At 42.1% G+C, this 72,089-nt stretch overlaps 1 protein-coding gene across 2 annotated transcripts; it reads right to left on the bottom strand.

Annotated features, from left to right (window-relative positions):
• Window positions 1-34,762: 34,762 nt before the first annotated feature.
• Window positions 34,763-66,300, bottom strand: PTBP1 (polypyrimidine tract binding protein 1). 2 transcript variants are annotated; one of them, XM_075825354.1, is made up of 15 exons: window positions 66,169-66,300; window positions 63,116-63,146; window positions 54,887-54,956; window positions 47,735-47,907; window positions 47,168-47,314; window positions 46,423-46,593; window positions 45,731-45,841; window positions 45,442-45,613; window positions 43,021-43,092; window positions 40,626-40,777; window positions 38,264-38,297; window positions 37,635-37,727; window positions 37,339-37,555; window positions 37,126-37,203; window positions 34,763-37,048 (listed from the first exon to the last, which is right to left on the bottom strand). In XM_075825354.1, the coding sequence occupies exons 1-15, from the start codon at window positions 66,174-66,176 to the stop codon at window positions 36,916-36,918; spliced, it is 1,662 nt and encodes a 553-aa protein (XP_075681469.1). In that variant the 5' UTR covers window positions 66,177-66,300; the 3' UTR covers window positions 34,763-36,915. The 2 variants fall into 2 exon arrangements, with proteins under 2 accessions (XP_075681469.1, XP_075681470.1); XM_075825355.1 differs by having other exon boundaries at window positions 40,626-40,756; window positions 66,169-66,299.
• Window positions 66,301-72,089: the final 5,789 nt, after the last annotated feature.

Genomic DNA, 72,089 nt, shown 5'->3' with positions numbered 1-72,089 from the left:
ACTGTTTTCAGGAGAAAACAGCTGCCTCGTTTCAGACGTAAATGCTCCTCCTCGCATTTTGCGAGGCTTCTCTGACAGCCGTAAATTTTGAGCTGTGCTTCATTGAGTTCAATGAAGAACGGCTCAAATTACGTCTGAAAGAAGTGTCCTGCACTTCTTTTGACGAGGCTGTATTTTTACGCGTCGTCGTTTGACAGCTGTAAATGACAGGTCGTCTGCACAGTACGTCGGCAAACCCATTCAAATGAATGGGCAGATGTTTTTCCGACGTATTGTAGCCCTATTTTCAGACGTAAAATGAGGCATAATACGCCTCGTTTACGTCTGAAAATAGGTCGTGTGAACCCAGCCTTATTTTTCAGAGACTGTCGTCCAGATTCCATGCCGTTAACTGTAACCTGTCTAAGGTGGGATGAAACCAACCCTCCTGTAGTAGGAGATCTGGACGAAATGGAAGTTTCCAGAAGTTGCCGTTTGAGAGATTCAACACGAGCGGAAACCATATCCTTCTGGGCCAATGAGGAATGATTGCTATGGCCTTCACTTTCTCGTCCCTCATTTTCCTCAATACCTGAGGAATGAGAGGAATCCCCCATAAATGAAGGTCTTTTCCCAACTCAATCATAGGCTGTCCATGGAATAGGGGTGATCCGACCTGCTGAGGGAGCAGAACTTCCTTAATCTGGGATTCTTTGCGGTCATGACGTCTAAAGATGGTTTGCCCATCTTCCTGGTGATTTGAAGGAAGACTTCCGGATTCAAGCTCCACTCTCCTATGTGGATCAGATTCCTGCTCAGCCAATCCGCTTTCAGATTCAACACTGCTCTAATGTGGTCTGCGGAGATTGATCTCAGATTGTGTTATGACCACCGCATGATCTGACTACATTCCTTTTTGAGGGAATTGCTTCTGGTGCCCCGTTTGTTTACATAAAAAACTGTGGGGAGGTGGTCTGACTGAATTTGGACATCGTGATGATGGAGTACAGACTGAAAGTGTAATAGGGCTAGGTTTGATCGCCCTGAGCTCTATTATGTTGGATGAAAGACAGCTGTAGTGTTTGGACCATTTCTTTTGCACCCATGACGTTCCCACATGTGCACCCCAGCCTTAGCCTGAGGCATCCATAGTGAGGAGCATCCAACGAACTGGTCTCAGAGACCTGCCCAGACCGAGATGGTAGGGTACCAGCCACCACTGGAGGTCTCGTCTCACGTCCGAAGACATTGACATTAGGGTGTCGAGAGACACTATTTTCTTGTCCCAACTTTTCAGTATGTTGGATTGTAACATCCGGATGTGTGCCCTTGCCCAGGGTACCGCCTCGATAGCTGATGTTAGAAGGCCTAACACTCTCATGGCTTGACAGATGGAGCAGTGATTTAGTAATATTAGTCGTTGAACTCCTTGACGGACAGAATATGTCCGGTCGCTGGACAATGTCAGTGACATTTCTTGTGTGTCTACCATGAAGCCTAAGTACTTTAACCTGGTGCATGGCGTTAGATGAGACTTTTGGAGGTTTATCATGAAACCGTGCGAGATGAACATGTCTAGAGTCACTTTTCTAAGTGCTTTGTAAGGATGTCTTCTGACGGGGCTCTCACCAGCCAATCGTCCAGGTAAAGACATACGAAGATCCCTTTCATGCGTAGTACAGCAGACAGTACCACCGCTACCTTCATAAACACTCAGGGCGCTGATGTTATCCCAAAGGGCAGGCAGGTGAACTGAAGATGTAAAACTTGATGATGAAGAAGAACTGCTACCCGTAGAAATTTCCTGTGTTTCTTCAGGACTGGGATATGAAGGTATGCATCTTGCAGATCGATAGTAACTAGAAAATCTCCTTCTTGGATAATATTTTATGACCGATTGTATAGATTCCATTTTTAACTTTCTCTTTACAAAGAATTTGTCCAGGTATGTCAAATCTATCACTAACCGCCACTTGTCTTCCTTTTTTGGAACGGCAAAGATAGGGGAGTACACGCCCTGACCCCGTTGATGATAAGGGACTTCTTCCAATGCTCCCTTCCTTACGAAGTCTTGAATGTCTGAGAACCACCGGATTTCTTCCTCTGTTTATACAGAATTTGTTTTTTGGAATGGTGTTTAGTTCCAACGAGTATCCATTCTGGATGGTGGATCTGACCCAGGCGTCTCTGGACGTTTTTAGCCATAGGTGAACAAACTTTCCTAGTCTTCCACCTACTGGACACTCCTCTCTCTTGGCGTCATAAGTTAGGATTTCTTTGAAAGGGGGATTTCTTCCAGGGGGGGGGGTTACCCTCTTGCTTGCTTTTAAACCTACGCTGCCAGTCACCACCGCAAAAATATTTTTGACCCTTAGGGGGGCCTTTGGAACGGGTTTGAAAGGTTTTGAATGGCGAAGAGAGAAGAGGGATGAAATGGTAGGGAACAGAAGTGATTCTTGGATGGCACGTCCCCTGTCCATTGCTTGATCCAAAGGGTTCTACGCGCCACATTAGAGAGAGCTAGGGATCTAGAAGAAAACTTCAAGACATCCAGCGGTTTGTCACATAAAAACTCTGCAGCCGCTTTCATGAGAGGGATATTATGTAAGATCTTCTCTCTCGGTACACCGTCTTCTAGATCTTGTGAGAGCTGAGTAAGCCATGTACGAAGGGCCCTGGCAACCGGATGGAGGCTGAAGCCACTTTACACGCCGCTACCGACAATAAGTAGGCTTTTTTTTAAATATCGAATCCGCTCTGCGATCCATTGGATCCTTTAAGAGTGAGGATTCCTCTGAAGGAAACACAGATTTCTTTGATAATCTGGCAACAGCCAGATCAACCTTGGGCGGAACATCGCAGTTAGAACTAAACGTGGGATCTGTTTTGTAGGTGTGTTTAAACCTCACCCCTTGGTCGATACGTCTCACCGGCTTTTCCCAGTCTTTCTGGAACAAATCCGTGATAACAGGATGGGAGGGAAGGACTCTGTCTTTGTTGAACGGAAAATAATTAAGTTGTTCTTTTTTAGGTTTATGAGACACATCTTTAAGGGGAATGCAGAGAGGGCGTCCGCTTTCTATTTTTAGATTTTTTCGGCATAGCAGCCGAACTCATCTCCTGAAAGGTGTCCGTAAGCTGATCCTTGAAACAGGACAGAAACCCCTTGGCTTCAGTATGGAGGGATTGCTCAGGAGGTCTGCAAGAGGCGCAGACACTCTTGTCCCAATCTCCTGGCAACGGCTGCTGACATCCTTTACACATATTGTGCTTGGATTTCCTCTTGCGTTTCCCTTGAGATGCAGGACTTGCCATCTGTGGAAAGAGGCATGCAATTTACAATCTAACCTGTAAGCGGCCTCAAGGAAGAAAACCCCTCTAACATTAACACAATGAAAGTTAGGTACCTTAATTCTCCAGGGTCAAATAGCTTAAACAGCGCCATAGCCCCAGATTTGCGGTCCATTCTTGAACCCCCGGGATCCCGCGAGACTTCCGTTCTCGCGCATGCCTAGTACGCACCAAACCGGGAGAGCACACGGCGCATGCGCCGGCGTGCACCTTACTTTGATGGCGGCCATCTTGGAACACCCGTCCAGAGGTGTATGGGACGTCTAGGAGCCGAGGGACAGGTAAGCCTGCATGCCGCTCCAGAATGGAAGCGTGGCTTCTATCCCAAGTAAGACTTAGAAGCCAGTCCTCATGGGTCGCAGCTTAGGGACAGAGGAAATCCTCTGTATAAAGCATTCAATATAGATGTCTTCACTATCCATGTTCATAGAAGAGAAAAAATATGCTTTCTTAAGGGATTTGGGCTCTATTTAAGGCTACCCGGGACCTCCTAATTATTTAATTGATTACTGCTGAGTAATATGTCTCTTCTATCTGGTCAGATGAAGTATCTTAACCCTTAAGTGTGCTGCCGTAGGACGATCAGGAAATATTGTTTAACTTTTTTTGTTTAAAGTAATTATACTCAATAATAAAAGGAAATTTGCATTTCCCTATTAAAAAATATAATAATAATTTAGCCAAAGTATAAAACAAAAATAATTTTCCCCCTAAGGACACCTTCACGCTTATATATTTTCAGTAATTGTAAGCCCAATTCAGGAGTGGAACATAAACATAGTGTAACGGAAAGATTTGCACCTCCTCAGTTTTGAACCCGAACCTGGTTTTGGCTTTCATACTTGCATATTTTGCATCAGTATTTGCAATGACATTTTGAGGCTTCATACAAATAGTGACATTTTAATGTGGACATTAAGGTATATTAAGGCCTTGGTCCTGAAAGAGTTAGAAATATTACCATCAATTCATTAAACTACTGAATATACAAAGCTATTGTACTGATACTCACCTCAAGTATTTCTATCAAGGCCACTAAAACACTGCTGATCCTCGAGTGAACAGTACTTTGTCGAGCCCAGAATTATACATAGTTATACATGTAATTTTATATGGATGAGAATTTCAAGAAAAGGCTTGATTTTTTTTCTTGAACCCATGACAGCTCCCTGGGAGAGACCTCCCTTCCGTAGGACAGGAAGCCTGTAGATATAAAAAAATGGTGTGAGTAGCAGCTGGCCCAGCGGACCGCGAGACCAGCGTAGTACACAGAGGCTACAGGCACCGGCAGATGATACCTTGGCAGAAGGGTGCGGATCAGGAGATACAATTCGTAACAGGTAGTAAGCCTCAGGCTCGTCTCGGGTAGTTGTGTACAGCCTGGCAGTAGATAGCAGGATACAGACTGATAGTGGGTTACAGGATACGGACTGGTAACTGGATACAGACTGGTAGCGGGTAGCTGAATACAGACTGATAGCGGATAGCTGGATATAACTGATAGCAGGCAGCAGGATGCAAAAAGCAACTTTCGCAGGAAACAACTAATGCACCAAAGTTGCTAAGGCACCAGATGCGACCTAAGGCAGATGCGGCCGTGAAAAGGAGGAAAGGCAGGATGGAGATGCCAGCGGCCTGGTTCCTCTGCTGTGCGTTGCCGCTGGCATCTCCATCCTGCCTCTCCTCCTGCCTTAGGGATTGGATAGTTACATTTTTTATGTCCTGTTACTCCAGGCCACAGCAGGTAGGAGACCTGGCGGCGGGGGACGCCGGCAGGAGCGGCACCTGCTGCCAGCGTTACAGTACCCCCCTCTTCTTGGATTTAGCACCAGAATGGAACTTCCTGAGGAGCACTGGGACGTTGATGTTCTCAGAAAGCTCCCATGATCTTTCTTTGGGACCAAAGCCTTTCCAATCGACCAAATAAAATGTCCTCTTCCCTATTCTTTTGCAGTCAAGAATATCCCCAATTTCAAACTCATGTTCAGAATCGACAGGAGCAGGAACATAAGCAACAGAAGTTCTAGAATATCTATTCAGAACCACAGGCCTGAGCATAGTCACATGGAATGAGTTAGGCACCTGAAGGGAAGGAGGCAGGCAAAGTTTGTAGTTAACCAGATTTATCTTTTTAAAGACTTCAAAACGGGCCCAGGAAACGGGGAGCAAATTTGTACGAGGGTACCTTCAGACAGATGTTTTTCAAGGAAAGCCAGAATGTATTCCCAGGAGAATACTGTGGACAAGATATCTTGTCGCAACAAACTTTCCCTGCGATCACATGATCGGGACCTGAACCAATCAGGTCCCGATCATGTCTCCGGGACCAGAGGCAGGGGTTAACAGCACGATCCGGGTGTCAGCACTACTCTGAGACACCCTGATCTGGCTTTTAACACCCACTGTGAATTCACGTCGGCGCTGCACAGAGCCCAGCAAACGCCGACGTGAATTTACTGTGGGCGGTCAGGAAGCAGTTAATAACGGTGATCATATTCTCTGTAGTCGAACCAATCGGTTTGGCTGTCAGAGAACAGGTTGCTGGGGAGCCGGGGAAACTGACACCGCCGGCGTCAGAGCGATCTCCCCAGCGCTATGCCGGCAGAAACAGAGGTCTGCAGATTCACGTCCTATCAGCACGGGGTATATGTGAATAGGATGTGAATCTACAGATTGTAGGCATGAAAGGGTTAATTGGTGTCATGGTTCGGCTTCAACTGCAAAGGGAAGAAATTTCCTCAACCTGTAGCACAAAAATTTTATGGGCCAGTTTGTGGAAGACCCGACTAGAGGTGAAGCTCTGTTGGATCTGGTCATTTCTAATAATGCAGAGCTTGTTGGGAATGTCAATGTTCGTGGAAAACCTCAGTAACAGTGATCATAATATTGTTACATTTTACCTTTACTGTAAAAAACAAACACAGGCTAGGAGGGCAAAAACACTTAATTTTAAGGCTATGTTCACACGGGGTATTTTGCCGAGTTTTTTGACACGGAAACCGCGTGGCAAAACTCGTCAAAAACGGCCCGAAAATGCCTCCCATTGATTTCAATGGGAGGCGTCGGCGTCTTTTTCCCGCGAGCAGTAAAACTGCCTCGCGGGAAAAAGAAGCGACATGCCCTATCTTCGGGCGCTTCCGCCTCTGACCTCCCATTGACTTCAATGGGAGCCAGAGAAAGCATATTTCGCGCTGTTTTATGCCCGCGGCACTCAATGGCCGCGGGCGAAAAACGGCGTGAAAAACTCCGCGAAAATCGGCATGCAGGGAGAGGAATATCTGCCTCAAACTTCCTAACGGAATTTTGAGGCAGATATTCCTCCTGCAAAATACCCCGTGTGAACATAGCCTAAGAAGGTCAATTTCCCAGGATGATGGCTGCAATTCAGGACATAGGCTGGGATTAACTAATGTCAAATAATGGTACAAATGATAAATTGGAGATCTTAAAATCTATTTTGTATAATTATAGTGCAAAATTTATTCCTATAGGTAACAAGTATAAACGACTAAAATTAAACCCCACATTGCTTGTACCTTCTGTAAAAAGTGCAATATTTGACACAAAAAAAAGGGGATTTGAAAAATACAAATCTGAGGGTACCGCTGTAGCCTTTGTAAATTACAAAGAGCTTAATAAAATCTGCAAAAAAGTATTAAAATCAGCAAAAATACTAAATGAAAGGCAGTTGGCCAAGGATAGCAAAACAAATCCCCAAAGATTCAATTATATAAATGCAAAAAAGCCAAGGTCTGAACATGGACCCCTAGATAGTGGTAATGGGGAGTTGGTCACAGGGGATCAAAAGAAGGCAGAGTTACTGTAATGACAGGATAGGGAGACAGACAGGTGAGGCCTTATCTACCCGCCACTCAGTCCCTGCCTACTTGCACTGAACTGATCAAAAAGTCGCATGCACCCCATGAAAACTACAATGAATTCCTCAAGGAGTCTAGTTTCCAAAATGGGGTCACTTTTAAGGGGTTTCCCCTGTACTGGTACCTCAGAAGCTCTGCAAATCCGACATGGCACCCAGAAACCGATCCAGCAAAATCTATATGCCAAATAGTGCTCCTACCATTCTAAGCCCTGCTATTTGTCCAAACAGCAGTGAATGACCACATATGGGGTATTGCCGTAATCGGGAGAAATTGCTTTACAAATGTTGTGGTGCTTTTTCTCCTTTAGTCCTTGTAAATACAAAATTTGTAAATTTTATTGGAAAATTGTGATTTTCAATTGCACAGCCTTGTTCAACTAAATGCAGCAAAAAAACCTGTGTGGTCTAAATGCTCAATTTACCCCTCGATAAGTTCCTTGAGGGGTGTAGTTTGCCAAATAGGGTTACTTTTGGGGGTTTCCACTGTTTTGGCACCACAAGACCTATTCAAACCGGACATGGTACCTAAGGCCGGTGCTTCAGTCCATTACCACACTGGGGCCACATGTGGGATATTTCTAAAAACTGCAGAATCTGGGCAATAAATATTAAGTTGCGTTTTTCTGGTAAAACCTTCTGTTTTACAGAAAAAATTTTTTATAATAAAAGATTTTCTGACCAAAAAAAAAGAAATTTGTAAATTTCACCTTTACTTTGCTTTAAAACTCCTGTGAAACGCCTAAAGGGTTAAGAAACTTTCTAAATGCTGTTTTGACCTCAAAAAATTAGAAATGACTGCTTATGTTCTAAGCCTTGTAACATTCTAGAAAAATTTAAATGCCAACATATAGTAGACATATGGGAAATGTGAACTAATCACTATTTTTTGTGGTATTACGATCTGTCTTACAAGCAGATACATTTAAAAATCCAGACAATTATTTTTTTTTCTTCAAATTTTCTCTAAATTTTGCTATTTTTCAAATAAACACTGAATATAATCGAACAAATTTTACCACTTACATAAAACATAAATGTGTCACAAGAAAACAATCTCAGAATAGCTTGGATAGGTATAAGCATTCCAGAGTTATTACCACATAAAGTGACACGTCAGATTTTAAAAATGGGCTCTGAGCCTTAAGGCCAAAAGTAGGCTGTATCCTTAAAGGAACAGTGTCACCAAAATGTTTTTTTTTATATCAGTTTTATGTTAGGGTTTTATTAAAAACGTTTATATTTATTTGTGTGTTACTTTTTTCTATTTTTACACTTTTTCTTCCCTATGGGGGCTGCCATTTTTTTTTCCATTTCTGTATGTGTCGATTAACGACACATACAGACATGGAATACGGCAGCTCCAGTCCCATAGGGACTGCGAACGGGGCCCGTTCCATCCACTATGGTGTACGCCATGTGTGTGGGAACGGCGCATGCGCCGCTCCCACACAGTCCAATTTGAAATGCGCGCCGTCCGGCGCCATTTTCCTGTGGACCGGAAGTCGCGGCTGGACAGTAAGATTACTACTTCCGGTCGCGGCTTCCGGACTTGTGCACATGGAGCAGCGGCAGCAGACGGAGCGGACGGACCGGAGGGAGCGGCGGCGACTGGAGCCGGTAAGTGATTTCTATGTATGTTCGTGTTTCAGTGTGTGTTTACTAGTGTATGTAAACCTTCTACACTGTGTGTTAGCTCAAAAAATGGCGACACACAGTGTAGGAGGTTAGATCGTTCAAACCCCTCGTTTCTCCCGGCACTAGCCAGGATAAAGAAGGGGGGATTCTGAGAGCTCACTAGAGCGAGGGATTTTTCCCCAATTTTGCAGCATAAAGCAATGTGGTTGCTTTACCACATGCAATGCTGCAATTTTGGGAATTGCTCCATCTAGTGACCAGTGCTGGGAAATATTATAAATTGAATCCAATTTATAATATTTCCTGACTCGTGAAAAAAATAAAAAAAATTAGAACAATGTTTAATCACCTACACACTAATTGTTTAACTAAAAAAAAAACAACATGTTTTGATGGCAACACATTCCCTTTAAGGGGTTAAGGACTATAGGTTTAGAAGGTATAGTTTGTAATTGGATTGAGAATTGGCTCAAGGACCGTATCCAGAGAGTTGGTCAATGATTCCTACTCTGAATGGTCCCTGGCTATAAGTGGTGTACCCCAGGGTTCCATGCTGGGACCACTATTATTCAACTTATTTATTAATGATATAGGGGATGGGATTAACAGCACTATTTCTTAATTTTGCAGATGACACCAAGCTATGTAGTATTGTTCAGTCTATGGAAGATGTTCGTTAATCGCAAGCTGATTTGGACACACTAAGTGTTTGGGCGTCCACTTGGCAAATGAGGTTTAATGTAGATAAATGTAAAGTTATGCGTCTGGGTAGCAACAATCTGCATGCATCATATGTCCTAGGGGGAGCTATACTGGGAGAGTCACTTGTTGAGAAGGATCTGGGTGCACTTGTAGATCATAAACTAAATAACAGCATGCAATGTCAATCAGCTGCTTCTAAGGCGAGCAAGACATTGTCGTGTATTAAAAGAGGAATGGACTTGCGGGACATGGGTATATAATATTACCACTTTACAAAGCATTAGTGAGGCCTCACCTAGAATATGCAGTTCAGTTGTAGGCTCCAGTTCATAGAAAGGATGCCCTGGAGTTGGCAAAAATACAAAGAAGAGCAATTAAGCTAATAAGGGGCATGGAGAATCTAAGTTATGAAGAAAGATTAATAGAATTAAACCTACTTAGCCTTGATAAAAGACTAAGGGGCGACATGATTAACTTGTATAAACATATGAATGGCACATATAAAAAATATGGTGAAATCTTGATCAATGGAAAACCCCCTCAAAAAACAAGGGGACACTCCCTCCGCCTGGAGAAAAAAAGGTTCAATCTTCAGAGGCGACAAACCTTCTTTACTGTGAGAACTGTGAATCTATGGAATAGCCTACCGCAGGAGCTGGTCACAGTAGCTACAGTAGATGGCTTTAAAAAAGGCTTAGATAATTTCCTAGAACTAAAAAATATCAGGTATCATGTCAATGTGTAGAAATTTTGTTTCATCCCTTCCCTTTTCCCATCCTTTGGTTGAACTTGATGGACAGGTGTCTTTTTTAAACCGTACTATGTAACTCTACTTGACCATTGGACTGGGGATGGTATGTAGAAGAGAAGTCTAGCTTGACATTCATAAGACCACAAAGAGCTTTATAAAACCTTGAGATGAACTGTACACTGCGGTCCGAGACAAAATGGAGAGGCAGACAATGGAAACGGAAAATATGTTGTACAAGACTAGCAAAGAAAGGAGAAGAAGGCAAGGGGACAAAGTATGCCATGTTGGAGAAGAAATCCACAACTACTCAGACGGCTTTGAGAGGTAGATCAGTCATGAAATTCATAGTGATGTGTTGCCACGAAGGATTGGGAAATTTAGACTCGTGTCCCCAAGTTAGCACTCCTTCTGGCTGAAGGTACAAAAGTTCTGCCTGTAGGAATATGCTTCAGTAGGACAGATGCCACCAGAATAACACGAGAAGGATCTATGATGTGTTGCAAGTCTTCAGCATGGTCAGTAAAATCAGTAAAGAGTAAAGTCAGTAAACCAGGCAAAGAGCACCCATCTAGCCTGGTGTGGATTCAATCGCTGTGTGGTCTGTACGTAGACCAAATTTTTATGACCTGTGAAAATGATTACGTATGAACGTATGGACCACGCAGAGGTCTCCAGCGCCAATTTAATGGCCAGCAGCTCCTATAGTTCCTCTCAGTAGGAGAAAACGTTTTAGAGATGAAGCCACAGGTTACAGTCCTCCCAGTAGGACTCTTGTGTCCAGACTGCACCGGCACCAACAGAAGAGGCATCCACCACTAAGAGGAATTGTTTAGAGACATCTGGGCTTTACAGAATTGGAGCAGCGGCAAAGGATTCCTTTAACTCAAGAAAAGCCACTTCCGCCTGCGGGGTCGATCTCTTGGCATCTACTTCCTTCTTTGTTAAGGCTGGTATAGGCACCAGCAATTAGGAGAAGTGAGGAACGGACTGCTGGTAGACATTTGCAAATCAACGGAAGCGCTGAATTGCACAAAGACCCTGAGGTCAAGGCCAATTTAACACTAGCAGATAACTTATCGGGATCCATCTTTACTCCCTGGTCAAAGACGATATAACCCAGAAAAGGGAGGATCTCTTGAAGACACATTTCTTCAACTTGGCAGAGACTTGACGGACATGCTTCGTCAAGTCGGGCAAGAATATTAGGGTATCATCTAGATAACCTACCACACATACCCGACAGCGGGAGCTCAGGGAGTTAAATGCATGGCTTAAGTCTTGGTGTAGAGGAGAAGGCTTTGGGTTCCTAGAGCACTGGGCTGACTTTTCATTGGGGTACAAACTGTATTCTGCAGATGATTTGCACCTAAATGGAAGGGGGTCCGCTGTGCTGGGGGAGAGAATTCTAGCTGGGGTGGCGGAGTGTTTAAACTAGGGCTGAGGAGGGAGGCCAATGTAGAAAATAAAGGGGTAGTTAGGTTAGAGAGGGGTCAGACTATATTGGTGGGGGGAGAAAGAGACGGTGGGGAGAGGACTAGGCAACAAGATAAGGAGATCCTTTCGTTACAAAACAGCAGTGAAAATAAAAAGGCCCAAATGTCAAATAATCACATTTCTGATACTGAAAGTGAAACATTTAAAGGCAAGTTAAAGTGTATGTTCACAAATGCCAGAAGTCTAGCAAGCAAAATGGGGGAGCTGGAGGCCTTGATACTGGAAGAAGATATAGATATAGTTGGTGTTGCTGAAACATGGCTGGACTCTTCACATGATTGGGCTGTAAATCTACAGGGTTTTACACTGTTTCGGAAAGACAGGGCAAATAGGAAAGGTGGTGGTGTATGTCTGTATGTGAGAAGCGATATGAAAGTGAGTGTGAATGAGACATTAGAGGGTGAAGATTGTGAGGAGGTTGAAACCTTGTGGGTGGAATTACAAAGGGAGGTAAACACTGAAAAAATTACTTTTGGTGTAATCTATAGACCCCCCAATATAACTGAAGAGATAGAAGGTCAAATATATAAACAGATGGAGCGGGCTGTTGTGTACTGTTGTGATAATGGGAGATTTTAATTAACGGGATATTAATTGGTGTCATGGTTCGGCTTCAACTGCAAAGGGGAGACATTTCCTCAACCTGTTGCAGGAAAATTTTATGGGCCAGTTTGTGGAAGACCCGACTAGAGGTGAAGCTCTGTTGGATCTGGTCATTTCTAATAATGCAGAGCTTGTTGGGAATGTCAATGTTCGTGAAAACCTTGGTAACAGTGATCATAATATAGTTATATTTTACCTATACTGTAAAAAACAAACACAGGCTGGGAGGGCAAAAACTCTTAATTTTAAGAAGGCCAATTTCCCCAGGATGAGGGCTGCAATTCAGGATATAGACTGGGAAGAACTAATGTTAAATAATGGGATAAATGATAAATGGGAGATTTTCAAATCTACTTTGGGTAATTATAGTGCAAAATTTATTCCTACAGGTAACAAGCATAAACGACTAAAATTAAACCCCACATGGCTTACACCTTCTGTAAAAAGGGCAATACATGACAAAAAAAGGGCATTTAAAAAATACAAATCTGAGGGTACAGCTGTAGCCTTTGTAAAATATAAAGATCTTAATAAAATCTGTAAAAAGATAATAAAATCAGCAAAAATACAAAATGAAAGGCAGGTGGCCAAGGATAGTAAAACAAATCCTAAAAAATTCTTCAAGCATATAAATGCAAAAAAGCCAAGGTCTGAACATGTAGGACCCTTAGATAGTGGTAATGGGGAGTTGGTCACAGGGGATCAAGAGAAGGCAGAGTTACTAAATGGATTCTTCCGCTCTGTATATACAACAGAAGAAGGAGCAGTTGATGTAGCCGCTGCCAGTGCTGTTAATATATCAGTTGATATACTGAATTGGATGAATGTAGATATGGTGCAAGCTAAATTAAATAAAATAAATGTACACAAGGCCCCGGGACCAGATGGGTTACACCCTAGAGTTCTTAAGGAGCTTAGTTGTTATTTCTGTCCCCCTCTTCATAATATTTAGAGAGTCTCTCATGACTGGTATAGTGCCAAGGGACTGGCGCAGGGCAAATGTGGTGCCTATTTTCAAAAAGGGTTATAGGTCTTCGCTGGGTAATTATAGACCAGCAAGCTTAACATCAATTGTGGGGAAAATGTTTGAGGGGCTATTGAGGGACTATATACAGAATTATGTGACAATAAATAGTATTATAAGTGACAGGCAGCACGGTTTTACAAAGGACAGAAGTTGTCAAACCAACCTGATTTGTTTTTATGAAGAGGTAAGCAGAAGCCTAGACAGAGGCGCCGCTGTGGATATAGTGTTTTTGGACTTTGCAAAGGCATTTGACACTGTCCCTCATAGACATCTAATGGGTAAATTAAGGACTATAGGTTTAGTTTGTAATTGGATTGAGAATTGGCTCAAGGACCGTATTCAGAGAGTTGTGGTCAATGATTCCTACACTGAATGGTCCCCAGTTATAAGTGGTGTACCCCAGGGTCCAGTGCTGGGACCACTATTATTCAACTTATTTATTAATGATATAGAGGATGGGATTAATAGCACTATTTCTATTTTTGCAGATGACACCAAGCTATGCAATATAGTTCAGACTATGGAAGATATTTGTGAATTGCAGGCAGATTTAAACAAACTAAGTGTTTGGGCGTCCACTTGGCAAATTAAGTTTAATGTAGATAAATGTAAAGTTATGCACCTGGGTACGAACAACCTGCATGCATCATATGTCCTAGGGGGAGCTACACTGGGGGAGTCACTTATTGAGAAGGATCTGGGTGTACTTGTAAATCATAAACTAAATAACAGCATGCAGTGTCAATCAGCTGCTTCAAAGGCCAGCAAAATATTGTCGTGTATCAAAAGAGGCATGGACTCGCGGGACAGGGATGTAATATTACCACTTTACAAAGCATTAGTGAGGCCTCATCTAGAATATGCAGTCCAGTTCTGGGCTCCAGTTCATAGAAAAGATGCCCTGGAGTTGGAAAAAATACAAAGAAGAGCAACGAAGCTAATAAGGGGCATGGAGAATCTAAGTTATGAGGAAAGATTAAAAGAACTAAACCTATTTAGCCTTGAGAAAAGACGACTAAGGGGGGACATGATTAACTTATATAAATATATGAATGGCACATATAAAAAATATGGTGAAATCCTGTTCCATGTAAAACCCCCTCAAAAAACAAGGGGGCATTCCCTCCGTCTGGAAAAAGAAAGGTTCAACCTGCAGAGGCGACAAGCCTTCTTTACTGTGAGAACGGTGAATTTATGGAATAGCCTACCGCAGGAGCTGGTCACAGCAGGGACAGTAGATGGCTTTAAAAAAGGCTTAGATAATTTCCTAGAACAAAAAAATATTAGCTCCTATGTGTAGAAATTTTTTACTTCCCCTTTCCCATCCCACTTCCCCTTTCCCATCCCTTGGTTGAACTTGAGGGACATGTGTCTTTTTTCAACCGTACAAACTATGTAAACTATGTAATAACGAGTCCCAGTAAAACTTCATTCACGAACTCTTGGAATACAGCAGGAGAATTGCAGTGTCCAAACAGCATGACTAGGTAGTCATAGTGGCCTCTGCTGCAGAATCCAAATGGGGACTCGAGGAATCAAGTACCGCACATGTCCTCTTAATTATTTGTAGTTGTTACAGAAACAGCCAGTGTCCAGTCTCTCTCCACCAGTCCCTGCCTAGATTCTGGAGCCCTTCTCTAGTACCCTAAAATACATACAATATAAAAGTATAGAATTAGAAACAATATTGTTCTACCATTTGAGGTAGACATTCATCCCCATCCTCCATGACTGGAAAACCTGGTTGCATCAGAGCAGTAGGCGGGTTAGACTATCTTCTGCTGGTACAGACATCTTTGGATGATTGCAGGTGAAGCAGCCATAAGCTGGCTGGGACAGGCCTCCAACCGTAGCACACTGTAAACCCCTTCTCTCACAGGGCTGCCAGGAACACCACTTCCTGGGACCCTCAGCAGCATACGATCACGCAGGGGTGGAAGGAACCTCCTCCAGAGGTTATCCGACTAGGTCAAATTACAACCTCAAAGAGGGTAGCAGCGACCAGAAGACGAGGTAGGAAGTGCCTCAGGCTTGTGGCTGCTCTCAAGAGATTTACGCCATCAGACAGACCCCTAGTATGAAGTTACACTACATGGACAAAAGTATTGGGACACACCTACTAATTATTGAATTCAGGGGTTTCATTCATTTCCACTGCAACAGGTGTATAAAAAAAAAAAACAAGCACATAGTCCTGCAGTCTGCCTTAACAAATATTTGTGAAAGAATTGGTCGTTCGAAAAAGCTCCATGAATTCAGGTGTGGTACTGTAATAGCATGCCAACGTCGCAACAAGTCAGTTCCTAAAACTTCCTCCCTCCTAGATATTCCATGAGCAAGTGTGAGTGGTATTAAAGAGGCTGTCACCAGTTTAATACATCCCTATCTCCTACCTAATCTAATAGGCGCTTTGTTGTGAACTGTTTTTTTTTTTTTTAAAATACTTTTATTATTGACAAACTTCTGATCATGTTTACAATTATGCAAATTTTTTGTAAAAGCCCAACAAGTTTTTTCACCTGAGCGACGGGAGAATGACTAGACATTGGCTCCAGCCGTGCCAGGACGATTCTCCTCCTCAGCAGCAGTCCTGGCACGGATGTGTGGTCGCTCTGGTGAAGGAACTGTAAGTGAGATCATGCTGTGCTGTGAATAAAGCTGGGCATGAATGAAGAGAAGTGTGACGCCGTTTGGTCAAAATCATAAAACGTTTCTTTACATCGCCCACTTGGTGAAACTTAAAAAAAAAAAAAAGCCGTAAACATTTGCATAAATGTGAAAATGATCAGAACTTTGTCACTAGCAAACGTTTTTGAAAAACAAAACAGTTACTTACAACAAAGCGTTTTTTAGATTAGGTAGGAGATAAAGTATTAAACTGGTGACAGAGCCTCTTTAATGCAAAGTGAAGCATTCAGCAACTCAGTACTGCAGCGGCAGACCACAGAACTTTACAGAGCAATGTCACCGATTGCTTAACCCCTTAAGGACACGGCCAATTTTGGCCTTGGGGACAGAACAATTTATTTATATTTCCCTCTTTTTATCCTGACGCTCATAATTTTTTTATTTTTTGTACAACGTAGTTGTATGTTTTTTGCAGGACGAGTTGTACTTTATGTAGGTACAAATACATTACCGTTTAATTTACACTACCGTTCAAAAGTTTAGGGTCACTTAGAAATGTCCTTATTTTTGCAAGAAAAGCACAGTTTTTTTCAATGAAGATAACATTAAATTAATCAGAAATACACTCTATACATTGTTAATGTGCTAAATGACTATTCTAGCTGAAAACATCTTGTTTTTAATGCAATATCTACATAGGTGTATAGAGGCCCATTTCCAGCAACCATCACTCCAGTGTTCTAATGGTACATTGTGTTTGCTAACTGTGTTAGAAGGCTAATGGATGATTAGAAAACACTTGAAAACCCTTGTGCAATTATGTTAGCACCGCTGTAGACAGTTTTGCTGTTTAGAGGAGCTATAAAACTGACCTTCCTTTGAGCTAGTTGAGAATCTGGACCATTACATTTTTGGGTTTGATTAAACTCTCAAAATGGCTAGAAAAAGAGAGCTTTCATGTGAAACTCGACAGTCTATTCTTGTTCTTAGAAATTAAGGCTATTCCATGCGAGAAATTGCCAAGAAACTGAAGATTTCCTACAACGGTGTGTACTACTCCCTTCAGAGGACAGCACACACAGGCTCTAACCAGAGTAGAAAGAGAAGTGGGAGGCCCCGCTGCACAACTGAGCAACAAGACAAGTACATTAGAGTCTCTAGTTTGAGAAATAGACGCCTCACAGGTCCTCAACTGGCAGCTTCATTAAATAGTACCCTCAAAACGCCTGTGTCAACGTCTACAGTGAAGAGGCAACTCCGGGATGCTGGCCTTCAGGGCAGAGTGGCAAAGAAAAAGCCATATCTGAGACTAGCTAATAAAAGGAAAAGATTAATATGGGCAAAAGCACACAGACATTGGACAGAGGAAGATGGGAAAAAAGTGTTATGGACAGACGAATCGAAGTTTGAGGGATTTGGATCACACAGAAGAACATTTGTGAGACGCAGAACTACTGAAAAGATGCTGGAAGAGTGCCTGACACCATCTGTCAAGCATGGTGGAGGTAATGTGATGGTCTGAGGTTGCTTTGGTGCTGGTAAAGTGGGAGATTTGTACAAGGTAAAAGGGATTTTGAATAAGGAAGGCTATCACTCCATTTTGCAACGCCATGCCATACCCTGTGGACAGCGCTTGATTGGAGTCAATTTCATCCTACAACAGGACAATGACCCAAAGCACACCTCCAAATTCTGCAAGAACTATTTAGGGAAGAAGCAGGCAGCTGGTATTCTATCTGTAATGGAGTGGCCAGAGCAGTCACCAGATCTCAACCCCATAGAGCTGTTGTGGGAGCAGCTTGACCGTATGGTACGCAAGAAGTGCCCATCAAGCCAATCCAACTTGTGGGAGGGGCTTCTGGAAGCATGGAGTGAAATTTCTCCCGATTACCTCAGCAAATTAACAGCTGGAATGCCAAAGGTCTGCAATGCTGTAATTGCTGCAAATGGAGAATTCTTTGACGAAAGTAAAGTTTGAAGGAGAAAATTATTATTTGAAATAAAAATCAATATTTCTAACCGTGTCAATGTCTTGACTATATGTTCTAGTCATTTTGCAACTCATTTGATAAATATAAGTGTGAGTTTTCATGGAAAACACAAAACTGTCTGGGTGACCCCAAACTTTTGAACGGTAGTGTATATACATTTTTATTTTGGCGAAAATGCAAAAAAAAAGCAGCTCCGCTTCAGTTTTAATATTTATTTATTTTACACCATACACCGATCATCATAAATAATGTTATACATTTGTTGTACAGGTTGTTATGGTCGTGGCGATACCAAATATGTCTATATTATTTCATGTTTTAGGACTTATATTTTAAGTTTATTTATTATAAAAAAATGTGTGTTTCTGTGAATTTTTTTACTTTTTATTTATCATTAAAAAAAAATTACATTCATTTTAACTTTTTAACTGTAATGTACTGGCATATATCTATATGCCAGTACATTAGCCTGTGTACTGATTGTACACAGGCAGTTGTTAGGACATACCTAAGTATGCCCTAACCGGAAATATATTCAGACAGCCCTGCGGTCCTTCAATGGACCCTGGGCTATCTGGCCATACAAGTTATGGGCTTTGATCGCATCAGTTATTTTCTGTGACACGATCAAAGTGCAGTCCCCTCTCCTTGAACGCCGATCAGCTTTCATCGCGGCATTCAAAGGGTTAACGGCGGAGAGAGCATGTTTCTCTTCTTTCCGCTGTCAGAGCGGGGCCGTAGCTGTGTATTACAGCTGTTGCCCCGCTTTCAATCGCGCGCAGAGACGGCTGTCACAGGACAAGAATGCTCGTCCTAATGCGCGAAGTACCCGCCACTCAGGACGAGCATTCTCGACCTGTGTCGGCAACAGGTTAACAACTGCAGTTTCAAACCTCCTCGATCCTGAAAACCGCACAAAAAGTGTGTTGCTATGGGATTGTTTTTCAGGGCTTTACCTAGGGCCCTTAACCCCTTCCCGACATTTGACGTACATGTACGTCATGGAAAGCATTGACTTCCCGCATCTTGCCGTACATGTACGTCAAACGTTTGGCACCGGCTCAGAAGCTGAGTCGGTGCCATCATCGTCGGATCTCAGCTGTATCTTACAGCTGACATCCGACTGTAACGGCGGGGACCGAAATTAGCTTCGATCCCCGCCATTAACCCCTTAAGTGCAGCGCTCAAACGCGATCGCTGCACTTAAGGTGTTTGCAGCTCATCGGAGCCCCAGCAATGAAATTGCCGGGGTTCCGGTGGCTGCAATGGCAACCGGAGGCCTAATACTGGCCTCCCGGTCTGCCTAGCACCGAAGCCGGTCAAGATCCGCCCGGCGGCGGAGCCTGATCGGCTTCCGTAGCTGCCGGCAAGATGGCGCCGGGTCAGGAGCTGATCCGGCGTCATCAGCGGTGGAGGTCAGCTGTACTGTACAGCTGACATCCACCTGTAACGGCAGGAACCGGAGCTAGCTCCGATCCCTGCCATTAACCCCTTCGATGCAGCAATCGAAAGCGATTGCTGCATCGTAGCGGTTACTAGCAGATCGCCAGCCCTGACAGGCAATCGGGACTGGCGACTGCTGTTATGGCAACAGGAGACACAATGGTCTCCTGCTCTGCCATTACGGAAGCCGATTTAGGCCCCGCCGGGAGGCGATGCCTAAACGGCTTGCTGTCAGTGAATGACTGACAGATCTAATACATTGCACTACATAGGTAGTGCAATGTATTAGAAAAAAAAAAATCTGACCGTTGGACCTTCAAGTCCCCTAGTGGGACTTGAGAAAAAGTGTAAAAAAAGTATAAAAAAGTGTAAAAAAAAGTGCAAAAAATAAAAGTTTGAAAACAATAAAAGTTTCAAGTAATCAAATAAAACACAATCCCCCTTTTACTCTTATCAAGTCCTTTATTATTGAAAAATAATAATAAACCATATGTATTTGGTATCGCCACGACCGTAACGACCGGAGGTATCAAAATATTATATTATTTATTGCACGCGGTGAACAGCGTAAAAAAAAACCCGTAAAAAACGTTACCAGAGTTTCTGTTTTTTTGGTCACTTTGCCCTACAAATATTACAATAAAAAGTGATCAAAAAGTCGCACGTATCCAAAAATGGTACCTATAAAAACTATAGCTCGTCCCGCAAAAAACAAGCCCTCATACACCTCCGTCGACAAAAAAATTAAAACGTTATGGTTCTCACAACTTGGCGACAGAAAAAATAAATTCTTTTTACAAAAGTAATTTTATTGTGCAAAAAGTTGTAAAACATAAAAAAGTGCTATAAATTAGGTATCGCCGGAATCGTACGGACCCGCAGAATAAAGTTAACATGTAGTTTATAACGCATGGTGAACGCTGTATAAAAAAACGAAAAAAGCTGTGCCAGAATTGCGTTTTTTTGTTTACCTGGCATCCCAAAAAATAGGATAAAAGGTGATCAAAAAGTTGCATGTACCCCAAAATGGTACCAATAATAACTACAGCTCGTCCCGCAACAAACCAGCCCTCATACCGCTACGTCTATAAAAAATAAAATTAGTTATGGCTCCAATAAGTCAGGAAATAAAAAAATATGCAGTTGTGCCCAAGGGGAACATTTCTTCTGTTTCAAGAGGCGATTTATCAAGGACCTAAAATTAGGGAACCAGGAAGGGGAGGGCCCGAACATATCCGCTGGAAGCGACGGTGCCCGTATTATACCAGGACAACACTTCCCAGCAAAATTCCTCAAACTACAAAGGCGCGGAGTGTGGACCAAAAGGGGGATAAGAAATGACACCATTTATAAGTGCAACACTGGCCTGTGCGGAAAGGATTGCTTCACAGCGTAACACACATCTATGGATTATTTTTATTTTTTTATACCACCTGACTATGCCCCTTATATACTCCGCCCCGCTTACATGTACCCCCACATTATAAAACACCAGCAATACTCAAACAAATATAGTACCAAGCAAAATCCGCTCTCCAAAAGCCAAATGGTGCTCCCTCGGCCCTGAACCCTACAGCGTCCCCAAACAGCAGTTTCCTTCAACATATATGGCATCGTCATACCCGTGAGAACCCTTTTAACAATTTTTGGGGTGTGTGTCTCCAGCGTCATAAGCTGGGCATGACATATTTGCCACTGAATGGCATATCTAGGGAAAAATATAAATTTTTAATTTGCACCATCCGCAGCGCATTCATTTATGGAAAAGACCTGTGGGGTGAAAATGCTCACTACACCCCTTAATAAATGCCTTGAGGGGTGCAGTTTCCATAATGGGGTCACTTATCAGGGGTTTCTTTTTATTATTTCACATCTGAGCCTCTGCAGTTGTGAACCAATACTTTGTAAATCGCCAAATTAGGCCTCCACTCCGCATGGTACTCTTCACTTCTGAGCCTGGTCGACTGTCCAGACAAAAGATTAGGGCCACATGTAGGGTGTTTCTAAAACCGGGAAACACCGCATAATAATTAGAGGGCTGTCTTGTTATGGTGGCACAAGCCGGGCACCACATATTGGCATATCTATGGAAAAAAATCCCATTTTCACTCTGCAACATTGAGCGCACACTAATTTCTACAAAACACCTGCAGGGTTAAAATGCTTACTACACCCCTTGGTAAATGCATTGAGGGGTGTAGTTTACAAAATGGGGTCACTTCTGGGGGGTTTCCACTGTTTTGGGCCCACAGGTGCCCAGAAACCAATCCAGCAACATCTGCACTCCAAATGGCGGTCCTTCCCTTCTGAGCCCTGCCGTGTGCCCAAACAGCAGTTTATGACTACATATGGGGTATTGCCGTACTCGGGAGAAATTGCTTTACAAATGTTGGGTTCTTTTTTTCCTTTATTTGTTGAGAAAATGAAAAAATATGCGCTAAAGCTACGTCTTATTGAAGAAAAAGGACTGTTTTTATTTTCACTGCCTAATTCTAATAAATTCTATGAAACATCTGTGGGGTCAAAATGCTCACTACACCCCTAGATGCATTCCTCAAGAGGTGTAGTTTCCTAAATGGAGTCCCTTTTTGGGCGTTTTCATTGTTTTGTCCCCTCAGGGGCTTTGCAAATGTGACCTGGCCTCCGCAAACCATTCCTGCTAAATGTGATCTCAAAAAGTCAAATAGTGCTCTTTCCCTTCTAAGCCCTGCCGTGTGTCCAAACAGCCGTTTATTACCACATGTGGGGTATTGTTTTACTCGGGAGAAATTGCTTTACAAATTTTGTGGTGCTTTTTCTCCTTTAGTCCTTCTGGAAATGAGAAAAAATTAGCTAAACCTACATTTTCTTTGAAAAAATTTAGATTATTATTTTCAGGGCCTACTTACAATAATTTCTGCAAAAAAACTGTGGTGTCAAATCGCTCACTATACCCCTAGATAATTTCCTCAATGGGTGTTGTTTCCAAAATGGGGTCACTTGTGGGGGGTTTCCACTGTTTTGTCCCCTCAGGGGCTTTGTAAATGTGACATGGCCTCCGCAAACCATTCCTGCTAAATGTGATCTCCAAAAGCCAAATGGCGCTCTTTCCCTTCTCAGCCTCGCCGTGTGTCCAAACAGCCGTTTATTACCACATGTGGGGTACTGTTTTACTCGGGAGAAATTTCTTTACAAATTTTATGGTGATTTTTCTCCTTTAGTCCTTGTGGAAATGAAAAAAAATTAGCTAAACCTACATTTTATTTGAAAAAATGTAGATTTTCATTTTCACAGCCTACTTGCAAAAATTTCTGCAAAAAACCTGTGGGGTCAAAATGCTCACTACACCCCTAGATAATTTCCTCAAGGGGTATAGTTTCCAAAATGGGGTCACTTGTTTGGGGTTTTCACTGTTTTGTCCCCTCAGGGGATTTGTAAATGTGACATGGCCTCCGCAAACCATTCCTGCTAAATGTGAACTCCAAAAGCCAAATAGCGCTCTTTCCCTTCTCAGCCACGCCGTGTCTCTAAACAACCGTTTATTACCACATGTGGGGCATTGTTTTACTCGGGAGAAATTGCTTTACAAATTTTGCGGTGCTTTTTCTCCTTTAGTCCTTGTGGAAATGAGAAAAAAAATCGCTAAACCTACATTTTCTTTGAAGAAATGTTGATTTTAATTTTCACGGCCTACTTCCAATAATTTCTGTAAAAAACCTGTGCGGTCAAAATGCTCACTACACCCCTAGATAATTTCCTTGAGGTGTCTAGTTTCCCAGATGGGGTCACTTTTGGGGGATTTTGACTGTTTTGGCACCGCAAGAGCCCTTCAAACCTGACATGGTGCCTAAAATATATTCTAACAAAAATAAGGCCCCAAAATCCACTAGGTGCTCCTTTGCTTCGGATGCCGGTGCTTCAGTCCAGTAGCACGCTACGGCCACATGTGGGATATTTCCTAAAACTGCAGAAACTGGGCAACAAATATTGAGTTGCATTTCTCTGGTAAAACCTTCTGTGTTATAAAACAAATTGTATTAAAAATGTATTTCTGCAGAAAAATATGAAATTTGTAAATTTCACCTCTACTTTGCTTTAAAGGCATGGTGTCGCCCCAAAAACATGTTTTTTTTTTAAAATTTAAACATTTAGTGTGTGGGTGATTAAACATTGTTCAAATTTTTTTTATTTTTTTCGCGAGTCAGGAAATATTATAAATTTTTTCAAATTTATAATACTACCCATTTTTGGTCACTAGATGGAGCTGTTTGGAGCTAGTTCCCAAAATTGCAGCATTGCAACATTGGGTTAAAAGCTATCGCTCTAGTGAGCTCTCAGCATCCCCCCCTCCTTTATCCTGGCTAGTGCCGGGATAAACGAGGGGTTTGAAAGGTTTAACCTCCTACACTGTGTGTCGCCATTTTTTGAGGTAACCCACAATGTAGTAGGTTTACATGCAGTAGTAAACACACACAAACACTAACATACATTGAAATCGCTTACCTGCTCCTGCCGCCGCGGCCCGTCCGCTCCCTTTGCTGCCGCTGTTCCATGTGCACTTGTCCGGAAGCCGCGACCGGAAGTAGTAATATTACTGTCCAGCCGCGACTTCCGGTCCACAGGAAAATGGCGCCGGACGGCGCCAATTTCGAATAGGACTGTGTGGGAGCGGCGCATGCGCAGTTCCCACACAGACGCCGTACACGGCAGTCAATGGGACGGGAGCCGTTCGCAGTCCCTATGGGACTGTGGCTGCCGTATTCCATGTCTGTGTGTGTCGTTAATCGACACACACAGAAATGGAACAAAAAATGGCAGCCCCCATAGGGAAGAAAAAGTGTGAAAATAAGAAACAGTAAAACACAAACACACAAATGTAAATAAATGTTTATATTAAGGCACTAACATCTTTAACATATAAAAAAATTATTTGTGATGACACTGTTCCTTTAATTCCTGTGAAATGTTTAAAGGGTTAAGACATTTTCTAAATGCTGTTTTGAATACTTTGAGGGGTGAAGTTTTTAAAATGGGGTGACTTTTTTGGGGTTTCTAATATATAAGGCCCTCAAAACCACTTCACAACTGAACTGGCCCCTGTAAAAATAGCCTTTTGAAATTTTCTTGAAAATGTGAGAAATTGCTGCTAAAGTTCTAAGTCTTGTGAGGTCATAGAAAAATAAAAGGATGTTTAAAAAACGATGCCAATCTAAAGTAGACATATGGGTGATGTTAATTAGCAAAAATTTTGTGTGGTATATCTGCCTGTCTTACAAGCAGATACATTTAAATTGAGAAAAATGCTAATTTTTGCAATTTTTCGCCAATTTTTGGTGTTTTTCACAATTAAATACTGAACATATCAAGCAAATTTTGCCAGTAACATAAAGTCCAATGTGTCACGAGAAAACAATCTCAGAATCGCTTGGATAGGTGAAAGCATTCCGGAGTTATTACCACATAAAGTGACACATGTCAGATTTGAAAAATGAGGCTCTGTCAGGAAGGTCTAAAGTGGCTAAAGAGGGAAGGGGTTAATGATTCAAGCATACCAAGAAATTTTGGACAATTGTATGCTTCCAACTTTGTGGCAACAGTTTAACCGGTTAAGGACTAGGTTGTTTTACAGCTAAATGCGCTTCTTTAGATGACTATAACTCTGCAGGTGAATAAAGTTCATCTTTGAATTTTACACCCTTTTTAAAGGACAGATAGGGCTTTGTTTTAGTGGCATTTGTCAGTATACATCATTTTTATTTTTTTCTCTAAAGTGGTCAAAATTGGAAAAAAATGCAAGAATTTAGCAATTGCGTCAGTTTATGATAGCATTTTTCACACACGGTATAGACCACAGACAAAATTCATCTCCTTTCACATTCTTCCACTTCTCCCATGCATGGGGATACCAAATATGTGTGCTTTATTCACTGCGCGGGCATGTGCCAGGGCTTGGTATAAAAGGAGGCTTTTTGGTCCAGGAATTTTGCATTTGATTTTATAGCAGCATACTGTTTTCTGGGGGGCCTAATGCTGCTGAAACATTAGAAACACCCCATAAATGACTTCATTCACAGAAGTAGACCCCACAAGGTTTCCTTCAAGGGGTTTATTATATTTTTAGACAGTTCAGTTTTCTTCTGAAAGTTTCTTGAATAAGATGGAACAAAATAAAATTAGCAATTTTTTAGCAAATGCGTCAGTTTATGCTAGTATTTTTCACACACGGTATAGACCACGGACAAAATTAATCTCCTTTCACATTCTGCCACTTCTCCTGTGCATGGGGATACCAAATATGTGTGCCTTATTTATCACATGGAGATGTAGGATGGCTTACGATAGAAGAAGCTTTATTCACAAATTGCCTTTTTTCAAAGCTGGTTTTACAAAACTCAACAGAGTTTCTATAAGGGTATGTTCACACGGCTTATTTACGGACGTAATTCGGGCGTTTTACGCCTCGATTTACGTCCGAAAATGCGCCTCGATAGCGTTGGCAAACATCTGCCCATTCATTAGAATGGGTCTTACGATGTTCTGTGCACACGGTCATTTTTTTTTACGCCCCGCTGTCTAAAGGCAGGGTGTAAAAAAGACGCCCGCGTCAAAGAAGTGCCTGTCAATTCTTCAGACGTAAATGGAGCCGTTTTCCATTGACTCCATGGAAAAACAGCTCCATTTACGTCCGTAATGGACGCAGCGAAATAGCGACTCAACATGCCATTACGGCTGAAATTACGGTGCTGTTTTCTCCTGAAAACAGCCCCGTAATTTCAGCCGTTACGGACGCTGCCGTGTGAACATACCCTAACACTTCCAAAATATCTGCTCTTGCAGCAAAGATCCCTAAATATTCATCTAGGGGTATAATGGGAATTTATTTTTTGGGGTTTCCTAAAAAGGGTCTGTTCACATCACCGTTCGCTTTCCGTTCCGGGGTTCCGTCTGAGGTTTCCGTCGGGTGAATCCCGCAACGGAAAGTGAAACCACAGCTTCCATTTCAGTCACCATTGATATCAATGGTGACGGAAACATCGCTAATGGTTTCCGTTCGTCACCATTCCAGCAGGTTTCCGGTTCTCCGACTAAATCAATAGCGGTGTTTCCGTTACCATTGATATCAATGGTGACTGAAACGGAAGCTGTGGTTTCACTTTCCGTTGCGGGGTTCACCCGACGGAAACCTCCGACGGAACCCCGGAACGGAAAGCGAACGGTGATGTGAACAGGCCCTAACAGATAAATGGCCACTTTTTTATACCAGATTTTTATTTTGCATTTTACCAAATAGGGCTGTAAAACCTGGTCACTTAAATCCACCCCCCCCCCCCCCCCCATGTACTTGTTATATTCAGACACGCTCACTGGTTTGTGCTTGTCCGATGTTGCCCCTCTTTCCCTCACTGCCACTGTTCCTGCGGTATGTATTGTGCTTAGTACATACACATCTTTGCGATCCCTGTACTTGACCGCCAGCAATTCCTCAGATGCATAAGCACAGGAGTCCCCCCTTACCATGCGCTTCCCCACTAATTGCTGCGGAAAACCAATTTGGCTTTTGCACATGCAAATGCCTAAACAGGGGCACACTGGAATAAAAATGATCACAGTACAGGTGGTACCCCTTGTGAAGCAGAGGCTGCATTATCTCCCACACGATCTTACTGCTGGTGGAAAGATCAGGGGGCATCCAGGAACATTTATTGAGCGGTCCCGCCCTTCATAAATCCTGAAGGCGGTGGTATATCCTGATCCGATTTCACACAATTTGTAGAGCTTAACGCCATATCTTGCCCTTTTGGAAGGTAGATATTGGCGAAAGCTAAGTCTTCCATGGAAGTTGAGGAGGGATTCGTCCACACTTACATTCTGCTCGGGGGTGTAATTGCAGAAATAAATTATTGCGGGAATTTATCAGTGGTCCTATTTTGAACAACTGATCACAGTTTGCATCGTTACTTGGAGGGGAGGGGGGGGGGGTCTGTGCGTTGTCAGTGAAGTGGAGGAACCTCATTATTGTCTCATAACGAGATCTGGGCATTACTGCAGAATATACTGGGGTGGCTTGGGCGGGTCATGTTGACCAGTACAATCTTATGTAGGGCTTTTTGACAATACCCATATTTAGGATGAGCCCCAAAATTTTGGGGAATTCCTGCAAATTGGTGGGCGTCCAATCTCTGGCATGGGTGGATGAAGGTTTCTGCTTAAATATACTGAGCAGCATATAAATTAGTTTCATGGATCATCATATTTAGGAGGTCGTCTGTAATAAATAAATGGAAGTAATCCATTTGGACAAAATTTGTATTGTCCATAGTTATGCCAGGAGTGGCAGTAAATCCATGGATTCTAGGCCCAAGATGAAGCAGGTGCCCATACAAGAGCCTGAAGTGGAGGGACCAGGCTGTCCTGTGCTACAGCACTACTAGGCCCTACGCTTTCATGTTCTGCAGTTTCAACTGCGTCAGGGACAACATCACCTGAAGATGAACCTGAAGTGACGCTATCATCGTCACTACGGAAAACAGGTTCCATCTCGGACACCATCTCTGATGCGGTCTCAGACTCTGACCACAGCATGGCGTATGCCTCCTCAGCACTAAATAACCTCCTCGCCATAACGTCACTAACTAAACAAACTTTTTTTATTTTAGCTGCCTATTCTAATATAATAAAAGAAAGATAGATAGAAAGAAATCTATCTATACAAAGAGTGTATTTAAGTGTAATACTGTATTTTTTGTTTCACAATATTATTCTGGCAGCAATTCTCTCAAGTCTCTTCTTTCTCCTCACACTGAAACAATGTGTGAGAAGAAAAAAGGCAGGAGATCCTAAAATACAAACAAATGCGATCGCTGTGATAGGTTTTCACAGCGATCACATGTTCAGGGACCATCAGATCGGTCCCTGATACTCTGCCCAGTAAGGTTGGTAACAGCATGGGCACAGGGCTGTGTGCACACGATTGCATGCACACTGTATTTTACATAGACATGCATGTGATCCCTGTGATTGGTTGTCAGAGCGATCACATGTTCAGGGACCAAAAGATTGGCCCCTGACACTGCCCAGTACCCATGGCTGTTAGCAACAGCCAGGGCACAGGGCTGCGATCGCGCGTGCTCAGTCTCTGAAGTGCCACCCTAATTAGTCTATACGGCAGACTTCAGAGACCCTGACCACTGGCCGTAAAACACAGCCAGCGGTCGGGAACCTGTTAAGGCAGGCCCTTTTCTGTTCCAGTATAACTGTGCCCCAGTGCACAAAGCAAGGTCCATTAACACAGGCTGGATTCACACGAGCATGTTCGGTCCCTAAAGGATGGAACGTATTTCAGTCCCGGACCAAACACAGTGCAGGGAGCCGGGCTCCTAGCATCATAGTTATGTACGACGCTAGGAGTCCCTGCCTCGAAGCGTGACAACTGTCCCGTACTGTAATCATGTTTTCAGTACGGGACAGTAGTTCCACGGAGAGGCAGGGACTCCTAGCATCATACATAACTGATGCTAGGAGCCCAGCTGCCTGCAGTGTGTTCGGTCCGGGACTTGCGGCCAAAATACGTTCCGTGCTTTACAAACATGCTCATGTGAATCCAGCCTTAGGCGAGTTTGGTGGGGAAGACCGACTGACCCACACCGAGCCCTGACATCTACACCATCAAACACCTTTGGGGTGAACTAGCATGGAGGTTGAGCACCATACCAACCTCAGTGTCTGATATCACAAATGCTCTTTTAAATGGGCAAAAATGGCCACACTCCAAAATCTAGTACTAGAACTTCCCAGAATAGCAGAATCTGTTTTATCTGCAACAGGGGACCAGCTCCAGATTAATGCCTGCAGACTTAGAACGGGCTGTTACAAAGGCTCCTGTAGGTGTAATGAGTAAGTCTCACCATACTTTTGTTCTTCTAGTGTATGTGTGGTGGGGGGGTCTGAAAACCAGGCGATAGTGTCCTGGTCTGGAGACATTCAGCAAAGTTCCCCAGGCAGTCTTACCTGAAGAACAGTACGCCTGAGCTGGGGTGAGTGTCCATTTTTTTTTTTTTTTTTTTTTATCTTCAGGTTTCCTGTCATGCAGAAAAGCAATCCCTCCAGGGGTACCCTCCTTGGTGAGAAAAATCCATTATGCCACAGCAACCATTATGCAGATCACCAGAAATCGTTATTCATGCTGACAGGTGAAACCTATGATGCCTCTACCACAGCAACATTAAAGGGAAGGTGTCACAAAAAAAAATGTTTATACAATATTGCTTTTAGTAGGTTATTAAAATAAATTTTATATTTGCGTTGTACTTTTTTTTCTTACTTCTCTATGGGGGCTGCGATTTTTTTTTTTCCATCTCTGTATCTGTCCATTAACAACAGATACAGAGATGGAATACAGCACATACATTCCCATAGAGAATGCAAACAGGAGCCGTTCCATTCACTATAGCATATGCCGTTTGTGTGGCAACGGCGCATGCACCACCCCCACACAGACCAAAAGGAAGGCCTTCAGCAGAGCGAAATCCAGCACCATTTTCATGTGGACCGTAAGCCACGGCCGGACAGTAAGATGACAACTTCCAGCCATATGCAAAGGCACAAGGAATAGGAACGGAGGTGGCAGGAGCAGGTAATCTAGGCTTGTGACGTGTGTATTATGTTCGTGTTATACTGTCTGATTACCATTGTATCTAATCCTCCTGCACTGTGCATTCGCTCAGAAAATGCCCGCAACCACCTTTCTCCTGGCACTAGCCAGAATAAGGGAGGGGGGGATTGTGTGAGGACACTAGAGCAAGTGTGTCTACCCCAAAATTGCAGCATAAATCAATGAGGTTGCTTTACCACGTTGAAAGTGCTGCAATTTTGGGAATTGCTCCCTCTAGCGACCAGCACATGGAAATGTTATAAATTAGAATCTAATTTATAATATTTCCTAACTTGTGAAAAAAAATGTAAAAAAAAAATAGTGTAATCACTTATATACTAACTGCTTAATGGAAAAAAAAAAAAATTATAGCAACACATTCCCTTTAAAAGAACCACTGGAACACCATGTTTGCCCATCTTATCTCCTAAAACCAGTATCTGTAAACCAGGGCCAGTATGACCACAGCAGACAGATTAGATCCACTACAGTACCATTTGTGTTCACCTTTATAACAATATTTTGCTAGATAGAACAGACTTTATCCCATAGAAATATACAGGTAAACTTATGTAGCCTGAAAGCACAATTGAACAAGTCAATAGGCTGGATTTTATACATCATTTGTAATACATACATATTTAGCTTCCACATGGTTTATTTTTGTTAAGTGTGATTTTTTTTTCCCCACATCTGTGTTAGACTGTCGCAGTGCTGGCCAAGAATACAGAAACCACAGCAGGCTGCACTATAGTTTTTGGTAAAAACCAAAACGTTCGTGCTAAAAACTGCATCTTCTAGTCGGACAAAAAAAGTTACTGTATTTTTCAATGTCTGCCTAGCAACATTGCATCTATGAAATATATCTGTATATTAGGATCTATTTGCTTACTTGTATATTAATGACACTCCAATTTAATATATAGCTCATCATGTACAACTATACCCATGCATAAACACAGTCCAATTTATGTCTGTGATGTCAATCCATTGAGTGATGATTATTTTTATCTATGTGTATTCTAGTAACGTTTTGTGATACTCAGAACATTGGTGCTTAGTCTCAGGATAGTAGGTTTGTTGATTCAGGTTTGGTGGAATGCAGCACTTCACTGGTTGTTTTGCGCGACGTTTTGTCCTGGGAGAACCAGTTCCAGTGCTCATTCCCCAATATAAAACATGGCAGTGATTCACCAACCACCGATTGCATCTTTTAATTAAGCAAAATATTTGGTAGTTCTCCCAAAGTAAACAATAAGCAAACTGTACAGGGACAACTGTTCATATTAACCCCTTAGTGACCAGCCCATTTTAGGCTTTAATGACCAAGCTATTTTATTCGTTTTTCTATAGTCGCATTCAAAGAGCTATAACGTTTTTATTTTTTCGTCTACATAGCTGTATGAGGACTTGTTTTTTGCGGGATTAGTTGTGCTTTTTAATAGCACCATTTTTGGGTACATATAATTTTTATATTAACCTTTTTTGGGGGGGGGGGGATTATAAAAAAACCGAAATTCCGCCATTGTTCTATGCGTTTTTAAATTGATGCCGTTCACTATGCGACGTAAATAACATGTTACCTTTATTCTATGGGTCGGTACGATCACGGCGATACCACATGTGTAGAGGTTTTTTTATGTTTTACGACTTTTGCACAATAAAAACACTTGAACTAAAATTATTTGCTTTTGCATCGTCGCTTTCCAAGAGCCGTAATTTTTTTATTTTTCCATCAATGTAGTGATTTTTTGGGCTTGTTTTCTGCGGGACAAGACGTAGTTTTGATTGGTACTGTTTTGGGGTACATGGGACTTAGATTCATTTTTATTATGACTTTTTTGGGGGGGCAATGGAAAAAAATTGCAATTTCGCCATGGTTTTTTGCGTTTTTTTTTTTACGGTGTTCACATTGCGGTTTAAATTACATATTAACTTTATTAATGGAGTCATTACGGTCGCGGCGATACCACATGTGTACTTTTATTTTTTTACACTTTTACTAAATAAAACCACTTTTTATGGAAAAAAATGTTTTTATTTTTTTACTGTACTTAATATTTATTTCACTTTGATTTACTTCGTATACCAGAGCATTATTGCCTGTCAGTGTAAATCTGACAGGCAATCTGTTAGGACGTGCCTCCGGCGCATCCTAACAGGACTATGTCCAGGGCAGACCTGGGGGCTTTTATCAAGCCCCCGGCTGCCATGACACCCCATCGGAGACCTGCGATTTCATTCGCGGGCCGCCGATGGGTGACAGAGGGAGCGCACTCCCTCTGTAAACAAAGTTAAATGCCGCGGTCGCTATTGACGGCGGCATTTAACGGGTTAAACGGCCGCGATCGAAGTAAACTTCGATCGCGGGCGTTGGAGCAGGAGCTCAGCTGTCATCAGACAGCAGAGCCCTGGCTCCAGCCTGCACGGGAGACCCGTGCAGGACTTAGACTAGGCTGACGTGAAAAGGCGTCAGCCTAGCCTAAAGCCCATTAGTGACCGACGTAAAAAGGCGTATTAGTGGTCACTAAGGGGTTAATGTGATCCCCACTCACAATTGCTCCATTTAAGTGCGCTAAATAAGCTCTGATCAGCTATGGTCAGTCTGCACTAATTATCCAGCAGGCAATCTGCCCATGTGAGAAGACTCAAGTAATTCAGATTTTAGAAATTAAATGCAACCAAGAAAGACCCACATGGCCATATCTGCCGGGCAAGATTTACATTGCTTAAAGAGGCTCCGTCACCCGATTTTGCAACCCCTATCTGCTATTGCAGCAGATCGGCGCTGCAATGTAGATTACAGTAACATTTTTTATTTTTAAAAATGAGCATTTTTGGCCAAGTTATGACCATTTTTGTAGTTATGCAAATGAGGCTTGCAAAAGTCCAAGTGGGCGTGTATTATGTGCGTACATCGGGGTGTTTTTAATACTTTTACTAGCTGGGCGTTCTGATGAGAAGTATCATCCACTTCTCTTCAGAACGCCCAGCTTCTGGCAGTGCAGACACAGCCGTGTTCTCGAGAGATCACGCTGAGACGTCACTTCCCCAGGTCCTGCATCGTGTCAGACGAGCGAGGACACCGGCAGCAGAGGCTACAGTTGATTCTGCAGCAGCATCAGCGTTTGCAGGTAAGTCGATGTAGCTACTTACCTGCAAACGCTGATGCTGCTGCAGAATCAACTGTAGCCTCTGGTGCCGGTGTCCTCGCTCGTCTGACACGATGCAGGACCTGTGAGTGACGACACAGCGTGATCTCTCGAGAACACGGCTGTGTCTGCACTGCCAGAAGCTGGGCGTTCTGAAGAGAAGTGGATGATACTTCTCATCAGAACGCCCAGCTAGTAAAAGTATTAAAAACGCCCCGATGTACGCACATAATACACACCCACTTGGACTTTTGCAAGCCTCATTTGCATAACTACAAAAATGGTCATAACTTGGCCAAAAATGCTCATTTTTTAAAAATAAAAACGTTACTGTAATCTACATTGCAGCGCCTATCTGCTGCAATAGCAGATAGGGGTTGCAAAATCTGGTGACAGAGCCTCTTTAAAAGGAATGTATTCCCATCTGATGGCATATCCACAGGATAGCTGATACGAGTCCCACCTCTAGGACTTGCAACCAGTTCTAGAATTTGGGGGGGGAATCCTCCAACCCAGTCTTACCTTCTACTGGGCTCATTATGTGGTGGCCAGGAGTATGGTAACTGCAGTTATGCAAGTTTCCATAACTCTAATAGAAGTGAATAGGGGCTCTAGAAAGCAGCATAGCAAACAATGCAGATTCCATAGCGCCTGAGTTTCAGAAACTGTAGCCCAGACGGGTAGTTTCCATAAATCCCATTACAGAAACATAGTTAAAGGGAAGGGGGGTCAAAAAACCAACAAAAACCAGCAACAAATGTAAAAAATATAATCGAAAGAAGTAACTTACTAAAAAAAAAAAAAAATTGGTACCACATTCCCTTAAGGCTATGTTCCCACAGAGTTTGACGCGGAAACCGCGCCAAAAAAAAAACTAGTCAAGAACAGCCTGAAAATGCCTCCCATTGATTTCAATGGGAGGTGGAGGAGTCTTTCCCGCGAGCGGTAAAACCACCTTGTGGGGGAAAAAGCGCCATGCCCCATCTTCGGGCGTTTACGCCTCTGACCTCCCATTGACTTCAATGGGAGGCAGAGAAAGCGTATTTTGTGGCATTTTATGCCCGTGGCGCTCAAGAGCTGCGGGCGAAAAACACAGCGTAAATCGGCCTGCAGGGATAGGAATATCTGCCTCAAACTTCCAAACTGAATTTTGAGTCAGAAATTCCACCTGCAAAAAACGCTGTGTGACCATAGCCTTAAGCTGTTTTTGTACTCCTAGCCACCTTGGCAGGATGGGGATAAGAAGGCCCTATTCCAGAGGTTGTATCCACATCAAACAAACATTTATGACATAACCTGTAGATATGTCTGGGGTGGAAATACCCATTTACTGTATCAACACTATATATGGGAAGACATTGTGTATTATACGGATCAACCAATTAGGCTACACTGCAGAAGGTAACTTGAAAAGGTAATAGAAAAGTTAGAAACCAAAAGTAGGAGACTGGAGTTGTAACAGTAAGCCAGGAGAAATAATTCACAAAGATAGGAAATAACAGAAGAATAAAGTTTATTATAAGCCCATACATATACTGGCAGATAACTGAACACTACAGTTGAGTAAACACCTACTGAAAAGTATAAATGTTTCTTATAAAATAGTTTTAATTTGTCTTTCATACAAACATATGATTAGGAGGTAATGGATTTCATACATAAAGTTGCCATCTGAGCACCTCACAATACTGAAATCTTTCTGAAAAGGTTATCAAAATATACAATTTACGACTAATAAAAAAAAAAAGAATATATTGTTTTACAGCTTTTGCATTGAAGTATACAAAATGCTAAATATTTACATTTAAGTTGATATAGGAAATAATGCACAGTATACTAGGAGGTTCATCAGAATCAGTGTCCACAACACCATGAGACCAGCAGCATCATCATCATCAATGCCGTTCTGCTGTTATTTGTGTCACCACAAACTGCATGAAGGAGAGCTACATAAGGAACTCCAGGGAGCTCCACCCTGCTAATTAGGTGTACTTTCTCATCTGGCTGTAGTTCCTGAATAGCGAATCCATAGCAGTGCCAGTAGGTCATGCCTCTATGCCAAGACCAAATACATTACGTCATGTATGTACTGTCCAACAATACAGCAAGCAATTCTTGAAGTTAGAGGGCTTAAATGCTTTAAACCCTTTGATTGATTTAGAAATATTCCTGTCCAAACCACCACAACTCTTTTCCCAGTACAAGAGCACATGACCAAGTTATATGGTCAAGCCATGGGCACTTAATGCCACCAATAGGGAGTGCACAGTGATAAGGCACTAGTGTAGGAAGAGACCTGGACCACTGTGAAACAACCTTCGCACAAAGCTTACAATGAAGTACTCCTTTAAACAGTAAGGCAGTACAATTGTGCTTTTAAGTGGCATAAAAGGCACTTAAACACAGGAAATTGTGAATGCCAAATGTCCATGTATAAAATCTTGGTCTATTGTAGCAATGCGTTCCAGCAGTAACAGAAAATTAAAATATATAATCCAGCACATAATGGAGATTACAATATAGGGGAAGAGACTGGTTAAGTATTCACCAATTACCATAGATGATTGTCTCATCTACCTTGATCGGACATTGGCCTATTAGTTTGGAGATTCCTGTATCAAAGAACCCCTGCAAGTGTAATAAAGTAAAAGGCACTTCAGAAAAGCTTTAAAATGGTGCAAACCAAGACCCAAAAGTTTAGACCTGTTCCCAAATTTTCATGTTCGCATGTTGTATGTCTACATGGCACCATCTAAGAACAAAGTAGATCAACTACAGATACCACTAATGAAGACAAGACATTTACATCCCACCTTTATGGCCACAGATCTCATTAAGGTAATGACAAAACAGTTTGGTCCTCAATTTTGGTGCATACAAATGACATGTATACTATACTTAACAGCAAGGGAACGGACTAACAAGTGCGTCAACACAAAGTTGCTGAACAGGACATTGGGTAAGGCAATAATGTGTTTTATCCAACACCGCCATTAGCCACGGCTTTCTGAACAGACAAATATTGTGAACGTACTGAGGTGCAAGAGTGGAATATTTGGTCTGACATTGTACAGGAATGACTAGAATGTTGCTCACCCTGTAAAATACATTGTAAGCCATTAAATTAACAGTGGCTATTAATCAAAGTTACATTAACTGAAGGCACAGGGAGAAAGCCAGCATGTGTGTGTGACACGAGGCAAAACAGCCACTTCTATTTGCAGTGGTACTGGAGCAATCTGAAAAATGCGATAGGCAGATACCCATTCAAAATGGTCCTCAAGACACCTGTGCAAGAGCCGAGTGTTGTTTGTGACAAATCTAGTGACAACTAGATTCATAGCCGGCCTCTGAAACCTCATCATTTGGTCCTCAAGCATGAAACTGCCACACAAGCTGAACATTAAGTATGGAGTTCATATAAGGGTATTGGGAGTACCTCCAGTCAATCCCTACCCTATAAACATCACTATCATTGCAGTCTTGAAAGAAAAAAAAAAAGCTTAAAAAAAATGAATAAAATCTGGAATGCAAGGACACTTGAGTGCTGCATTTCTATCCTGTAAAGTGGCTTTATCTGGAATGATGGAAGTGAGCCCTTCGCGACATTAGGTCACCCACAAAGGGCTAAAAGTCTTTCATCCACAAGTTAAATGGTGGACTTTGAAAAGGAGACTCGCAGATGATGATTCTCCCCCATATCATGGTTGTGAAGCTCTAGGAGTGACTCGATTGCCTCTTCAACAGAGCCCATCTGAATAAGGGCCATTTTGCGGTCTTTCCTATAAAAAAAAATAAGAAATGCGTAAGCACTTTTGTTGACAACCTTGAATTAACGGCAAAAAGCTTTTTAACTTACTGGAAGAATTTGAAGCCTTTCACTGTGCATCCATCATGTGAGAAAAGAAGCTTAAGATCCTCTTCACTTACAGCTGGCCTAAAAAAAAAAACAAACAAAAAAACACATTTTGGAGATTAGGTTTCTGAAGTATAGTACAGCATACCAGTAGGAATTTATAAAGTCTGTATAGTGACCGCAATAAGTTTCAGCATATCAAATAAAAATTCTTACGGTATGTTTGAAAGGTGGAGTGTAGCAGAAGGAGGGAAGATGTTTTGGAAGTTCTTGGACCCTGGCTTCTTAAAACGATGGAGTGGAGAATTGGTAAAGTCCTTTGTTAAGCCTTGGTCTTCCTGTCCCTCTTTGGGTAACTGTACAGTCTGGTGTTTTGATAAAGTAATACGAAGAGGCTTCCCATGCAGTCTCTGTCCATTTAAGTGACTCATTGCTGTAAATGAAAAAGATTTATTCAAACATATGCCAACCACAATGTGGACTTTCAACTCAAATGAGTGAGTAGACTTTACCTAGCTGTGCTTGGTTTCCATCAGCCATTTGAATAAGTGCATTCTCCTTTTTGTTAAAGAGAATTTTCACTCTGTGTACATCACCATATACGCCTTTGAAGAAGGAGCAAATTTAGTAAATAAACGACTGAACAGCCTTATTAACACAAACCCCCCACAATCAAAAGTTCTTATGCCATGGGCATGCCGAATTAGCATCCTAGGACTATTGATCAAATCACTATACACTCAGGATTTGAAGAATAGAAGATCAGGGATATATATATATATATATATATATATTTAAAAACATTAAAAAAAAAACAAAAACAAACTATTGGCCTGGTACCAGTGATTATTACTTTTTTTTTTCAGGCTAACATTTCACATCAAGAGGCCTCTTCAAATACTACTTCCTTTTAAAAAGGGGCATTGACCCACTCTGCATGCCACTGAAAGGTACAGTTCTACAACTGCTCTTACACATGCCAATGCACAGCAAAATTTCACAAAGATACTACAAGTAAAATGTAAAACTGCACCTTTAATGCAAAATACCCACCCAGCACAACCAGAATAAAAATGCATGCAGGACCCACCCAAACAAATAGAAAAAAAAAAATTGAATAGTAATAAAGTGCGAAACATACCGAAAAGAATAAATAGGCATTGGGGTGTAACTCTCTTTAGAGAACAGCAGAGCAAGGCAGCGGAGGGACAGGGGGTAGAGAAAAGGAGCCGAGGGAAGAGCACAGCTTGCAGAAATGGTCCACGAGGAAGGTGTCACCGGAGGAGTGGTAGGAGCAGTTGACGGATGATATTCAAGGTGGTTAATATTTGAAGGATAGGTTGGATCCGGACAGCAGGGTGTTTGGGATTTTTTTTTTTTTTTTTTTTGGAAGGGATAGTTTATGTTTGTTTTTGTTTCAAGCACAACAGGAAGCAGAAGGTGCCGTGCAGTCAGTTGGCAAAGAAATTCCGGATCAAGGTATAATAAAAACAAGAAGGGGTATGGGAGGAAAAGAAAAAAAAAAAAGTAGCAAAAACAGGTCAGTAAATATATAAAGAAACCAGTACACAAGATTTAAGTCTTAGATTAAATGTTTAGACAATAAAAAGTTTATTCTGAGAAAAGTGATACAAGAAGAAAAAATTTAAAGTCTGAGACAATATCCACACATTGTGTAACCATAAAACTGCTCCACTAACATTCAGCTCACTTAGGGTCATCACTTGCCACAAAATTGGGGCAGTTAATGTACTGCCCCATGCTTATAGTGAACTAATAGTTGCTCAGACTAGTCTAATTAGAAACTGCATTAAAAAATTAATAAGGTTGCTGCTCAACCCCAATAAACGAGCTAGTCTAGATAAACGCAGAACACTTATACTTTGTATTCTGTGCTGGCACTTCTATTTTAGTATTATGCAAAACCTGGGTTCTAGAATATTGTCTCCACCTATTTTAAGATATCAGTAGCTATAAAGTGAATACAGTAGCAAAAAGTCTTGTTAGTAGAGTTGGATGGGGAGACAGATACAACTTAAGTTTCACATTACCCCGTGCCATATACTCCGGTTTAAAAACAAAAAGTCAATAGCTTTTTAGCAACGCGTGTTTTAGGCCGTAAAGCCCCTGTGGTTTTCCAGTAAAGTCTACAACAAACGACTAGCAATTCAACTACAGACTGATCATGAAACATTTGGGAATTTGAACATAACATCCCATGCCTACAACTATAGAGAAACGTACAAGACTAAAGTTCATAGGCCATATTGAAAACTCGCTTAAAGGGGTATTCCCAACTTAAAGGAACAGTGTCATGGCAAATAATTTTTTTATATGTTAAAGATGTTAGTGCTTTAATAAAAACGTTTATTCATTTGTGTGTTTGTGTTTTACTTTTTCTTATTTTTACACTTTTTCTTCCCTATGGGGGCTGCCATTTTTTGTTCCATTTCTGTGTGTGTCGATTAACGACACACACAGACATGGAATACGGCAGCCACAGTCCCATAGGGACTGCGAACGGCTCCCGTCCCATTGACTGCCGGGTACGGCGTCTGTGTGGGAACTGCGCATGCGCCGCTCCCACACAGTCCTATTCGAAATTGGCGCCGTCCGGCGCCATTTTCCTGTGGACCGGAAGTCGCGGCCGGACAGTAATATTACTACTTCCGGTCGCGGCTTCCGGACTTGTGCACATGGAACAGCGGCAGCAAACGGAGCGGACGGGCCGGAGGGAGCCGCGGCGGCAGGAGCAGGTAAGAGATTTCAATGTATGTTCGTGTTTGTGTGTGTTTACTACTGTATGTAAACCTACTACGCTGTGTGTTAGCTCAAAAAATGGCGACACACAGTGTAGGAGGTTACACCGTTCAAACCCCTCGTTTATCCCGGCACTAGCCAGGATAAAGGAGGGGGGGATGCTGAGAGCTCACTAGAGCGAGAGCTTTTAACCCAATGTTGCAATGCTGCAATTTTGGGAAATAGCTCCATCTAGTGACCAAAAATGGGTAGTATTATAAATTATAAATAATTTATAATATTTCCTGACTCGTGAAAAAAATAAAAAAAATTTGAACAATGTTTAATCACCCACACACTAAATGTTTAATTAAAAAAAAAAAAAACATGTTTTTCGGGCAACACCATGCCTTTAAACATTAATGGCCTCTACTGCACCTATCCCAAGAACAGAGACCCATAAGGCCAGATCCAGTAGGAAAATGGAGTGGTGGCCGTGCATGTGCTGGAGCCAGTATCTAGACACTTATGGCATATCTGGTGGCGGTCAAGTATTTAAGCTGGGAATAACCCTTAGAAGAGGCTATACAGACAAGCTTTGAAACGTGCACTAAAATATATATTTTTTTTATCACGTCTGTTCAATAGACCGCTATTTCATAAACGCAGATTGAAAAAAAAAAAAAAAAAAAAAAAAAACACTAAATTGACTACTGTAGCAAACTACACATATGTAAAGTTCTAAAACACAGAATGTAACTAACCTCTGGGCTAAGGTTGCTGACAAGCAAAACAGAGTTTCCAGGAATCCCTAGACCAGGTATGCCAAGTCTGCTAGCAGCAGCCGCTGCAGCTGCTGATGGTAGTGAAAGGGGTGCAAGTGCTCCATGGACGCCTGATTGAGAAAAAAAAAAGTCTGTGCCACTACACCAATTATTTGATGAAATGAAGCTACTCACACAAATATACAATTTCAATATATTGCAGGTATTAAAAGGGATTCCAAACTTTAAGATTGATCATATCAACAGTAATCAATATGGTAATCGAGTCACCATTTTACTAAACACTGGTATGCTGTTCACAAGAACAAAGCTGCAAAACCAAACTTATCAGTGGGCGTTCCTCACTTCCCATATTGATGGCAAGTACTAAGGTTACAAAAAGGATTCTATACTTTCCCACTGATTAGAAGTGCATTTCCCCTTTGCCAACCATCTATTGCACTATTTTTGTTAAAGGGAAGGTGTCATGATTTTTTTTTTTATCATATTGCTATTAGTATGATATGAACATAAATTTTATTTATGTGTTCTTGTGTTCTACTTCCTTCTCTATGGGGGCTGTCATTTTTTTTTTCATCTCTGTGTGCTACAGCACATACATCCCCATAGAGAATGCAAACGGGAGCCATTCCATTCACTGCAGCATATGCCGTTCATGCGCCGCTCCCACACAGACCAAAACGAAGCTAGTTAGCCAAGCAAAATACTGCGCCATTTTCATTTGGACCGGAAGCCGTTGCCGGACAGTCAGATGACTTCTGGCCGCGGCTTCCGGCCAGATGTTCAAGGAAGCTAAGATGCAAGGAATAGGAGCGGAGGTGGCGGCAGAAGGTAATTTATGCTCGTATATGTGATGTGGGCATTATGTTCGTGTCATACTGTCTGCTGAGCACTGTATCTAATCATCCTACACTGTGCAGTCTCAGAAAATGGCGGCACACAGTGTAGGAGGTTTGAAGATTCAACCCCCTCCTCCTGGCACTAGCCAGAATAAGGGAGGGGGGATTGTGTGAGGACACTAGAGAGAGTGTCTACCCCAAATTTGCAGCATATAGCAATGAGGTTGCTTTACCACATTGACCATGCTGCAATTTTGGGAACTGCTCCCTCTAGTGGCCAGCACATGGAAATGTTATAAATTAGAATCTAATTTATAATATTTCCTGACTTGTGAAAAAATTAACACAATGTGTAATCACTCAAATAATAATTATTTAACTAAAAAAAAAATTCTAGCGACACATTCCCTTTATGTCATTTGAAGAGGTAAACAAAACTAGATTCCAAATCTCATTTGAGGGCCTGTGTAGCCCCAGCCTAATCCGGAGTAATTCCACCTTTGTTCTAGTGCAAAGTAAACAGTAGACATGGCTTAGCTGCTTTACTGTTGCACTACAGTCAATTGACAGTCCATAGAAACATGTTTATCTGTCAAGAAGTTGCACCAAAGTCCCAGAAAGTTAAAATGGTTGTCCAGTTTTATTTATAGGATAGGAAATTAGTTTTCCCACATGAATTAGAAATTCGGATGTAGCATCTCTATTATGACTGTCAGAGCTGCTCCAACACACTGCCTCTTGTGCTTTTTTTTTTTTTTTTTAATAGTCTACTTGTATAAAATGGCTGCCTATCTCTAGGTAATCTTGAGTTTAATAAAGTTAATATACAGTGATTTTGTTTATCACTACTCCCCCATTAGTCCTATTCACTTAGTCCATAGCGTATCCTCCATGTTGCCCAATAGGACTAATCTGTGGGCTATACTATTTTACTGTGAGCAGACATGGGCCTCACTGTTCTAAGATCATTGTGTGAGCAGAATTTCTAAGGCTCTGTTCGCATCTGCGTTGGGGTCCCGTTCGGACCCCGAGCAGACACAAACTGACAGTTTCCATCACCATTGATTTCAATGGTGACAGTTTGTGCCCATAGTATCGGTGTCTTTTGTGCACCGGACCAGTCGTTTTGCCGGAAGCAATAGCGTAGTAGACTACGCTATTGCTTCTAGCAAAATGGGTCCAGAGCACAAAAGAGACAAACGGAAACCACGGGCACCAGCTCTGTCACCATTGAAATCAATGGTGATGGAAACGGTGTCAGTTTGTGTCTGCTCAGGGTCCGGTTCTGACAGAAAGCTCAGACGGAAAGTCAGAACGGGACACCAACGCAGATGTGAACAGAGCCTAATACATTTATATTAGAAAACTAACATCTATTCTATAAATGTAAATAAAAAGCAGAACCCCTCTAAATGGAAGCAGTCACACAAACCTCTGCAGCTCCAGCCCAAGCATCCTTTACAACGGTCATGTTTTCTTATTACATGTACACAACTAAATCAAATCGTTACATTTAAGGAAAAACACAAACTTACCTTGTGGAATAGCAAAGGCTGGTGGAAATCCTGCACTAGCATATGGGTTGGCAGATATCAGTCCAGGGGCTCCTGAGTTGGAAAAGTTTGTTAGTATTTTTGGGAAAAGTGGGTCACATTTAAGTTAAAACAATAAGGGGCCATATAAACAATGGGTCATCAGAAAGGTTTTCATTAACATTTAAAGGAGACTTCTGAATAAGCCATCGTGAGTAACGAGGAACAGTTTCTGCCCATTATACCCGGCATATTTTTTTTATGTAAAGCAGCTGTCACCATATTATAAGTGCCCCATCTGCTACATTATGTGATGAGTGGTTTTTATTTTGAAAAATGATTTGCGCAAGTTATGAGCAGTTTGATTTATGCTAATTAGTTTCTTAATGATCAACTGGGCAGGCTTTTACTTTACCAAGTGGGCGTTGTACAGAGGAGTGTATGACGCTGACCAATCAAAGTCATGCACTTCTCATTGTTCCAGCCCAGTCTTTCACTGCACAATCACGCTGTAACAATGGGCTGGAACAATGAGAAGTGTATGATGCCGATTGGTCAGCGTCATACACTTCTGTACAACGCCCAGTTGGTAAGAGTAAAAACATGTACAGGCGGTCACTAAGTAATTAATTAGCATAAATCTAAAATTGCTCATAACTTGCACAAAAATGATAGTTTTTCAAAATAAAAACCACTGCTGTTCTCTACATTACAGCGCCGATCCCATTATGTAGGAGATAGAGCACTTATAATGTGGTGACCGCCTCTAAGCAGTTTTCCCTTCTGCAGGCTCTCCAATAGTCAGTTATCCCTGAGCTAGTGGGTGGAGTCTGATGTGTATGGATGACATAATAGCAGAGATGAACATCCTGCTCCACAATATTTGTAGCACACCCTCAGGAATGGCTGAACAAAGGAGATTAGAGGTAATGAGCAATGTAGCTGTGAATCAAGCACTGGCGTGAGATACACTGTACTATAAGATTCTGCAGAAGATTGCCTCTGCTCCCTCCTCCTATGCGAAGCATGTAACCTGATCAGTGAGCTGATATTTGTCAATTGAGTAAATTATCAGTGCAGAGGGCAGAGGGAGAAGTGGAGGAAGTAAATTCTCAGATTAGTTGATTAGTTTGTTTATTTGCTTGTACTAGTGACTTATGCAAACTTTGCTGTAAAATTCTATTAACAGGCTCCCTTAGGCCCCATGCATACAAATGTGCTTTGGCGGCCGAAATTCCCCCGAAAATGCACGGGATAATTGCAGCCCCATTCATGTCTATGGGCCCATGTACACGACCGTGGTTTCCATGGTCAAATGGCCCAGGAGCCCGGACCGCAGAAAGAACAGACATGTCTTATTAGGGCCGTATTCTGCAGTCCAGGCTCATAGAAAATAGACACGGCCATGTGCAGATGCCGCGATTCACGGGCGGCTCGCGGGTGACTCCGCAGCCGGCCGACCTGAAAATCACGGTCGTGCATGAGACCTTAACCCTTTCAGGATGAAGCCTTTTGCCTTAATTTTTTACTCCCTGCCTTTCAAAAGCCATGTTTATTTTGCTGTCAATGAAGGGGCACGAGTGGTTTTTATCAGCACTATTAAGAGTACTATCTAATGTAATGGAAAACAAAAAAAATTCTGTGGGGGTGGAATTGGGAAGAAAAAAAATCCTCCATTGTTTTGTTTTATGCTTTCACGGTGTGGTGAAAACAACAACTTCACTTTATTCTGCGGCTGAGTACAATTACAGTGATAGCAAGTTTATAATTCTACTTTTACAAAGAAAAAGAATGTCAAAAAAATTGTTTTGTTTCACAATAGTCTGAGCCATAACTTATTTTCTCGTCGATTGAGCGGTGTGAGTGCTTTATTTGTAAACCATTTTAATTACATTTTTTATTTGTTTTGAAAGCCAAGGTTACCAAAAAAGATAGTTTATTTTTTTTATGGCATTCACTGTGCGAGTTAAATAATTTGGTATTAAAACAGCTCAGACTTTTCTGGACATAGGCCCAATTAGGTTTATTTTTTTTACATTACTTGGATATTTTTTTAACTTAGTTTATTATTAGACTACTGAAAACTTTACACGGTCAGTCCCCTAGGGGACTTGAACCAGTGATTGTTGGTACCATACACTGCAATACTAATGTACTACAGTATATTGTTATTTTTACAGGCTTCCATCAAGCATAACTTTAGCAGAGAGAGAAGGCAGACCTGTGGGCCTTCATTAGGCCTCTAGGCTGCCATGACAAGCATTTGCACCCTGCGATTGCATCACAGGGGCCCAGTTCTAATTGCTTAGATACTGCAGTCGCTACGGACTGCAGTATCTAAGGGGTTAAACGGCGAGGAGCAGTGCGATCTTTGTTCCTGGCTGTAAGTCCAGCACATTAGTCATGTATCACATTCAATCTCACCGAAGGCAGCAATGGTTTGATCCAATGAAGGCTGTCCATCACCAGATGGCAAGTCAGGGCGTGTGTAGTCTCTGCTTTTATCATTGTTGTATTTCACGTTAAGGCTGGTGAGTTTTGAGAAGTCAATTCTAAGTGTACAGCAAGCATTATAAATGTTCTGGCCATCAAGAGACTAGAGGAGAAAAAAAAAAAAAATTCACTTTAATTTAAACAAGGCGAGACCTATGTAACAATTATATTGTGGTAAAATTTGCTTAGATAATTTGATTAAAATAAAAATGCAGTTTACCAGTTTGGCATGCTGTGCGCTCACAGGGTCAGAATACTGCAAAAGTGCCTGAAACTGATTGTTCTTTGTGAAGGTTATTATCTTAAGAACTGTTCCAAACTTTGAAAATATCTGGAAGAGAAAAGAAGTTTACTTTAGAATTGCAGCCATTTTAGAATACTAGGAACTGGGTGATTCACTAGAATGTTTGATCAGTTTTTAAAACTGAAAAAAATAAATAAAATAAGTTACTGCAAGTGCAGAGCTTGTTGGGCAGCCTTAAAAAGTTAAAGCGTAGCTAAACGTTTTACAAACTTCTGACATGTCAGAAGTTTGGATTGGTGGGGGTCCGAGCACTGAGACCCCCACCAATCGCTAGAACGAAGCAACTGAAGCACTCCTGTGAGTGCTCAGCCGCTTCGTGTCTGTTCGGCTTTTTCCGGAAATAAATGCATCAGTGTACGGACACAATAGAAAGTCTGAGCACGTACTCAAGCTTATTCTGGAAAGCCAATGTATCTGTGTATAGGCTCATAGACCTTATATTAAGTCTGTACACGGACATTGGTTTCCGGAAACAAACGGACACGAAGCGGCTGAGCGCTCACACGACAGTTTCGTTCTAGCGATTGGTGGGGGTCTTAGTACTCAGTATCAAAGTGGCACTGTATACAAGACGTATTCCCAGTTTACAATGGGAGACTGACACTTACCTGATGCAAGACATCAAGAGTGACTGGATAGAAGAGATTTTCCACAATTATCCGGAGAACAGGACTCTGCCCTGATATAGCCATGCCAGCATCTACTGTGGTAGGTGTACTCGACAATGCAATACCAGTTGGCTGAACAGAATTCACAGCCAGGAGTGCTGCTTGTGCCCTCTGTGAAAGAATAGTATGCCAAAATAAGATCCTCCCCATATCTTTGCTACAATCGCTTTACTGCAGCTGTCAACATACTCAAGTCTCACACTTAACACACTACATCTACTTGGTCTTAAAACCAGACCTTTCACTGCCAAATTCCTACTGCACAGGGACAGTAACACGACATACGGTTTACGATTAACATCTGCAGAGAAGTAACCATTCACTCACAAATAAATTAGTTTTAAAAACTTATATCCCTAATGAGGTATATCATTTATGGGACAGCAGTTTTAAACATGCCATGGAAGAAAGAGAACCCCACATCAGTAAGGTGAACGAAAAAACAAGTATTCATTAACTGCCAGTGTTATTTTTACACCTTCCACTTCTTACATTAGGTGTTCAATATAAAATATTGCCCCTGTATGTGCTGTTAAATTTGAAAAGCCTATGTTGAAGAGCCTATTCATAAAGGGCACAGGAAAATAGATGGCATACATGTGGATTCCAAAAATCTGCCATGTAATCCAATATATAAAAGGGACAAAATTGAGCCATTACGTGCAGATGACCATACAGTGCTTACCGCTTGGTTAGGAGAGTTATCAGTCTTCAGCTCTTTGTGGTTTGAGAACTGAATGTAGATGGGTTGGCTCCTGAGCACTGGTGTGACTGTGGCAAAGTAATTTACCATTGTATTCGCAGCTTCTTCAGTACTCATCTCTATAAATGCCTAAAAGGAGAAAAAAAAAACAAACTCACTTTGACTGGAACCACTTTGTGTATAATGTGCAAAGAAAACGTTTATTTAACCCGCCTACATACAAGAAGCTGGCCAAATCCAGATATGAGCGCTCGTCAGAATCTAGCGGCCTCATTACACACCTCAGGCGAAGGGGGCACAGGACGACGATAGGATTGAGCATGTTTTATTTTGACGTGCCCAATACGCAGTTCTGTAGGAGATAAGCTGCTGCCAGAGTGGTTTGGCTTATTCCCCTCTCCATTGGAGAAGCACATGTTCATTTCAAGGCAAAAAAGGTGTTGGCCGGAGCTTTTGGCCATCTTTTACTTCATGTGTAACTGTTGGTGGCTATAACATACTAGGACTAGGGGTTTTTCCTCCTACAATAGTTTTCAAAAGCAGTTTTACCTGGTTTTTTCCTTTTAACATCAAGAGGTTAGTCACTTTTCCAAACGGAAGGCCAAGAGCTATAACTTCAGCCTCTGTAACATCCCCTGGTAGCTTTCTGACATGAATCACTTTAGAACCAATTCCTACAGATCTGTTTTCACCCTTAAATTTCTTGCTGTCATTTCCATTTGCTGCAAGAAAAATTTTTTTTTTAAAAAACATTACTTACAGGTCACAATTGAAAGTTATGCTATACTACAGTGTATTCCAGCAATATGAACAGAGCAAAATGCAAGCCATTTAATCTTTGTGCCATGAAGCAAATATATTTATTTTCTGTTGCATATATAGTGCCAACATACTCTACAGAGTTTGTAATAACTCAAGTGTTCCTGTCCCTAAATATGCTTAGTTGAATTTCCCCATCAAACCCTGTTCACATCACAGTCTTCCATTAGGAATCAGGTGGACTACAGACATACTTCGGAGGAAAAGCTGAAACTTCGGTATATAGTGGGATAAGTCACCTGAACCTTCCAGGCAGAGTGCTACCTGAAGTGCTGTGCTCAGGGGTGCCCTTGGTCACTGAACATATATTGACGGATATTGGGAGTTAACTGACTTTAGCTTATATCTGACTGTTGCCATACAGTATATATGAACATAATCAAATGATTGATGGGTTTAGAAACATTGTACAATGACTAACCCTTTCACGACCAAGGGTCATTGATGCCTGTGTCCAGGTCAAATATGCCATTATTGATATACACTTTAAATAGCCTTGCAACCGCTTCAAATATCGCAACTATTTTTACAAGACTTTTTGACCAAGTGGGCGTTGTACAGAGGAGTGTATGACGCTGACCAATCAACGTCATACACTTCTCTCCATTCATTTACTCTGCAGATAGTGATAGTTATATCGTTATGTGCAGCCTCATACACAAACACTAATATTACTGCAGTGTCCTGACAAATATGCATTACCTCCAGCCAGGACGTGATGTGTAGTCAGAATCCTGACACTTCTGTAGTCTCTGCTTTACAGCACGGCACAGAAAGATCTCGCTGTGAATGACAGTTTACAGCGTAATCTCACGAGACTACGACTGCCATGCTGTAAATCAGACGCTACGGAAGTGGACAGGATTCTGACTACACATCACGTCCAGGCTGGTAGCGATGTATATTCAATATCAGGACACTGCAGTAATGTTAGTGTGTGTATGTGGCTGCACATAGCGATATAGCTATATCGCTATGTGCTGTGTACATGAATGGGGAGAAGTGTATGACGCTGATTGGTCAGCGTCATACACTCCTCTGTACAACACCCACTTGTCCATATAGTAAAACACACCCAGTTGTCCATTGAGAAACTCATTAGCATAAACCCAATATAGGTCACTCGTCAAAAATGATCGTTTTTCTAAATAAAAAAAATACTGCTGTGATCTACATTACAGCGCCGATCACATCATGTACAATATAGGCCACTTATAATGGTGACAGAGCCTCTTTAAGGAACGAATTAGCATAAATCTAAAATTGCTCATAACTTAGTCAAAGGAGTTTCAAAATAAAAAACACTGCCGTTATTTACATTACAGCGACGATCAGATTACGTAGGAGATAGGGCACTTATAATCTGGTGACAGAGCCTCTTTAACCCCTTAGGGATGCAGCCTAGTTTGGGCCTTAAAGTGAAATATGTCAGATTTGAAAAATGGGCTCTGAGCCTTATGTGGTAACGTCCGAATGCTTAAACCTATCCAAGCGATTGAGATGGTTCTCGTGACATTGGTAAAATTTAGACGATATATTCAGTTTATTGGTGAAAAAAAAATTAAAGTTTATAGAAAAATAGCATTTCAGAATTTAAATGCATCTGCTTGTAAAACACCTGGTTATACCACCCAAAATAGTCACTAGCTCACATTTCCCATATGTCTACTTTAGATTGGCATCGTTTTTTGAACATTTTATTTTTCTTGGACATTACAAGGCTTAGAACATAAACAGCAATTTCTCATATTTTTAAGAAAACTTCAAAAGCCTTTTAAGGTACCTGTTAGTTCTGAAGTGGCTTTGAGGGGCCTATTTATTAGAAACCACCCATAAAACACCCCATTTTAAAAACTAGACCCCTCAAAGTATTCAAAACCGCATTTAGAAAGTTTATTTAACCCTTTAGGCATTTCACAGGAATTAAACGTAGAGGTGAAATTTGCAAATTTAATTTTTCTTGCTGAATTTCAATTGTATTCAATTTTTTTCTGTAACAGGTTTTACCAGAGAAACACTACTAAATATGTATTGTCCAGATTCTGCCGTTTTTAGAAATGTCCCACATGTGGATCTAGTGCGCTCGTGGACTAAAACAAGCCCCAGAAGCAACTCATTTTCACACATCTTTTTTTACTTTATTACTTTGTCCCACTAGGGTACTCTAGGGCAGGAGGCCCGGATCGCAATTCTAATACACTGCATTACATGCATAGTGCAGTGTATTGTATTAGAGCTGTCAGCTACTCACTGACAGCAAGCATAGTGGGTCCTGACTTGGTCAGGACCCAATAGGCTTCCGTCGATGGCATAGCCAGACTCCATTGTTAGGTGTCCGGTTGCCATAGACACCATCGCTGTCTGCCATCAGGTAGCAGGCCGGCGATGGTAGCTTAACCCCTAAAAAGCTGTGATCGCTATTGAACTCGGCTTTTAAGGGGTTAATCAGCAGGGACACAGCGATCGGTCCCCGCTATAAGAGCTACGGCAACTGCTGTACGAGACAGCAGCTGTCACAGCTCCTGTATGTGTCAGGAAGACGGCCGAAATGGCCGTTACTCCCGCCACGCACTATTCCATCACTGTGGGCGAACAGGTCGGTCAGCATGACGGAATAGTACGTCACTGAGCATTAAGGGGTTAAGCCACACATCCTAGTTTCCAAAATCGGTGTAAAATGGCCAAAACTTAAAATTTCCCTGCAAAGCAACTTTTCTAGGCCAGAAAACTGAAGATATAAAAATCTACATTAAAAAGGACAGTGAGGAGTGAGAACAGGTTAGCTGCAGCAGAATCTCTCCATGTAACCTGATATCCTCCTGCCTTCTTACAATACCCAGACACTGTCAGCCAGCCTGCATAAGGCCTCATCCACACGGCAGGGTTTCCCGGCCGGGTGCCGGCCGTTCATAAATCGGCCGGCACCCGGCAGCATTAGGAATAATAGACCCCTAATGGGGCTATTCACACGACCGATTTTTTGACGGCCGGGAAAACCGGCTGTCAAAAAATAGGACATGCTCTATCTTCGCCCGGGTACCCGGCCCCCATAGAAGTCTATGGGGCCGGGTAATACACGGCCATCACCGGGATGTGTCCCGAGTGATGGCCGGGTTTCCCGGCGCTTGCGCTCTATCTCCTCCTCCTCACAGCGCAGTGTGCATGTGAGGAGGAGGAGTTGATGCCATTCTGACGAATGGTATCGCTGTACACTGTGTGGCAGGGCCGGGGTGTACAGCAGGTGGAAGGGAGCGCTGCGCTGGCTCCCTTCCCCTGCTTGTTTTAAAAGCACCCTGGCCCGGCGACACCTTCGATGGCGCCGCTAGCAGCTGCTGCAGCGACGCCACTATAGCAGAGCAGGGAGGTATCTCCCCGCTCTATGTGCTAGCCGCACTTTAGCTCCTTGAAGGAGCGGAATCCCCGTGTTTTCGGGGATTCCGCTCCTGGACAGAGCGCTTGATGTTTCGGTCCATATCTGGGCAGTGACATCAGGGGAAACTCCTGAAGCGGAATCCCCGAACACATGGGGATTCCCCTTCAGGAGTTGCCGCTGATGTCACTGTCCGGATCTGCCCGGCCCGGATGCAAAACTTAATGCAAAAAAATGGCTGATTTTACCAGCCGACACTCGGGCTCGGGAACGACCCGGTCGTGTGAATCCCGCCTAAGGCGAAGTACTGGGGGGGGGGGGGGGATATCTGGTTCAGTAGTTGACTGCTTGCCTCAGCAGTGATGGTGCCATGTAGGACACACAGCCGATAAGGCCAGCAATTGACTGCAGTGGTACGTAGCCACATGCAGGAGCGTGGTGGGTTGCGCATACCTGGTTATTTTATATTATACCCTGCCTAGTTTAAAAAAAATCCTGGATAACTCCTTTAAGAACGCTGGGATGTTTGTGTTGATGCACTCAGATCCTTAACTATTTTTTCATCTACATATGGGTATGAAGCCTTGTTAGTGGCAAATCACATAGTACTTTTAACTTGCACCATTTTGGGGTACATATACTTATTGATTAACTTTCTTGGGGGGAATGAAAAAAAAAACAAAAAAAAAAAACAGCAATTCTACCATTGTATCTTGATTTCCATTTACACTGTAAGACCATTATCACCTGTCAGTAAAAAAAATACCTACATCTAAGTTATTGTCAATCCCTGTCATTGCAGGGGAGAAAGTTTTTCAGCTGTAATATGAAGTCTGATTATGTGGGCACATCTCTAGTGCCATCTACTGGACAATTACGTTCTACTGCATTCAGGAGGCTCCAAGTCTGACATAACGGCATGTCCTACTGCATCAAGGGTGTTAACCAGTAGCCTGATATAATTAATCATAATACCTATACCAATCTAGGCTGAAAACCAACAACTCTTCATATGAATGCATAAACATAATACCCATTAGAATATGTGCAGACATCAATATGTATATCAAGAACACCAAACATACCAGGAAAAATTTAATTTTTGTTAGAATACACTGTAATTGGTAATGTTTTATTGTTCACTTTGATATCCAGGCTTTACAGGATTGTGCTTATATGAAGTGAAGTTGTGTATACGGTTGCTCTTGATAGTGCACTTGTTTTAACATTTGTGATTATGCCATTGTAAATTGTATTGTGGTCCTGGAGCTGAAATTGGTTAGCACTACATTGCTATGAGCCTATGCTTTTTACTGCTGTGAAAAGGCTCACCCCGGTTACTCATGTTTATCCTTCGATCACTTTCAAACCTTGAAAAGCTGTGTGATGAATGCTTATTCAATCTCAAAGTCCATTCAGTTATTAAAATTTGACCACGGGATTTGCATGGTAAACCGTGGGATGGTTTTACACATGCAGATTTTATGCCCATTGGGATGAACAGCTGTAATACGATTTTGTATCTAGTCTAAAGCACATCCCGTTTACACAGGGAGATGTGCTACTGACAAGTGATCAGTTTTAGGGCCGCATTAACGATACGATCAGCTGACAAATCAGCATTTGCCAGCTGATCGTTGCCCTATGTAAGGCCCCATGCACACGACTAAAACTAATTGCGGATGGCAATACGGCTTGCAATTATGGACCCACCCGGTTCTATAGGCCACGGACACATTTCTGTAGCACTATGGATGGGTGTCAGTGCTGTAGAACAGTGCTGGGAAATATGGAGCATGGCCTACTTCTGATTTTACAGGCCGTGCTCCCATACTTTGTATGGGAGCATGGAATGAAAACGCAGCCCGTGGGTGTTGGCAGCCGGCTGTGCCCATGAGGCCTAAACATGGAAGCGCTCAGGACTGAGCATTCATGCAAGTGCTTGTTCAACCAGACAAATATAGTATAAGTATCAGGCACTGACAATCACTAAAAGACAGAGGCAGATATAATATACCTAGCCACAAAGTAGCATCACAAAACACATTGCAGTGGGAAGATTGTCCAACAAATAGAGCCAAATCTATACAAAATCTGGAGAAAGGCGCCATTGAGCGAGCTGAATCAAATTATGGGTGACTAAGTAAGTCACTATCTTGCATAAACTTGGACTGCTGCTTTTTCCTTCCTTATCGATTTTGACTCTTTGCCAAGGTTCAGTGGTGTGCACCCTATACACTGCTGTACCGGCTTTTATTTCCAGTTTCAAGCTATAGAAAACATTCGTAATAGTGGTGTCAAAGAATGATTAATGTTCACCCACCACACGTCTCGCCAACATGTTCCGTAATCGGTGAATATTTGTCACTCTTCAATCACACTGCCTATACTACTCCATACTTTTGTAAAGATTGGCTATATATGTTAAACCCATTGCAAGGTGACTATGGTCTATGTGATACTTACTGGAGTATTCTTACTTGACAGGACTGATGTTTATTCCTTTTATCAAGCCATAAGGGGGACCACATCTTGTCTAACATATTTGGCCACGCTTCTATTCTGTTCACTCACTACTTAATTGTTTTATGCTATGGATGAAATAAAGATTAATTTGGTGTATTTAATTTTGTCTGGCACTATCCAAGTGCCTGTTCACATCTGCGTGCATGCCATTCTGTACTGCTCCGTCACAGGAGCAGAAGTGAATAGCCAGAAGCGCTGGTTCCACTGCACACCAGCGATAGCTGAAGTAGCCCATTGAATAATTGGTTGTCGGGTTGTCCCTGATTTTATCAGAAGTAGCACAGCATGTTGTGCTATTGTTTCTGGTATTTTCAGCCAGGTCTGAGACAGAGGCCCCTACCAGAGCCTCCAGTGCAAATGTGAACAGGCCCTTATTTGATTAATTTATACACTGTCTGCAAAGTTTAAGCCTAAACCTTTGTTTTTTTTATTTTGGCAATGTTCACATGGTTTTTTTGCAGGCAGAAAATTCTACCTTAAGATTCAGTCTGGAATTTTGAGGCAGATTTATCTGCCTGCACGCAGTTTGCCACTGTTTTTGCCTGCGGCCATTGAGCACTGCGTAAAACGCTTTCTCTGCCTCCCATTGATGTCAACAGGAGGTCCGAGACGTAAACACCCGAAGACAAGGCATGCCGCTTTTTTCCCACAAGACTTATGCCGCTTGCAAGGAAAAACAAACTCTTCCGCCTCCCATTGAAATCAATGGGAGGTAATTTTGCCTGCTTTTGGTGCGTTTTCCAACAATGTTCCCGTGTCAAAAAACTCAGTGCGAACTGGCCCTTAAGTCAGCTGAATGAGCACTTTATTTAATTTACACAATTTTACCTATAACATGCCAAGATACCACCCTGTTTGAGCACAATGGCTAGGATAATGGCATATACAATAACTTCTAGTAATTTGACCTATTAAAAGGTCATTGCAAAAATTTAGCTTCATTAAACTAGGAAAAAAAAAAAAAAAAAAAAAGAAGGAAACTTTACCTGCAGAAGCAGAGCTGCTCATGATAAAAGGTCCGTTAGTAACACAAGAGAAAAGGTCGTCAGATCCCCGCTGGAAAAAAAAAAAAAAGGTTAAGACAAGAATGGCATGACGGCACAGAAAAGAAAGTTAAAGGGAACCTGTCACCAGCATTTCACCTGTTAAACCAGCAATACCTGGTGGAAGTGGGTGAAAAATCATTTCTATGTAACCTATATTTATCTTCTAAGTCAACTCTGTACCTTTAGTATTTTGGTTTGTTTTTTTTTGTGTTCCTCCGCTATATGCTAATGGAGAAGAGTCAAATCTTCATTCCTCAAGCCTTTCAGCGTTGGCCCCACCTCCTTACTTTTGATTGAAGGCTCCTCACATATCCCCCAGCAGCCATGGAATCCCAAGCTTGTGCATAGATTTCTTCTGGTGTGCGCACAAAGGGTCACCGGATTACCATAAACGGCACAAAATGTTTGCAGACCATCTATAGTCGGAGGAGGTTTTTAGGAGGGGGGATATCAATGAACTTTTGACAGCAACCAGTGAGGGGTGGGTAGAGTTCAATAGGTGAAAAGTTCCCTTTCTAAAAATATGCGTTTTGCACGAGTTTTCTTAATGTTAAACTACTTCACCAGCTAAAGTTCCAAAACTCAAATTACTGTTTAATTTTAAAGTAGCAAAAACTATGAATGCAAAAAGATGCATAAATAAGGGCATGACATACATGTACCAAATAAACCAGGAAGTAGTAACAGAAAATGTGTTTCCAAGAATTTATTAAAAAACAAAAAAAACCACTAGATTTGCTCACCCAACATATTCCCTGGCGTTTCAGCGTAGTTGCTCTGGTCCTCCCCGCTGCCGTTTGTTGAACATTGTTGCACCGATGGCATGCCTGTATATTGCCTTGATCGTTGAATCCAATCACTTGCCTTAGCAGCCACCACACTGGTATGCCATTGCTACAACCATGTCAATAAACTGCAGTGGGGAGAACTGGAGCAGCTGAACTGGAAAGCCAGGAAACCTGTCGGGTGAGTAATGATGCGTTTTATTGCATTCCATCCATAGCCACTTTGGGCATTGAAGCATAATCAAGGAATGAATGGGGTGGGCATTGAGGAGGCTGTCGACCAATAGGATGCCTCAAACCTGGATTTATTTCAGAAATCCCAGGAATATGAAAAAAAAACAAAAACGTTTTTGTCAAAGTAGTAAAACAGTATATAAATTTGATATAGTCACAATCATAACCACCCGCTGAATAAAGTTAGGCCCTGTTCACTTTTTTAAACATTTGACGCGGAAACCGCATCGGAAAACTTGCCAAAACATTGCCGAATATGCCTCCAAATTGATTTCAATGAGGCGAAGGAGTTTTTTTCCCACGAGCGGGAAAAAAGCGACTTGCCCTATCTTTGGGCGTTTACATCGCTGGACCAAAGGGAGCCAGTGTATTTTGTGGCTTTTTGCCCGCGGCGCTCAATGGCCACGGGCAAACGGTGTGCAGGCAGATCCAAATCTGCCTCAAAATTCCAGGTGGAATTGGGGCAGAATATTCTGCCTGCAAAAAACGAAACATGGCCTTAAAGTGTTGCTGAAAGTTTGACAAAATCAGAAGCTTGGATTGGTGGGGGTCCGAGCACTGAGACTGCCTCCAATCACTATAAGAAAGCGGCTGAAGCGCTCAGCCGCTTCGGCTTTTTCCGGAAATAAATGTATCTGTTTATGGACTCAATAGAAAGTCTATGAGCCCGTACTCCGATACATTGGCTTTCCAGAAAAAGCCCAACACATGAAGGAGCTGAGCGCTCGCACGAGCGCTTCATTCTAGTGACCGCGGCATTTAATTTGTTTACAGAGGGAGTGAGCTCCCTCTGTCACCCATCGGCGGCCTGCAAATGCAATCGCGGGTCTCCGATGGGTTGTCACGGCAGCTTGATGAAAGCCCCCAGTTCTGCCCTGGACATATGCCTATTAGGACACGCCGGAGGCACGTCCTAATAGATTGCCTGTCAGATTTACACTGACAGGCAATAATGCCCTGGTATACAAAGTATACCAAAGCATTATAGCAGCGATCTGAAGTTCGCACAGTTAAGTCCCCTGGTGGGACTAATGAAATAAATAAATGTGAAATAAAGAATAAAAAAGTAAAAAAATAAACATTTTTTCCATAAAAAGTGGTTTTATTAAAAGTGTAAAAAAATAAATAAAAAAGGTACACATGTTACCGCCGCGACCGTAATGACTCCATTAATAAAGTTAATATGTAATTTAAACCACAAGGTGAACGCCGTAAAAAAAAATGCAAAAAACAATGGCGAAATTGAAATTTCTCCATTGCACCCCAAAAAAGTCATAATAAAAACGAATCAAAAGTCCCATGCACCCCAAAACAGTACCAATCAAAACTACGTCTTGTCCCGCAGAAAACAAGCCCAAAAAAATCACTACATTGATGGAAAAATAAAAACATTACGGCTCTTGGAAAGCGACGATGTAAAAACAAATAATTTTAGTTCAAAAGTGTTTTTATTGTGCAAAAGTCGTAAAACATAAAAAACCTCTACATACGTGGTATCGCCGTAATCGTACCGACCCATAGAATAAAGGTAACGTGTTATTTACGGCGTCAATTTAAAACGCATAGAACAATGGTGGAATTTGTTTTTTTTATAATCCCCCCAAAAAGTTAATAAAAAAATTATATGTACCCAAAAATGGTGCTATTAAAAAGTACAACTAATCCCGCAAAAAACAAGTCCTCATACATCTTTGTAGACGAAAAAAATTAAAAAAAAAAAGGTAAAGCTGAATGAGACTATAGAAAAACAAACATAGCCCTAGCTTGGTCATTAGGGCTTAAAATGGGCTGGTCAGTAAGGGGTTAAAGGGAAGGAGTCATAAAATGTATTGTTTTTTTTATTATATTGCTTTTAATATATTAACATATGTGCTCTCATGTTCTACTTCTTACATGGTTCTTACTTTTACTTCTCTATGGGGGCTGAAATTTAATTTTCATCTGTATGTCGATTAACGTCACATACAGAAATGGAATACGGCACATACAACCCCATAGAGAATGCGTACTGGAGCCGTGCCATTCTCGGAAGCGTACGCAGTCTGTGTGGAAATGGTGCATGCTAGTTCGCAGAGCAAAATTCGGCACAATTTTCACGTGGACAGGAAGCCGCTGCCGGACAGTAAGATGACGACTTCCGGCCATATGTTCAGGTGCGGCGGCAGGTAATTTACGTTAGTGTATGCGATGTGTGTATTAGGTTAGTGTATTATATACTGTCTGCAGTGTAGGAGGATTAGATATAGAGCTCAGCAGACGCTCAGAAAATGGCGGCACACAGTGAAGAAGGTTTGAAGATTCAAACCCCTCCTTCTCCTGGCACTAAACAGGAGGGGGGATTGTGTGAGGACACTAGAGAGAGTGACCACCCCAAATTTGCAGCATAAATCAATGCGGTCGATTTACCACATTGACCATGCTGCAATTTTGGGAACTGCTCCCTCTAGTGCCCAGCACATGGAGATGTTATAAATTAGAATCCAATTTATAATATTTCCTGATTTGTGAATAAAAAAAAAATATAACAATGTGTAATCACTTAAATACTAATAGTTTAACTGAAAAAAAAATTCTAGCGACATTCCTTTAAAGGAGATGCTAGAATCTTTGCATAATCATTCTATTATACAGGAAAGATTTGATCATTACAAGAGGCTACTACTTTATTTCAGTTCTTAGCCATTCCTTATCTAATAAGGACAGAATACTATTTTAGTTCGTTTTTTCTATAGAAACAGCTGACAGGCATATTAACCAAATACCTTGAGTGGTCAGGAACTAGCCCCAATTACCAGGTGAAGAGCCTGAGGCAGTGAACTGTATAGCATTATTCCTCCCCATAAATCAAACAAAAGAAACCCATGACTACACCTAGAATAAACCTGCAATAAATGCAGGGCGGGGCAGCATTCCAAGGCTTGAAAAGGATTGCAGTAATGCAGGCACTCCCAAACAAGAGCGGACCAAATCAATGGCTGAAACAGGTTGCCGTAAAAAGCAATGCTAAAACTTACCTGCCAACTACATGCCAGGTAGACACATTGCATTAACACTTCTACAGGAGTCATTGACACAACTGATTTGAAAGCATTCAGGAGCCTTGGCCTATGGAGTAAACTAAATTCACCTTGGGCAGGATTATGACCATCTGAGGGGTAAAGTGAAAGATTGAGAACCTTTTCTTTTGTCCTTCTGTACTTTTTTAAACATCCTGAATGAGCTGCCAGAGTGTTCGCTAGGAGCTCCAAATGAAAGTCAGAAGCCAGCATATTGGTTCTATGGGTGACATGAGCCATACAGCAGTACACTGGTTGAACAGTTAACAGATGCAAACAAGAAAAGTCATCCCCCACAAGTATAAAAACAGCAACACAGTGAGGCCGGATTCACACGAGCGTGTGCGTTTTGCGCACGCAAAAGGCACTTAACAGCTACGTGTGTCAGCAGTATATGATGTGTGGTTGTGTGATTTTCGCGCAGCCGCCATCATTATGACTGTTTGGCGGTTTGTAAACAGAAAAGCACGTGGTGCTTTTCTGTTTTCATTCATAGTTTGACAGCTGTTGAGCGAATCACTCGTCCCACGGAAGTGCTTCCGTATGGTGCGCATGATTTTCACGCACCCATTGACTTCAATGGGTGCGTGATGAGAAATACGTCCAAAGAACGGACATGTCGTGACTTTCACAGCGGACTCACACTGCGTAAAAATCACGCAACTGTCTGCACTGCCCCATAGACTAATATAGGTCTGTGCGACGCGCGTGAAAATCACAGACGTATATCCCGTTCGTCTGAATAAGCCCTAATAGTGATATACACATATATACCGAACTTCAGCCTGAACTGCTGCAGCGTTAACAGAAGAGTCTGCACTAAACTGGACTGACTACAGCATTTACACATTCCACCTTTGCTAAAAAAAAAAAAAACTCCTTAAAAGGCTATGTACACCTTTGACATTTTTTTTTTTTTTAAGTGTGCATCCATGTGATTGGTGCAACTTCCTGAATACATGAAAAAAAAAAAAAGTCCAGTTATAGTTACAGCTGCTTTGTATGTATCCTGTACACAGGGAAGCATCTTGCACTGAATCCTGTGTGTGTTCACCAGGTCAGCAGGACTGACTGGTTCAGTGTCAGTGGGTCCTGAATGTCTGACACGCAGGATTCACCGGTTATCAACCACATCTAAGTTCATTACTTAGCTGGTCTCGCCTGTTATCTATCACTGAACCAGCCAGTCCCACTGACCTGACAGATTCAGGTTTTAGCGAATGTTACAGCTGCCTTGTACCCTGTATACAGAGCAGCTGTATCTCAAAGTATACATTTTAAGAAAATGTTTGGGAAGTTGAGCCAAACTGAAATCATATTTAAAAAAAAAAGTCATAGGTGAACATAGCCATTAAAGCCATTTTTTTTTTAGTTAAACAGTGTATAAGTGATTAAACATTGTTCTAATATTTTTAATTTTTTCACAAGGAAATATTATAAATTAGATTCCAATTTATAACCTTTCCCAGTGCTCACACAATACCCCCTCCTTTATCCTGGCTACTGCCAGGAGAAAGGAGGGGGTTGAATGTTCAAACCTCCTACACAGTGTGCCGCAATTTTTTTTTTAGCAAATGCAGTGTAGGAGGATTAGATACAGTGTAATCACAGTATAACATGAACATACATAAACAAACATAATTTACCTGCTGCTGCTCGCTCCGATCCTAGTCCTTGCTTCTGAACATATGGACGGAAGCCGCGACCGGAAGAAGTCATCTTACTGTCCAGCCACGGCTTCCGGTCCACATGAAAATGGCGCCGGATGTCACTTGCCCGAAAACCTTCGTTTTGGCCTATGTGGGATTGGCGCATGTCCCGTTCCCACACAGACGGCGTACGCTATAGTGAATGGAACGGCTCCCGTTCACTATGGGGATGTATGTGCCGTATTCCATCTCTGTATAATTTTTTTTTTAACATACTAAAAGCAAAAACATAAAATTTCCGCGACAACTGTCCTTTAAAGGACGTGTCACGAATTTTTTTTTTTATATATCAATTTGCTTTTAGTGTTTTTATTTTAAAAAAAAAATTTGTGTTATTTGCTCCCACACAGTCCAAATTGAAGGTCTTCGGACGAGCGACGTCCGGCACCATTTTCTTGTGGACCGGAAACCGCGGCCGGACAGTAAGATTACTACTTCCGGTCGCGGCTTCCGGACTTGTGCACTTGGAGCGGAGGTAGCAGACGGAGTGGACGGACCGGAGGGAGCGGCGGCGGCAGGAGCAGGTAAGTTAGGTCTGTGTATGTACGTGTTTTAGTGTGTGATTACTACTGTATGTAAACCTACTACACTGTATTCGCTCAAAAAATGGCGGCACAGTGTAGGAGGTTTGAACGTTCAATCCCCTCCTTTCTCCTGGCACTAGCCAGGATAAGGGAGGGGGGATTCTGTGAGCTCACTAGAGCGAGTGAGTATTCTCAAATTTTGCAGCATAAAGCAATGTGGTTGCTTTACCACATGTAATGCTGCAATTTTGGGAATTGCTCCATCTAGTGATCAGCGCTGGGAAAGGTTATAAATTAGAATCTAATTTATAATATTTCCTGACTCTTGAAAAAATTAAAGTTAGAACAATGTTTAATCACCTCTACACTAAGGCCTCATGCACACGACCGTGCTCGTAATTACGAGCACGGCCGGTCATGGGCAGCCGGCCGCTTTTCCAAGCCGTGCTCCCATTATAAAGTATAGCAGCACTGCAACATGTTCTATTTTTTTTTTTAACGGCACGGGCACCTTCCCGTGAGAAAACAGGAAGGTACCCGTGGCTAACAGAAGTCTATGGGCCCGTTATTGCGGGTCGTAATAACGACCCGCAATAACGGGTGTTTTTATGGTCGTGTGCATGAGGCCTAACTGTTTAACTAAAAAAAAAATTAAAAAAAATTCTAGCGACACATTACCTTTACGTTTTTCGATAGGTTTTTTTTATGTCCCACTAGGGGCTTTAAGGCAGGAGGCCCTGATTGCAAATCGAATACACTGCACTACATGCGCTGTGCAGTCTATTAGAGCTATCAGAAACCGACGTCAAGCCTTTTTAATTATTTTTTTCTATTACTTTTATAGCTCCAACATATTCTGCAGAGGTTCACACTTACATAATTGGGGATCACAGTCTAAACTCTGTATCGGTATGTTTTTGGGGATCACAATCCAAATTCCATATCAGTAGGTTTTTTGGGGTGTGGGAGGAGTTCCCAGAAGAAAACTCATGCAAAGAGACAACATACAAACTCCATGCAGATTTTGTCCTTGGCTGGATTTGAACCCAGGACCCCAGCACCCAACAAGGCAACAATGCTAACCACTGAGCAACCGTGCTGCCCTCTGACTGTTAGGACCAACTAGGCTTCTGTAGACTGTAGCTGGAGGCCATTGTTAGGCCACCGGTTGCCATAGAAACAATCGGATCGGCACCCACGATCATGCTGCGGGACGTCAAGGTTTTAACTCCTAAGAAACTGATCACTAAGGGGTTAATTAGCAGGGACCACCGTGATCGGTCCCTGTTGATGGAGCTGCGGCAACTGAAGTACGAGACAGCAGTTGCCACAGCTTCTGTATGTGCCAGGAAGGGGGGCCGGAACGGCTGTTCGACCCACAACGTACTATTAGGTCATGGAGAGCGAACAATGCACTCATCATGACCTAGGAGCAAGTCCAGGGGTGAGAAGGGGTTAAAGCAGAAACACCATTTTCAGCTATATGTAGCAAAATCAGGCTGTGGTTTTGGCATTTGAGTGTTTCCCCATATCCAGACATCATCCGCACACGTGTTAAGGTATGGTAACCGGAAGGGCCACATGCTGCATCTGATAACTTGAACCGCAAAATACAGGCATTTCAGAGCACATTCTTGGCAGGCAACCAAGGGCGATAATTACTAATGCCATAGTAACAAGGCAGCCATCCTAGCCCCAGCAGTCTGTACTCAATCACACAAAGCAGTCTTCTAGTCGATTAAGTCAGTGCCAAACTTGTGCTACACAAGTTACACAATTACATTTTACAGGACATTGAACTAACACAAGGACTGTTTATTGCCATTTTATAACAAAAATTAGGACAGGGCAAGGTTCTTACCTTAGTACCAACTGTTATATCTTGAACAATGCTGTAAACAGAGAAGACAACATATTAGGTAAAAGAAGATTGTTCAGTCAATGAGCAACATGATATTTTTTAATGGAAACATTCTAAATGCAACACTGAATCCAGACATTATCTGCATAGTAAGGAACTACCATCAACTGTCAGTGCAACCTAAGAAGTGTAGATAAAAGCCAATAGTCACCAACTGGCTAGCAGTAAATATACATTGGGGAGGGACATCGGGAGCACAGAGAATATATATATATATATATATATATATATATATATATATATATATATATATATATATATATGAAAAGGGACATACTGCAACTAGCTATTACCCCCACCCATAGGACAGTCTACAGGAAATGCTTTGTTACTGTTACCAGTCACTACAGTAGACAAACTGGTTCCAAACCCAGTATGCACAAGCACAGGGCAAAGACTGAAGCCGCCTGAAGAAAACTACATGAACTCAAGTTTCACAAGCTAATCTCAGTCCAACATGGTAACAGGATATGAGTAAGCAATTTTGCATGCAGAAAAGTTATAAATGCCTCCACGTCTATACAATTACAGTTGCTCAAACCAAAGTTACAAAGGCGAAATGGCATCGTACCAGATAACACTTCCTTTTGCTTTTTAACACATACTCCTAAGGCCTTATTCAGACTGCCATGTTTTGTCTGTGATCTACAGACAGTGTCCTGAACCTAGCACAGTACAGGGAGCCAGGCTCCTAGCATTAGTTATGTATGGTGTGGAGTCCGTGCCTCCCTGAAGGAATATGGTGCTGTACTGTATTCATATTTTCAGTATTCCCGCAGAGGCCCCAGGGACTTCTATCATAAACAACTAATTCCACCGGCTGCTTGAACCGTGGTCGCTTAACAGGCCAAACACGCCATCTGAATAAGTGCTTAACCTTATGCCCCACCATACACAGCCTACTGAGGTTTTTATGTGACAATTCCAATGCCCTCCTGTCTAGCATCAGCTCACCTGGCTGCACAAAGACAAAACCTCCTCTCAAGTGCCATCACATTTCAGGAGGACAGTGCTCCCCATTACAAAGCACTCAAGTGGGCATGTGCAGTACTGGATGCAATGGTAAAAGAACAGGTTGCCTAGAGGAGAACTCTTCTAAACCATGAACGCTGTACTATCTGAGTGGTGAGTAGAAGTATGGGGTAGAATTGTAACTGGTCATAAGCCTGAAGTATGTAGGACTCGGCCCATTTTAACCAGATAACCCCTAGCTAGCTGCTCACTTTTACTTTGCACATTAAAAGACCATCAGGAAAAGGGCACATGCAAAAAGCAGCGTCTAATTTTTCCTGTCGAGCTTATTGTGCGTTTCAATTGCTAGTAAAACAGGCTTACTAGCAACGACTGAAACATTGAAAAAATAATAATGTTTGACAGATGGAGCAGACTTGATTGGTTGGCACCAAATTCTTAGTACCACAGATCTAGCGTTTTATAATTAGTGATAATGTACATCTAGGGTCAGCTTAGGCTGTAGCCGTTCCGTTGAGGGGTTCCGTCATTAGATTCGGTCCAGTTAACCCTTCAACGGAAAGGTAAACTGAAACCTTAGCTTCCCTCACCATTGATCTCAATGGTGACGGATCCAGTGCTAATGCTTTCAGTTTGTCACCGTTATGACAGGGTTCTGTTTTCACGGAATGAATAGCGCAGTCACCTACAGTATTGATGCCATCAAAACAGTATCCTTAAACGGTGATAAACTGAAACCATTTGCACCGGATCCGCCACCATTGAAATCAATGGTGATGTAAAGAGAAACCTATGGTCTCCGTTTGGAATCCGTTCATGGGTTCCCCTGACTGAAAGCACAAGCGGAACCCATGTGCTGAGTCCAGACGCAGATGTGAATAAGGCTTTAGCCTTACCTACATAAAATAGTGCTTACAATAGTTTTAAACACAATTGCTAGACTCCGTGGCTACTTCTGGCATGCAAACAGCATTACCACCCCAATGAATCCCCTAGCCACAGGCTGAACAAAACAAAAAAAAAAAAGTTAGCCAGCTGCTGAAACAGAATTACAGGCAGCCATCTGAACTCAAGATCTAGCAGTTTGAGAAGAGAAACGAGTTAGTGTAGGGTCAAATATAAATAAGAAATTAAAACCCCCACACCGAGCTAAACCCTTTATTGAAGGAAAAAAAGGGTGATACTATCCCTTTAAGGCTAGCCGCTGGATAAGCCCTTTGTAAATGAAGCTCATCAGTATATCTACAATGGGTGGAGCATAAAAGAGCAAACAATCGGCAATGGAGGGGATCAATCACCAATATGAGATAAGTCAATAGCCACCCAAATCCTTTGAAGTTGCTATCGGAGTAGTATTCAAGACCCCAGCCAAAAGAGATACCATAAAGCAAGCGATCACGAGCACCGTAGGAGTGTGTGCAGACAATGGGGCGGAAGCCGGAGTGGGGGGGGGGGGGGGCGAGTAATAAACCCAGCTGGAGGATGAACTTTGCACGGGGCCAGGCGTAGTCAAGCGTTAAACATTAGGAAACAGTTACGGGGAACATTCGGTAAAGCCCAAGTACGGCCGTGCCTCAGGTAAATGGGAAGAACACAGGACACCACGTATGCAAATCAAGATGGAAACCACGCGCTGAGCACTTCCTGGAGGATCGCTCAGAACCCTCAGCACACATGGGTGGGGGGGGGGGTGTGTAGGAAGGGTTAATCCCCCTCCGCTGGAGTACTAGCGCTCATTGCCACATCACCTACCCACACGACGTGCACATCCTCCACACATAGGAAGTTTAGCGAAGTTACACTAAACTGCCGACACACCACAAAATACTTATACTACACCCAGCACAAGTACTCCAGGACCAATAACCATACCCCAAATACTACCAAACCCCAAATATACCCGCACATCCTGCCCGAAGCGCCTCCAACCAGTCTCTAACTCCCTGCCTACCACAACGAATACTAGTCTACGGCCTTGCCACTAGAGACCGACCAGGTGTACCACAGGTACCGTAACTCACCCTTCCATGACACACACAAGAACCACCCGCTTCGTAGAGGAGGTGCCGCAATAACCAAGGAAGTATAAGCGACCGCCTCATATAGAGTCTCAAAATGGCGACCGGGCTGATGACGCATAGGTAACCGGTGACTATTGGTTGCTTGAGCAGCTCATCTAGAGCGGAAGGCGGGGCTAAAAGAGTAGATACCGCCCATAATGTTCCCGCCAAGGTGCGTCATTTAGCGTTGACACGCCCACAGAAAGTAGTTGCGAGCCTTGAGCTTGGGCTGGGTGTATATTGGCAATTTGTAGCCAGGGTGTGCTGGGTGTATGTTGGTATTCTGTATCCAGGGTGTGCTGGGCCTGGTTACTTCCCTTTCAGTTAGCATCAGCTTTGCCTGCAGGGTGTTTACAGTTTCCTTGGTTATGTGCAGGAAGAGGGGGAGGGAGGTTTCCTCTGCGTCTACCCCACGCTAGTCTGGTACTGGAGGTTGAGAGACAGAAACTAGTTCTAGCAGCTACATATGAACCTACTAGATGTTATTATGCAGCGTGTGTAACGTAAATGGCGGCTTCATGCAGGCTTTATATAGCTGCTTTATAACCTGCAGTACTATGGGGACCAGGTGTGTTTCGAAACGTCCATAGTACAGGCCCTAAAATGTTAGTGGGAAAGCTGGGTCACAACCCCTGTGGGAACTTGTCTTATTGCGTGGTGGTAGGCACCTACCTTTTCTAGACACCGATATAGTGAAGAAACGGCTCACGGCCGCTTTCTTCCGGTAGCTTCTTTGTGGCCTCGTCTAAGCTTCTCAGGCCTTGACCACACGAAGCGAAATTGCGGTTAGGAAACACGCAGCCGAATACAGTAGCGGCAAAGCGGGCGAGATTTAACAAATGTCATCCACACGCTGCGTAAAAATTCAGAGTAGAAATTGACCTGCGGGGCGTATTTTTCGGACCGCAGCATGTCAATTCCTGCGGCGGAAAGTGGACAGAATTGCTGTGTTTTTCTGAGGAGATGTCTTGTTTTCTGCAGGAAATGGTGCGGTTTTTCCGCAGTGGAAAGTCTGGTACTTTCATCGGAATTGCTGCAGAAATTTTCTGCAGCGATTCCGTTACGTGTGGACGAGCCCTTATTGATGGGATAAAGATCTTTCGTTTTGCATGAATGATTTTCCAAAAACTGCACCCAAACGGCGCTAACGGTTTGCTGCACATGGTCTAAATCTGCTTTTTCACTTTCCAAAATCTGCATTTGCGTGGCCTTTGTGTTAGTTTTTCCCATTCTTCCAAAAGTTTAAAGAAGGATTCTAGGTTTTCCAGTTCATTAGAAAATCTATTCTTTTTATTAAACGATATTCTTGGTCTCCGCGGTTTTCTAGATCCCGCTCTCGTATGCTGAATGGAAACCATTGCTGTTTAGTTGTAGTGGAGGGAACGCTGTCCTGGTCATGTGATCACACCGTTGCATGGTTCTCTACAGTACAGTTTTCAGAGTTGTTTCCAGGGAAGAATACCTCGGTCATATGGAGCGTGTAATGCCATACAGGCTTCACGTAGACTAGGGTGCAGTCACGAGTGGTGTACTTGCTTTACTTTCCACTGCGGAAAACTTTACAATGGATGCCTATGGGAAATCTATTCCGCCACCCAAGAACTATATCGAAGTTGGAGAATATTTTCCTCACATTGCATACGCTGCAGAAAAAAAGGGCAAATACGCCACGTGTGACTACACCCTTGGGCACACTCCTTTTCCCTGGTTTAAACCAAAAATTGTAATTCGTATGTTTATTCCTCTAGGATGTTTTCGTTATTCATTTTAATTTTATATTTTTTAATATATATTTTTGTTCGTGACACATGATGCCATAGTTTAACAGTATTTACTGTGTGCATATCTTGATTGCCATGCATGCCTACTCGGGTCACCCCTCTTTTAGAGAGTTTCTAGCAAAGAGTGGCTTTTTCTCTATCAGACTCGTCTAGCCACCTAATACTCTTAGGGTATGTTCACACGGCCTTTTTTCGGCCATTTTTCAGGCCGAAAAATCGGAAGCAGAACGCCTTCAAACATCCGCCCATTGATTTAAATCGGAAAAATTGCGTTCTGTTCTGATGGGCCGTTTTTTTACATGGTAGTTTTGAAAAACGGCCGTGAAAAAGTGGCGTTCACTTCTTGGGATGTTTTTGGAGCTGTTTTTCATAGACTATTGAAAACCGCTCTGAAAAAGGCAGTAAAAAACACAGCGAAAATCACGAGTGGATCAAAAAGCGTCTGAAAATCAGGAGCTGGTTTCCCTTATTCAGTTAAAAGACCAGAGCGTAGGTTTTAATTTTTTTTTTTTTTTACGTTTTAAAAATGTTTATAGTGCATATGGGGCCTTTTATATATTGCTTTTGGTAGTTACTAATATGTGGCTTACTTCCTCCGTTTTTCTACCATTCTCTCAATCCCTTAACTTGCATGGTCTTTAAAGAGGCTCTGTCACCAGAATAAAAATGCTCTATCTCCTACATCAGTTTATCGGCGCTGGAATGTAGTTACTAGCAATGTGTTTTTATTTTAAAAACGATTGTTTTTTTAACAAAGTAATGGCGTTTAGAACATTTATGCAAATAAGGTCCTTAATGCCCAACTGCTGCTACTACCGATCCGACGACTGGGACTTCTCATCGGCCTGGAGTGTGACGAAAGATGTTGTCTTCAGACGCAGGGATGAAGGACCTGTGGGCGGAAGTGACGTCACAGCGCAGTCTCGCGAGATCACGCTGCTCAGTGAATCTAGCTTGGGTGTAAGACAGAGGTGTATGATGCGGATTGGCCAGCGTCCTACACCTCTTTGTCATACGCCCACTTGGTTGAAAATTAAAAAACGCCCAGTTGGGCATTAAGGACCTAATTTGCATAAATGTTCTAAACGCCATAACTTTGTTAAAAAACATCGTTTTTAAAATAAAAACACATTGCTAGTAACTACATTCCAGCGCCGATAAACTGATGTAGGAGATAAAGCATCTTTAATGAGCACAGTTCTCGTTCTCTCCTTTGTACGTAGTTTTTACATTTCTGTTATGTTTGCTTCTTATATCTCTTGTGTATATTTTGTGTATGTACCTGTTATTTGCTGGCATATGTCTTGTAGAGCTTATCTAAAATGTCTATCTCCTTTGAAAAATATTGTGAAATTTTTTTTTTCTATAAAGAATTGGTAAAAAAATAAATATGTGGCTAAGGCAAGCTGCATGAAAATTGTGGGTTAACTAGGAGGATCTGACTCCGATGCGATAAGAGAAAGGGAGAGGTTAGAGACGCACTGAACAAGACATGTAACAAGTAAATTCCTGTCTAGATGAGCCACAAGAATCTTACATAAAGGTGTATTGTTAGTGAAAGCTCCTGGTCTTTGGCCTGCTGCACACATACTGTCTATGGGCGTTAAAAAAAAAACCTACATAGAATATTGTAATACAGGTATCACAAACTGTTGCAATATTTGATTAAAACAAAAATTATGATCTATAGTTCGAAACACCCAAAGAATAGGGCATGTTGTGTTTTGGAAAAAAACACCACGGTGGCCAAATATATCTAAAAAAAACAGCCTCAGTATGAGAGCACTTTTATACTCCGGTGGTGTTGTGATGGTCCGAGGAAACACATTGAACCTCTGGTCCCTGTTTGATGTGGAGGCCAAGGAAAAGCTCCTGATGTCTTATGACGTATTCATTAAACTGATCTCCTAATAGTCTGTAGGTGCTGGGTACGTCATAAAAAGGTCATAACTTATGTGTTAAACGAATGCCGTACAGTGTCATCCATAGACTCCCATTTTAAAAAAATAAATAAAATATACCGGTATATATTTTTTGTCAGATGCCTCTGGATAAAATGGCATAGTCAACGACGCTGTTGTGAAAAAATGATATACCGCCTGACGGAAGGCAAAAGGCCAATTTTGGCCTCTGTGGGTGTAATGGGAGCCTGTGGGTACGCTTGACCTATGCTCCCGGAGCTTTCAAACATGCAGGTGAAATGCAGTCTGAATGGGACGTAGTTGGCGAGAATTGCGGCTTTTTTTTATTATTATTAAGACACACCTCTTAAGTCTTGTGCTTTTCCAGTGACTGATCTTATGATTGAATTTTTTTTTATTTTATGCTTGCTATCATCAACTGTATATTTGCGCCTTTTTTTTAACCTTTGCCTAGATAAATGAGTCTAAAAGTAAATTTACAGCTTGACCATGGCTACTGTTCTCGCCTATTTTCTTTCGTGGCATACGAATACCGTGTTTTGCACAAACCTATGTGAATTACATAAGTTGCTTTTGTATACACTATTTTTAAAAGCTTTGTGCTTATGACATCAACAAGCTGCAATTTTTCTCTGGATCTATATTTTACCTGAAACATGGCCTAGATTTGCAATAACTGTTCTTGGTAATTCCATCTTCAACTAGAATGTAACAAGTAGAAAAGAATCTACGCTTTCCATAATAAGAAAAACCCTTTGCCGGAATGCATAATACATAATTAAAATGACATGCACGCAAAATAATAGATCAGTTGACAACCCATGCCAATATGGTGGGGCTTGTGTATGAACATCAGTGCAGATAAAAATGAAGCAGTTGCCCATAGCAACCAATTTAATCTTCTTCTTTCCTTTTTATGTTGCAAAATGAGCGCTGGAAGCTGATTGGTTTCTTTATACAAAGCCCTCTGTATCTTGGACTTTTTTTTAGGCCTTCAATGTGCTATGTTTCAGGCTATGTTCACACGCTTAACAAAAAATGTCTGAAAATACGGAGCTGTTTTTAAGAGAAAACAGCTCCTGATTTTCAGCCGTTTTTTTAATCCAAAAAGAGTTTTTCGCGCCTTTTTTTACGGCCGGTTTTGGAGCTGTTTTTCTATAGAGTCAATGAAAAACAGCTCCAAAAACATGCACTTTTTACAGGGTGTCCTTTTTACGTGCCGTTTTTGAAAAACGTTGGAACAGATTGCAGTGTTTCCCATTGAAATTTATGGGCAGATGTTTGTAGGCGTTCTGCTTACGATTTTTCAGACCTTTTTTGGGATGTTTACGGCCCGAAAAACGGCTGAAAATATCCCATGTGAACATACCCTTAAGGAGAATATAAATTAAGTATGTCAGCAAAATAATGACTCATTGTCTATAGTATTAAAGCATCAACTGACTGCGGTGGGCAATCGCTGCCTACCATAGTCAGGTGAAGTCATTGCTTCTAGGAGAGAATATCTCCATAATTCGGTGCCATACGGACCTACTACTCAGTGCAGTTTTCACTCTGGCCAATGTGCCCCCACAAAAAGCTACCACTTCCTGTTACTTTTCAGCTTGTGCTACGTTTTATATGTGGGGGCAGGGTCAGCAAGCATCGCATTTGGGCAGAATTACAATGAAAGGTAACACTTCTGTTAGAAAGCTGGAGGCAGATAACACAGGATCCACCATTAACAATAGGTGATGTAGACCGCTCCTCCTCCTCCCTGCATGGTGATCTCAAAACATGCCAACAATACGCTCCCAGAGAAGTCAATGGGTCATTTTCTGGTGTCCAGATACCTGCTGAAAAGCAAATCTGTGCAGCTGCTGTTTACAACATCTCAGGCAAGATAGCTTCCCCCAATACCATGTAAAGAAATTGGAATTAAAAAAAATTCTGCTCCGCTCGAATAGGTCCCCTACAGTTGAGAAGGAGATCCTGTATCCTACTAAGAACAAGCTTTGCATTTTATTCAACTCCCATGAAAGTGCATTGGAACAGTTGGGTTAAAAGTAATTCATGTTCAGATTATTACTTTTAGGCATAACAAGTAGTAATAGTAGATACAAAACCCCTATATAAACAATTGTAGAATTCAGCAGCCACAATAAGCATTCTAAAGATGGAGAATATTGTCACCTCCTCT

This window comes from Rhinoderma darwinii, chromosome 1 (assembly GCF_050947455.1).
Source record: "Rhinoderma darwinii isolate aRhiDar2 chromosome 1, aRhiDar2.hap1, whole genome shotgun sequence".
Taxonomy (NCBI): Eukaryota; Metazoa; Chordata; class Amphibia; order Anura; family Rhinodermatidae; genus Rhinoderma; species Rhinoderma darwinii.
The sequence above is the reverse complement of the archived record's forward strand: the minus strand, read 5'-3'. Positions and strand labels throughout refer to the sequence as shown.

Bases quoted from the DNA above. Each gene is read 5' to 3' on its own strand.
- PTBP1 (XM_075825354.1), bottom strand. The intron at 47,315-47,734 runs GTAAAACTGCTT...TTCTCCTTTTAG, and splicing joins TGTTAAAAGGAAAAAACCAG to GCATTTATAGAGATGAGTAC. The intron at 46,594-47,167 runs GTAAGCACTGTA...ATTCTTTCACAG, and splicing joins ATAACTCTCCTAACCAAGCG to AGGGCACAAGCAGCACTCCT.